The sequence below is a fragment of the Olea europaea genome, chromosome 1 (assembly GCF_002742605.1).
Source record: "Olea europaea var. sylvestris chromosome 1, O_europaea_v1, whole genome shotgun sequence".
Taxonomy (NCBI): domain Eukaryota; kingdom Viridiplantae; phylum Streptophyta; class Magnoliopsida; order Lamiales; family Oleaceae; genus Olea; species Olea europaea.
In genome coordinates, this window is record NC_036237.1 from 24621175 (window position 1) to 24693263 (window position 72089).

The 72089-nt window shown below is 33.8% G+C and overlaps 4 protein-coding genes across 7 annotated transcripts; 2 read left to right on the top strand and 2 right to left on the bottom strand.

Moving 5' to 3' along the window:
- Window positions 1–20013: 20013 nt before the first annotated feature.
- Window positions 20014–26847, top strand: LOC111398177 (probable low-specificity L-threonine aldolase 1). Of its 4 annotated transcripts, XM_023025120.1 has the most exons (11): window positions 20047–20238; window positions 20398–20500; window positions 20848–21296; window positions 22938–23049; window positions 24409–24459; window positions 24674–24745; window positions 24860–24992; window positions 25081–25139; window positions 25861–25961; window positions 26485–26551; window positions 26636–26847. In XM_023025120.1, exons 3-11 carry the CDS (start codon window positions 20854–20856, stop codon window positions 26675–26677), a joined length of 1080 nt encoding a protein of 359 aa, XP_022880888.1. In that variant the 5' UTR covers window positions 20047–20238; window positions 20398–20500; window positions 20848–20853; the 3' UTR covers window positions 26678–26847. The 4 variants fall into 4 exon arrangements, with proteins under 4 accessions (XP_022880882.1, XP_022880888.1, XP_022880885.1 ...); XM_023025114.1 differs by lacking the exon at window positions 20398–20500 and having other exon boundaries at window positions 20014–20238; XM_023025117.1 differs by lacking the exon at window positions 20047–20238 and having other exon boundaries at window positions 20254–20500.
- A 100-nt stretch (window positions 26848–26947) lies between these two features.
- On the bottom strand, window positions 26948–28012 carry LOC111398197. The gene is made up of 3 exons (XM_023025134.1): window positions 27999–28012; window positions 27425–27661; window positions 26948–27348 (listed from the first exon to the last, which is right to left on the bottom strand). Exons 2-3 carry the CDS (start codon window positions 27620–27622, stop codon window positions 27196–27198), a joined length of 351 nt encoding a protein of 116 aa, XP_022880902.1. The 5' UTR covers window positions 27623–27661; window positions 27999–28012; the 3' UTR covers window positions 26948–27195.
- A 34582-nt stretch (window positions 28013–62594) lies between these two features.
- On the top strand, window positions 62595–69781 carry LOC111406303. Its single transcript, XM_023035677.1, has 7 exons — window positions 62595–63566; window positions 63637–63894; window positions 65953–66018; window positions 67547–67723; window positions 68157–68208; window positions 68283–68567; window positions 69509–69781. Exons 1-7 carry the CDS (start codon window positions 62896–62898, stop codon window positions 69779–69781), a joined length of 1782 nt encoding a protein of 593 aa, XP_022891445.1. The 5' UTR covers window positions 62595–62895.
- A 308-nt stretch (window positions 69782–70089) lies between these two features.
- LOC111406305 lies at window positions 70090–71903 on the bottom strand. Its single transcript, XM_023035691.1, has 3 exons — window positions 71483–71903; window positions 70802–71225; window positions 70090–70684 (listed from the first exon to the last, which is right to left on the bottom strand). The coding sequence occupies exons 1-3, from the start codon at window positions 71901–71903 to the stop codon at window positions 70090–70092; spliced, it is 1440 nt and encodes a 479-aa protein (XP_022891459.1).
- Between the last annotated feature and the right edge of the window lie 186 nt (window positions 71904–72089).

The window sequence follows — 72089 nt, forward strand, 5'->3', positions numbered from 1 at the left end:
AATAATTCTTTTAAATTTATATAAAAAGTTCAAAACTTATAGATGCAATATTACTAGATTGTATATGTCTTCTTAATTGCAGAATTGTGAGCGTAACTTAGTTTAAAACTTACTTATAACTTTTTATCATAGAAAGATATTTATGAAGGAGAAAAGGTAGAAATTTCTTATACAATTATAGGGATGATATACACGAAGTATAAAGTTGATGAAATGGAATGAAAGCCTATTGTGGCGTTTGCAAAACCAATTGGAATATTTGAAGATTATTCTTAGAATTGAAGATCACCGTAATGATTCAATGATGAGAATTGAATACCCATGTAAGAAATTCACTAGTAAAAGTGATTGACTAGTGTAATGGTTTGATAGAAATACTCCAACTGTGTTTGGAAATCTATAAAACTTTAGATAAAGTTAGTGAGAAGCATGTAGCTTCATAAAATGATTTCTTGGTGGTGGCAAGTTGTATCTATCAAATGAATTGATCGTTGGCTAGCATATTTGATAAGATAATAAGTCACTTGTAATGGAAAGTCAAGACACATGAGTCTTAGACGTGACTTCATAAGAAAATTACACAATGAAGGAATAAATAATTTCCTAAGTCATGTGAAATGAATCAAGAATGTAAGGATGAATTCCACAGCCAACAAGTGCAAAATCGGGCTCAGTTTACCACAACATCGACACCAACACCTTGAGACAACTCCAACACCACCCTATGCTGCCACCGGTCCGGTTGCTATCAATTGGGAAGGAGAAGCCCAATAATATTCCCACAATAGGTTAACCACTAAGGTCACAGTGACAGGGAAAGGGAGAGGCCGAGAGAGAGAGACTCACAAAGAGGGGAAAATTTCACTCTAATGGAGGCCGAGAAAGTGAAGGGATTATATGCCAAGTATATTGTCCAAAATAGGTAAGTTACAATTAGGGTTAAGTGGTGGATCAACAAACAAGGCTCGACTCAAATAAGTGGGCTTCAACAATAATAATATAGCCTTCCAAGGAATGGTGCGGGAACCGTGAGCAACACTATAAAATAGGTTACTTCGAACGGTCCATAACAAAGTGGATTGTATTGTCTCGTTAATTGTGTCAATATATTAATCAATCATTAGGCCGAGGCCGATTGATAATAAACAACCGAGGTTACATCATCGCCCGGGGAGGTTGTTTGACAACAAAATTGCCTAACAACCTCCACCTTAGTGTCAAAGGACCTGCAAAGAAAATTGTCTCCCATTAGTGACACCTCTAATAGAAAAACAATAAAATTGGAAATCATTTACCTGTACCAATGTTTAGAAGTTCCTTACAACTCCTAAACTTTGTCAGTGGCAGTACCTTCGTCCCCATATCAGATGGGTTGTAGTGGGTATGGACTTTCTCAAGTCTTACCACCTCTTGAGATACTATATCTCTAATGAAGTGGAGTCTAACATCAATGTGTTTAGTGTGCTCGTGAAAAACATGATTTTTGCATAAATGTATGGATGACTGACTATCAGAATACACAACCACATAATCATTCAGGACACATAGTTCATGAAGTAGACCTCTAAGCCATAGAGCTTCTTTAATAGCTTCAGTGGTAGCAATATATTCCGATTCTGTAGTGGATAGTGCAACAATATGTTGTAACTGTGATTTCCAGCTTACACTTGAATTAGATAAGGTAAACACGTAAGATGAAGTAAATTTCCTACCATCCCTATCACCCGCATAGTCAGCATCTACAAAAACTTTTAACTTTATGCCTTCTTTATTAGCACTAAACTTTAAGCCTACGTTACTAGTACCCTTCAAGTACTTTAATAGCCACTTTAGTGCTTCCCAACGTTCAGGTCCCGGATTAGCCATATATCTATTGAGAGTACTAACAGCAAAACCTATATCAGGTCTAGTGCAAACCATCAAATACATTATGGAACCAATCACATTTGAGTAAGGTACTCTACTCATGTATTCAACTTTACGCTCATTGCAAGGAGATTGTTCCTTAGATAAAACAAAATGATTAGCAAGGGGCAACGTGACAGGTTTGCATTCACTCATATTGAACTTCTTCAATACTTTGGATATATATGGAGACTGATGCAAGAACAAAACAGAATTTGACCTATCTCTTTCGATTTCAATACCTAAGATTCTCTTAGCCTTACCTAGATCTTTCATGTCAAATTCACCACTTAGTTTTGTTTTTATGTTATTTATCCACTTACAGGATGATTCAATCAAAAGCATGTCGTCCACATAGAGCAACAAAAACAGATAATTATCATCAGTCTCATTGTGTTAAAAGTACAGGCAGTGATCAAATTTACTTCTTTGAAACCCTATAGTGAGTACAAAGGAATCAAACCTCTTGTACCACTGTCTAGGAGATTGTTTTAGCCCATACAAGGATCTTCTCAGAAAACACACATAATCAGGTTTTGACTTATCCTCAAAGCCTTTAGGTTGATTCATGAAAATTTGTTCATCAAGCTCACCATGTAAGAAATCAGTTTTTACGTCAAGTTGTTCAAGTTCCCAGTCAAATTGTGCAACTAATGCGAGCATGACCCTAATAGTGGTGAACTTAACAACTGGTGAGAAAATTTCATTATAATCAACGCCCTCCTTCTGTGTGTAGCCTTTAGCCACTAACCTAGCTTTAAACCTTAGGGGTTCCAAACTGCCAGTTCCTTCCTTAACCTTAAAAACCCATTTGCAATCAACAATTGATTTATTCTTAGGCCTAGGTGCTAGCTCCCAAGTATGATTCTTTTCCAAAGAACTCATCTCTTCTTTCATTGCCTTAAGCCATTCATTAGATTGATCACTGCCTATTGCTTCTTCAAAAGTCTTTGGCTCTTTATCAGCTAGTTCTTCATAACTAGCCTGGGCAAAAGCTAATTCAGATTCAAAACCAAACCTTCTAGGTTCCCTCGACTGTCTCCTCTCTCTATCTCTAACTAAGTTATAGTTAGCTAAGGGATTCTCTTCCTCATAGTGTTCTTCTGTCACTATTTCGTTACTATTTTCCACTTCGGGTTCCTGAGTTTGAGTCTCCACCTCATTTGAGACAGTAGGGACAGGTGGACTGAGTTTTCCTAACTCCACCTTAAATTGGTCTCTCTCTTCATCCGATTCTACTTCACTCTCAGGTTCAGTTTTCCCTTTAATACACGGCATTTCTTTTTTGTTAAACGTGACATTTCTAATTATGATGATTTTAACTCCGTTTTGGCTTCTATCCCATAATCTATAACCCTTAACACCTTCGGGGTATCCTAAGAAAACACACTTCCTAGCTATAGGTTCCAGCTTACCCTCACTTTGATGAGAAAAAGTTGTACAGCCAAAAGTTCTAAGTATCGAGTAATCACTCAGTTTACCCGACCATCTCTCATGTGGAGTATCACCATTCAATGCAGCAGAGGGTGTAAGATTAATCAAATAGCAAGCTGTCATAACAGCCTCACCCCAAAATGACTTGGGAACACCCAAACTGATCATCATGCAACGTACTTTATCAAGTATGGTTCTATTCATCCTTTCTGCTACCCCATTTTGCTGAGGGGTGTAGGGAACAGTCTTATGTCTAGTTATGCCGTTTTCTTTACACATACTATCAAATTCTTTATTGCAGAATTCTAGGCCATTATCTGTCCTTAAAAATTTGATTTTCTTGCCAGTCTGGTTCTCCACTTGTCTCTTCCAATTATTAAAACTATTGAAGGTCTCAGATTTATCCTTCAAAAGATAGACCCACACTTTCCTAGTGTAGTTATCAATAATAGACAGGAAATACCTATTACCACCCGATGTGGGGTTACTGGCAGGGCCCCAAAGATCAGAGTGTACATATTCGAGCATGCCTTTAGCTCTATTAACACTCGTGGAGAAAGAAGTTTTGTGATGCTTACCAAGCACACAATGATCACAAAATGGTAAATCTGACACACAGTCATTACCAAAAGCACCCTTTTCATTAAGTAGCTTAAGTCCCTTGACTCCTACGTGAGCAAGCCTATTGTGCCATGTGTGTGTGTGATCAATCTTGGCAGAGGAGATAGAGGAATTCATATCTCTAATCACTTCCCCAGTAGTAATGTATATATCATTTTTCTTAATTCCCTTAATGAAAACTAAAGCACCCTTGATCATTTTTAGCATACCATTTCCAATTTTACCAGTAAAGTCATCCTTCCCAAGTCTCCCTACTGAAATCAAATTCCTAGACAATTCAGGAATATATCTAACATCCTTTAACGTATACACAAAACCCGTGTCAAATTTTACGTTAAGTATCCACTCATGGATGCGAGAATTAGCAGTTAGATTTAATTCAGCAGTGTATGCAGCTGGACTTGTAATCATATAGACCTCACCACCATTTATATCAGAAGTAGATGCTAACACATTTACCTCATCTCTCTCCTTAGCTTTTAGCTTACCCTTCTCCTTATGACAATCTTTTATAAAATGCCCTGTGTTTTCACAACCATAGCATTTTCTCGCCTTAGTTCTACATTTTGATCTAGACCTACCTTTGCTCTTCTTTTTCCATCCATTACCACTTGACTCGCCACTAGTTTGATATCCCTCATGACTATTTTGTCTAAATTGAGTTCTACCCCGCATCATATGTACTTCACCATTCCTTTTATTATGTTTTTCAGCCTTAATTTCCATTTCTTTACTTCTAAGGGAATCTATGACAATTTCAGGTGTTAACGTGTCTCTACCATACTTAATGGCATTCTTAACTTCCTTATAGGAATCAGGGATTGCATTGAGCAAAATTATAGCCTTATAAGTTTCGGACACAGTCTCATCACAATTAACTATGTCTTGCACCAATTTGTTAAACACGTCTAGATTGTCATCAAGATCCTTTGAGGGATCCATTTTGAAACTGAAAAAACGTTCAAGCAGGTAAAGTTTATTAGGTGTAGATTTAAGCAAATACAAGTCTTCTAATTTCTTCCAAAGTTCTTTGGTGTTTTTTAATTTGCCCACCTTTCTTAAAACGGCGTCAGACAAGTGTAAGATAATTGAGGTATAAGCAAGCTCATCGACTTCTTCTCTTTGTTCTTGTGAAAAATCAGTTGAAAAATTGCCTTCAATGGCTTTTGAAACCTTTTGTTGGACTAAAATACCCTTAATTTTTTGTTGCCAAATAGCAAAGTCACCCTTTCCGTTAAAAATTCCCAAATCAAAACTGTGAGTTGTCATCTTCACACAATAGCCAAAAAATACACAAACCACAATCAAACCACACAAAGTAGTCCTAGGGGTCACAGACAATATACACCGTTCTAGATTCCCAGAGTTTCGTAAGACTTGCGGTCTTAGATCAAAGGAATGTTCGAAAGGGTAAAGTCACGGTATTTCTAACGGAATAAGTAAGCAGTGGAAATAACAGTGCAGCAAAAAATACGTCTAGCAGGTAACTAGTCCCACAGTAATTTTGATCACTAAGAATTACAAAACTGATTTTAAACCCAAAAAATAAATACTCAATCAAAAAGATCAATCAAGAGCACATAACCCTAATTCTAGCACAAGCAATGGTTGCCAAGTAATGACAACCCCCAACCTATTGTCACCCCCACACGGTGACGCGCTAATGCTGAAAAATTAACGGGTTAAGCCAATTTACCAGAGCGGACGTGTCTGAGTCCGTATAATCGAGAGAGATGCGAATCTACTGCTTTAGGACCGCAATCTTGGCCTAAAGTAATTCAGTAGATATATGCAGATTCAACCGTCGATCCACCGAGGGCAAAATTGTCCAACTTTTTCTGTATAACCTGAAACAGAAAATAAACAGTGTCAATGCGTTCAGGGGATTAAAATAAGCAAACTGCCCGAAGGAAGTTCGCCTAGAATCACCGCCACGCGTCGCCGCCAGAGCCCCACGCACTGCCGCCGCCGCCACGTGCCACCGTCGAGGGAGCGCCTCAGCCTGCTGATCCCAATTATGGGATCGGTTTCGCCGGAAAGTGGCTGGATTAGCCGAAAATAGAGGTTGCAGCCACGATTTTTCAAACCCAAATCGCGACTGCCGCCGATTTTTGTTGATTTTCAGGCCGGGAAAGCTGCTACTCGCTCTGATACCAGATGTAGGGATGAATTCCACAGCCAACAAGTGCAAAACCGGGCTCAGTTTACCACAACATCGACACCAACACCTTGAGACAACTCCAACACCACCCTATGCCGCCACTGGTCCGATTGCTATCAATTGGGAAGGAGAAGCCCAATAATATTCCCACAATAGGTTAACCACTAAGGTCACAGTGACAGGGAAAGGAAGAGGCCGAGAGAGAGAGAGACTCACAAAGAGGGGAAAATTTCACTCTAATGGAGGCCGAGAAAGTGAAGGGATTATATGCCAAGTATATTGTCCAAAATAGGTAAGTTACAATTAGGGTTAAGTGGTGGATCAACAAACAAGGCTCGACTCAAATAAGTGGGCTTCAACAATAATAATATAGCCTTCCAAGGAATGGTGCGGGAACCGTGAGCAACACTATAAAATAGGTTACTTCGAACGATCCATAACAAAGTGGATTGTGTTGTCTCGTTAATTGTGTCGATGTACTAATCAATCATTAGGCCGAGGTCAATTGATAATAAACAACCGAGGTTACATCATTGCCCGGGGAGGTCGTTTGACAACAAAATTACCTAACAAAGAATTTAACAGATCTTTTAACTAAATCACTAAATAGAGATTTAGTGGCGTCTACTTCGAGTATGATGGGTTGAAACTCCTAAACTAAAAGGTCCACCAATGATGGCAATCATGCTTGTCATTACTCAAAAAGGTAATCCATGAGTTCAAAGGGTAGTTACAAGTCATTCGATATGTGGATAGTTTCAACATTATATAAATTTGAGATAACTCTATCCTAATTAAATAATGCTAGTTGTTATTGAAGTGAGGGTTGAGTTTAAAGCTCTTAATGAAGTTCAGTACGGGGCATAAATATCTCTAAAAGTAACAAAGATACTGGAAAAACTTCATCTAAACGAAATTTGAGGTTGTACCGCCTCAATAGAGAGTTGAAGTTTCTCTCTTAAAAGTTTGTCGAAAAGTATAAGCGCGAGGCCATATAAGCGATAAGCTAGTTTAAGCAACTTGAGAACGCTTGACACTTATGTGTGTGTTCTTGCCGTTATTGTCATATGGAACAACTGGTTCAAATCTTTATGCTACCTTTAATTTCGACTTTACTTTGTTCGAATTGTACTATGTTTAGATTCAAATCAAAATATATCTAATCCTTATGCATAAGAATTGTATACTTTGAATATGAGGCTTTATTAAATTTTGAACAAGTGGGGGATTATTGAATATGTTGTTTAAAATCAATAAAGCTGCATGTGGAATGAAAATAGAATTGGAAGCCAAGATGTTGGCCAATGCGGTCGCATGGTCTAACGTAGGGCCTTTAGGCCTTGTTGGGAACTGATCTATGTGGTCTCATAGATTTGTTATATGCAATCTATGCGACCGCATAGATAAGAAAAACTAGCCGTTATGGCAATTTTTAGTTCGAGTTTTTGGTTGGTTTTGAAGAGTTTTTTGTAACTCTTCATCATGTTTTGGCACCAATTCGTGAGGATTGATTGAGACCTATAAATAGGTGATAAATGATCTGTACAAAATTTTTCTAAGAAGAAAAAAGACAAATGAAAAACATTATTCCATTCCACAAAGAAGGATAACTTCCTTCCCTCCACATTCAATCTCCCCCTTTGTGTTCTTAGTGTTTTGGAGAATCATACCGGTGCTTAAGTGTTAGATTCTCTACAAGGCTTGATTAATCCTTCAAAGCATTTGCCTAGCAACCCTTTAAGCACCATTGTTCATCCAAGAGGGAACAAATATCATTTGAAGACAACGATATCGTGTTTGTGTCTTCATATTCGTTTTCATCTTCTTGTCATTCTATTTCTTTGGTTTCTTCTCCAACCTCTGGTAGTGAAATGTTCCTAACAATTTATATAACAATAACCCATTGCTTGAATTGTTTCTGTAAAATTTTGAGAAAAATTAATTCTGATAAATTTTTGGGTAGAAAGAAAGAATTGACAAGTATTTTTTTTTTTTTTTTTTTTTTACTTAAGCTATATAGTCTTTGAAATTCAAAGATTTTAATTGTATTTAATGATATTCATGACAATGATATTGCTTAATAATATCATTTCTCTTGCATTTGTATCAATTTTAAATTTGAGATCTTCTCTGTCATAGATTCTAGTATATGTTAGTTTTTGGGTTGTGAGAATGTGTGGTATGGCAAATATCTTGTACTTCTGTATTATTTCCTCATCTCTTGTGGATGCCAAGAAAATATCTATATATATCATGCTTCCATAATTTATTATGTTGATGTCACGTATAATTAAATATAACTTTTGTAGAGTTATTAGCTGATAACTTTTGTCTTTATGGATTTCCTATTACATTATATGTTTATTGATTCCTATATCCTTTTGACTTTATGTTTAGTGCTTTGTGAAGTCATCAATTAAATAATGTAGCCAATCATAAGTACTTTGCGCAACATATGTGTAGGAATCTGTCACTTATCTAAATATAATAGTTGAGATTTCCTTTTAGAAATTGTGTTATATTACCCCACCTATCTTTACCCTTTGTTTCGCTTGGTTTTCTATGAATACACCCGCATTTTATGTCGTGAAAAGGGAAAAACTAAAAATAAATGAGGTCTCTGTAACCTTTTCATCATAGTACTTTGGAATATGTGCACTAACCAAGTGTTCCTTGCAACAAATAACCACTTAATTGTACTTTATCCATGTGTATAACTATACCAAGAGTGTCCATAAGTTAAGAGTTTGATTGTGAATGTGAAGGTTCAGTGATTAGGAATATGACACGATGTCTACTTTGTTCTTATTTTCAACATCATCTTAGATAATGCTTGATATATTCTTTTATTCCATGGTTTCTACAATTTCAAATTATAAAACATGAAGGCGGTGTTGAAAGTAGTGTAAACTTGACCATTGAATTCTAGAAATACGAAGAAGTTTAAAATCATCAAGAAGCTATGAAGATGAAGATATGACTTGGTCAAAATTCTACTTGATTAAGCAAAAATGTTTTATTAGATAGAAGAATATTACATGTTTAAGGAAAAGCTCGTGATTGGTCGATAGCTATTAAAGAGTTGCTTAATCATCTTAAACTCTTCTTTTCTAAAGAAAGTGGAAGTTACTTAATTTTCTAAAGGAGGTGGAAGTTACTTGAGCATCTTGGACTCTCCTTCTATCAAAGGATATGAGATAATGTTACTTGCATCAATTGACTTCTTCTACTAAAGGAGGTTAAGGAGTTACTTGATCATCTTGAACACTTCTTAGTTTTTTCCTATAAATAGCTGTATTGGCATGTAGTTTAATCTATCGGGTAGAAGAGAAATTGTAAGGTTTGTATAAGAGAGTTGTTGAGAGAAAATAACTCTATTGTATGAAATATATGTGAGATTTATGAAAGTTTATTTATTTGAGTGAAAAAGTGATATTCTATCACAACTTCCACCTATCGGTGGTATTAGAGCCAAGAAAGAATAAAAGAAAGTGATATAATCTTTGTTTCCAGTTCGATATGACCTCTTCATCTAGTTTTTTTTCAGCCACAGCTACCAAGGCTGACAAAGGAGGATTATGAAAATTGGAACATACAAATAAAGGTGCTCTTAGCATCCCAAGACCTATGGGAAATGGTGGAGAAAGGTTATACAGAACCTACGTCTAAAGCCGATGAAGACGTATTAAGTGCAGCTGAAAAGGCAGCACTCAAGGAAGCAAGGAAGAAAGATCAGAAGGCCTTGTATCTAATTTATCAGATAGTAGATGAAGGAAATTTTGAGAAGAATGCTTTTATTACAAACACAAGAGAAGCATGGGATGCACTTCGAAATTTACTTCGAGATATCGAGAAGACAATGAGAATTCGCCTACAAATGCTGAAAAGCGAATTTGAAACATTGGAGATTCTTGATATTCGAGTCCTCACTATAGTGAACAATATCAAGCGCAATAGAGAAAAGATCAAAGATTTGCAGGTAATAGAAAAAATTCTTCGTTCTCTAAATTCAAAGTTTGATAATGTAGTCATAGCAATTGAGGAATCCAAAGACCTCAGTAGTATGACTATTGATGAACTATTGGCTTCTCTAGAGATCTATGAACAACGGATCAATAAAAAAATTTCATCAAAATCTCTTGATTAAGCATTGCAATCAAAGCTTTCTCTTCAAGAAAATAAAAGACATGAAGGAAATTCACAACTAAGTTGAGGAAGGGGGTGATTTCAAAGAGGACGATGTTTTAATAATAGAGGAAGAGGAGGAGGATTTAACATCAATGATGGACATGAAATTCAACAATAATTTTATCAGAGAGGAAGATGACAATATAGAGGTCAAGGTAGAGGACAAGAAAGACGCAGAAATGGTTTTAATCATCAAATTTGTGACAAAAGGAACGTGTAGTGTTATAACTGTCATAAGTATGGACATTATAGCAACGAATGTCACGCAAAAATTGCTGAAGTTGAAGTTGGCGAAAATACCAACTTTGGTGATACAAGTGAGCCAAAATCATTGATATTGATGGCTTATCATACAACAACAGATAATGAAAATATATGATTTTTAGATACAGGAGCAAGCAACAATCATATGTGTAGGAAAAAGCATATGTTCATGGAGCTTGATGAAACTCCGCATGGCTATGTCTCTTTTGGCAATCTCTCCAAAGTTCCAGTGAAAGAAAGAGGTAACATCTTAATCAAGCTCAATAATGGTGGTCACAGTTATATTACTAATGTTTATTAGATGCTGGATATCAAGCATAATTTATTAAGTCTATGACAGCTTATAGAAAAGGGATATGACATTAGTTTAAAAGACTCCCGCCTGATAATCAAAGATGATCGTGGATATCCAATATCCTAAGTATGAATGTCTAAAAATAGAATGTTTGTTTTAAACATTCCTTATGACTCACCAAAATGTTTAAGTGTCATTATAAACGACAAGAATTGGTTGTGACACTTGAGATTTGGACATTTAAATTTTGAAGGATTAAGATTGTTGTCAAAGAAAAAGATGCTGAAGTGGTTGCCAAATATTGATCATTCGAATGAAGTTTGTGAAAGCTGTGTTTGTAGCAAGCACGCAAGAACAAATTTTGCAAGGGAGACAAGTTGGAGAGCAAAGAAGCCACTGGAGTTGGTCCATACAGATATATGTGGTCTGTTGAAGCCAATATCAAACGGACAAAATAGGTTCTTCCTTACGTTTATTGATGATTATTGTAGAAAGATATGGGTATACTTTCTCAAGAAAAAGTCAGAGGTGTTGAATGTATTTAAAGAATTCAAGGCTAGTGTTGAAAAACAAAGTGGCTATCACATAAAGATATTGCGATCAGATTAGGGGGGAGAATATACTTCTGATGCATTTAAAAGCTTTTGTAATTTGAATGGCATCAGACAATAGTTCACACCAACTTATACTCCCCAATTAAATGGTGCAGCTGAACGAAAAAATCGTAGAATCGTCGATATATCGAGAAGCATGTTAAAAATAAGAAATTACCTAATGGATTTTGGGCCCGAAGCAGTTTCAACTGCAGTATATTTATTGAATCAGTGTCCTACCAAGAATGTTCATGGAGTAACACTTGAAGAGGCTTAGAGCACATAAGCCTAGTGCAAATCACCTTCGAGTGTTTGGATGTATAGCTTATGTAAAGATCCCAGAAGCAAGAAGAACTAAACTTGATGACAAAGGGCAGAAATGTATCTTTATTGGCTATGGTGATAGGATAATGGGATACAAGTTATACAATCCCATTACAAAATATGTTATCATGAGTCGAGACGTAATCTTTGAAGAAGATAAAGCTTGGAATTGGGAGAACGCTAAAGACATTAAGCAAGTTCGTTTAATTCTTGAGCAAGAAGAATTTCAACCACCAAACAGTGGAGCAAGCGGCACACAAACAGTTGTATCTAGCTCACCCACAACATCAGAAGATTCATCATCTTCATCAGAATCATCCTTTGAAGAAGGGCCAAGAAAGATGAGAAGCTTGAGGGATATTTATGATGCTACTGAACAACAAGGTGAACAATATGAATTGCTTTGTTTATTAGCAGACTGTGAACCACTTTCTTTTGAAGAATCTTCAATAGATAAAAGATAGTAGAAAGCAATGGATGAAGAAATTAGTTCTATTAAGAAGAACAATACATGGAAGCTCACTGAGTTACCAGAAGGAGAAAAGGCCATTGGAGTAAAATGGGTGTACAAAATTAAAAAGAATATACAAGGAGAATTCAGAGGTATAAAGTAAGGTTGGTTGCACAAGGTTACTCTCAAAAAGCAAGAATTGACTATGGAGAAATATTTGCACTTGTTGCACGCATGGAGATAATTCGATTGTTGATTTCACTAGCTGCACAACACAGATGGAAAATTTATCAGCTTGATGTCAAGACAACATTTCTAAATGAATATCTTGAAGAAGACATATATGTCAAGCAACCACCTAGATACGTACGAGAGGGTCAACTGAATAAAGTTTATAAATTGAAAAAAGCTCTTTATGGACTCAAGCAAGCCCCCTGAGCATAAAATACCCGTATTGACAATTACTTTAAAAAGAATAGGTTTATGCAATGTCCGTATGAACATGCAGTATATATAAAACAAGAACAAGATGGAGGTATATTATTTATCTATTTATATGTGGATGATTTGATTTTTACAGACAACAATCCATCCATGTTTGAAGCCTTCAAAGAAAATATAGTGAAAGAATTTGAGATGATTGATATTGGATTGATGGCGCACTTTCTTGGGATCGAAGTTAAGCAACAAGAAGATAGAATTTTTATTTCTCAAAGTGCCTATGCAACAGATATTTTAAAGAAATTTGGAATGGAGAAGTGTAATATGTTACTATTCCGGTTGAAACTTGACTGGAACTCCGTAAAAATGAAGATGGTGATGTTGATCCTACATATTTCAAGAGCTTGGTTGGAAGCCTTAGATATCTAACATGCACTAGATCGGATATACTATATGGCGTAGGATTGATTAGCAGGTACATTGAGACACTAGATCAATCCCATCTTAATGCAGCAAAAAGGATACTCCGCTATCTTAAAGGTACAATAAATGAAGGCTTACTTTATACATCTACTAATGATTTTAAGCTGACTGGTTACTCAAATAGTGATTGGGAAAGAGATTTAGATGAAAGGAACAATACAACTAGATTCGTATTTTTTTATTGGAAAAACTGCATTCACATGGTCATCCAAAAAGCAACCAATTGTTACTTTATCTAGCTGTGAGGCTGAGTATGTTGCTACAAGTTCAGTTGTATGTCATGCTATCTGGTTGTGCAATATGTTGACATATTTGGGATTCCCTCAAGAAAATTCAACTGAGATTTATATTGATAACCGATCAGTAATTGCACTTGTAAAGAATCCAGTCCATCATGAAAAAAGCAAACATATAGACACGCGTTTTTTCATTTTATTTGGAAACACATAAAGATGAAAGAAATGGAGCTATTACCATGCAGAACAAATGATCAAGCAGCAGATATTTTTACTAAGCCACTTAAACATGATGTGTTTATTAGACAAAAATTTATGCTTTGAATGGTCAAGTTTAAGGGGGGATGTTGAAAGTAGTGTAAACTTGACCATTGCAATTTTAGAAATATGAAGAAGTTTAAAATCATCAGGAAGCTATGAAGATGAAGATATGACTTGGTTAAAATTATATTTGATTAAGCAAAAGTGTTTTATTTGATAGAAGAATATTACTTGGTTAAGGAAAAGCTCGTGATTAGTCGATAGCTATTAAAGAGTTGCTTAATCATCTTGAACTCTTCTTCTCTAAAGGAAGTGAAAGTTACTTAATCGTTTTGAATTCTTCTTCTAAAGGAGGTAGAAGTTACTTGAGCATCTTGGACTCTTCTTCTATCAAAGGATATGAGATAAGGTTACTTGCCTCAATTGACTTCTTCTACTAAAGGAGGTTATGGAGTTACTTGATCATCTTGAACACTTCTTAATTTTTTCCTATAAATAGGTGTATTGGCATGTAGTTTAATACATCGGGTAGAAGAGAAATTGTAAGGTTTGTATAAGAGAGTTGTTGAGAGAAAATAACTTTATTGTATGAATATATGTTGTGAGATTTATGAAAGTTTGTTTATTTGAGTGAAAAATGATATTTTATCACTACTTCTACCCATCAGGGGGAACCTCCAACTCCTATACAAAGAACGTCTTCTCTTCTTAGCGGAAAATATTCTTTAGTTCATGGACACTTGCATAAATTTATCAATTCTTGCTTTATTATATTTATCTCTTGAGACGACCTTTTATTATTTATTATTTCCTCCAAATTGCAACAAAATAAGTTCCAGATAGATTCTACTATGTTCAAATCGTCACTTTTACTGTTTAACTATTGATGATTCCTTATACATAAATTTGTCTTTGTTGAGAAGTCGGAGAGGAAAAATATGGATTTGCACGAGGGCGTGGTGGACGAGTCGTGGCTGTGGGTACAACAGAGACTCAGTCGACAATGGGAACCCATATGGAAATGTGGAAATTTCTTATGGTCAAGGGACAACTATTGAGGTCGATCCCAGGGACGCTTTTGAAAGGCCTGGTGAATATGGCATATCTCATTGTCCTTATGGTGGTGGTTTTTGAGGTTGTTCTAGCAGTGGAAGTGGGGAAAGGTGAACAGGAAAGTCCATGCCATGTTCTTGATCACCGTAGTGGCTCTTGGCACAAGTATACTTCAATGTTTTTGGCTAATATTTCTTTTGTTTTTGTATCTTTGTGATCCTTTAACATAAATATTCTATTGTGGACGTTGTTTTATGTGTTGAAATGAAGTGATACGTGAAGGAACTGGCTAAGTAACTGGGGAGCACACACTGATGAACTAGCTTGGTAGATTTCCTTTATGTCTTTTTGACAATAAGGCTTTAGTCAATACAATGGCATATTCTTTTTCTTATATGTCTCATTTTTTTCTACAATTACTGACAAAATTGTCAATCAAGGTGAGCAAAATATGAATGCTGAGAAGCCCTTAGGAGAGGAGGATGTAGCAGATAGAAATATGGAAATATCTGTAATTGAAATTGAAGAGAAAGAACCAGTCTTTGTATGAATTAATTTATGATTTCATTACTTTAATGGTGATTGTCTACCACTTCCATAGGCCAACGTTTGATTCTCTTCTTTTATGTTCGAGTTAATTGTTACAATGGTCACTGAATTTAGGTCCATATCTTTGATTGGTTACTGATGTTCAAAATGTCGAGTTTTGGCCATTGGACTTTGAAAAATGTCAAGTTTTGGTTACTAAACTTAGGTCCATATCTTCGATTGCTCACTAAAGTTTAAAATGTCAAGTTTTGGCTACTGAACTTTGAAAAATGTTGTATATTACTCACTGAATTTTGAAAAATATTGTACATTACTCACTGAACTTTGAAAAATACTATACATTACTCACTGTAAACTCGATATTTTTCAAAGTTCAATAATTATGTTAGTGAGTAACGTACGGCATATTCCAAAGTTCAGTAGTCAAAACTTGACATTTTAAACTTTAGTGAATAATCTAAAACATGGATCTAAGTTCAGTAAGCAATCGAAGACATTGACCTAAGTTCAGTGACCAAAATTCGACATTTTAAACTTTAGTGATCAATCAAAGATGTGGACCTAAGTTCAGTGACCAAAACTCGACATTTTAAAATTTAGTGACCAATCAAAAATATTGACCTAAGTTCAGTGACCATTGGAACAATTAACTCTTTATGTTGAAAGATTAAAGTTGTTGAATGAAAAAGACCCCCTTTCTTTTTCTCTTTAATGAGGGTGTTCTTGATTTTCAATAGGCCTTTGCTCTTAAATAATTAATCTCATAATTATTTATATGAACTTTTAACTTTTTATAGGGATATTGATGTAGTAAGTGGATTTAGATCGTACATGGTTTCTTCTTGTTTTTGATGTATGGAGCAAATTGTTCAGAATTTCATGATTTTTTTTTTTCAATATTCCTCTCTCAATCGTTCCATAAGTGCACAACAAATTGATGCACAATTGGGACGTTTACCTGTATACCTAATCTTTAAATCTTCAATTTATTCTTCTGTTGTATATTTTACTGCTGAATCTTAATTTTATTTTTTATTTTTGCAAGGTTTTAACAAATTGCTTCCAGAATACTGTAAAATCTTGAAAGAAATTGGAGTTTGGTGACCTCTAATATGTTCCTTTATATTTTTGTTGTGAATCTTTGAGTTGTTTCTTCTTTTCTTTTTTCTTTTTTTTTTTTTGGCAAGATTTTAACAAATTATTCAGAGATGGATGATTGAAAATCAAGTTGAGTAAACGTTGAATTGAATATGTAGTTCACAAAAATTCAGCACATTTAACACACTAATATTACCTTCAAAATAATCCAGCCCGTGCAAATGACTAGTATTATAGAAGTATGATCAACTAAGATGTTGTTTGACAAAGTTTGAATATATTTTGATAGAAGTTGATGAGATTTATAATTAAAATTGAAGTTTGACATGAAATGTATTGTTGAAAATAAATTTGAAGAATAATGAATTCTAAGAAATGAAATCTAAATAGGGGCTTAATGAACAAGCACTAAACATGATATTACTTGAAGTTTGTAAATTTTAGGCATATTTATAGAGGGGTGATGCTACACGTAATGGTGACTTGAGTTTACACCCCCTCACATGGAGGGGACCCGTGTGGCCGTGCACATTACAAATATCATTACCCTTTATAGAGTAATGTATTGAGTAGTGCTATTCACCTAGACTACTGATTGTTAGCAATTTAGGTGTAGAATAAATAGCTGAACATGTGATCCCTGTCCTTAATCACTGAATGTCAATTTATTGACACCTTGACTTCACACCCTTAACGATATACATAGATAGCATTACTTAATGATATTTATCACATTGATGATAATCACAAGTCTAACATTAAACCCTTGTTTGGTAGGGATTAAAATCGAGATTTTAATTTAAGTCATGTCGACGATTAATTTTAATTACATATTTTATGAGACATACAACCTTTTAACCATATATCTCATCAAATTTTTATCAAAATTTACTCAAAATCTTATTTTAATTCCCAACAAACACAGGTTAAATGATAAGTTAATTACATTCAACCCCCTGTTCATCCATTTTTTACAATTTTTTTCTATAATTCATTTCCAACTACACATTCACACAATAAAATATTTTGCATGTAAACTCAAAAAAATTTCTTACTTATTAACCACATATTCTTCAAAAAATCACTATTCCAAAATTAATTATTCTCAAAAAAACTCTTTTTATTAGTTTTCAAACAAGGGCTTAATTGAACACATCCTCTATGTTCATCTAGACTATTAATTGTAAACAACCTACAAATTTAAATATCTTAAGTAAAAGTCATATTCTTACATTTAAGAAGTTCAATCACTTAAAGCTATTTAATTGGCCGTTGATTATAAGCCAAATAACTTTCATTTTTATTTCTTCTTTTCTTTTCATTTTTGTTTTCCTCAATTCTTTTAATCTTTTCCTTTTATAATTTTTTCTCTTTGAATGAAGTATCAAATTAACTTCAAATACAAGGTTATGTGCAAGACATACAAGCATATAACAGAAGAAGTGAGTGCCTCTGTAGCGACCGGAAAAAAAAACGTGCTTTGTTCATTTCAAATAAAATTTTCTTATAGGACTCAAATATAATTTGGTTATATTATTATATCGCTACGACACTTCTTAATAGTCCAAATTAAATTTTGGTCACGAAAGTAAAATTTCGCGTACTTGATTTTCTTAAATTTTATAATGTGTTAAAATCTCTTTAGACGACAAATTTTATTTGTTACTTCGTTTTGACGACGCACATTTTATTGTATATCTATTAAATCTTAAAAGTTAGATTAGAAAAATCTATTGTATAGTGCATTAACCATCCCAACTTACCTTATTATTTGAACCCCATTTTGATTAGCCATTTAAAAAAAAAAAAATTGCCATTTGGTTATTGGGATGATAACTTACACGTCCTTATCCATTTTCATTTGGAAGTTAACATTTTAAAATTTCAACCACCCCATTTCCTCAAGTGTAACCTCTAATTTTAAATACAACTTCCACCACCTTTGCCTTTGAGAATTTGTATATTAGCACCACCACTTCACCTGGAATTTAAAATAAAATTTTCCCATTTTGATACCTTGCCAACCCTCACCTTCAATTAAAAAAAAAAAAACCTGCTGTCTTTATATTTGAAAAGTAACCTACACGTCCACCATTTTATACCCATAATTGATATTCCACAACCATTTGCCTTCACTTCCATTTTGGTTACTGCAATTTGCTATCATCCTCTTGCATTTGAAAATTCTTATAACTTCTAAAGCCAAGTTTCCTCTCCCAAACCGTATACCGGTACATAAAGTTATTTCGCCTTTTCGTTCATCAATATAAAGTTTCTTGAATCTGAAAATTTATTTGAAGAAGAGGCAAGAAGTATGCTACATTTTAGTTCTATATATTGAATCCGAAAAGGGTATTCAAACTCCAAACATTAAGGTAGGGGTGTTTTGGCACTTATGTAAGTGATGTAAGATTTATATATTTTCGTTTGCATTAAATGTGTTATTGTATTGCTCATGATGAAATCACCGTTTGGTGGTTTAAACAAGAGATGAAGAAATGACTATGACAAATGAAATGGGGTTATCAAAACCTAAGAGTAAGCGGACTGACTGATCACCAATTTGCTTGAAATTGACGGTGACACAATTGACCAAAGTTTACATTTCTAAAAATATATATTTTTACCGTTTACTTAAGTGTTTCCCACTAAGTATTATTTATAGTACTCATCCCCTACAAATAATTTTACACGTTAAGAACGAGGCATGGCAGTGGTTGGCATAGTGGCAAGTGTTCGGCGATCTCTAATACTTTCAATTTCTAGTAAATATTTCTATTTATGTAAACATTTTATGGTTACTTAGATGACACTTTTTAGAAATTTTTTAATGTTTATTTTGTCTAGTTTCATAGACGATGCATGTTAAGTAGAAATTTGAGGTGTTGGATGGAGTATGTATGAAGTTTAAATTTATGCTGGGTTAAATTTTCAGATTCTGTCCTCTTATTTGAAAATGGTATAACTTGGGCTACGATGCATGTTTTTAAGTGAAATTAGTGGGGTTTGAAAGGTCTATGAGTCTTTTAATAGTGACCTTTGGAATTTCTCGAAAATACTATCTAAAAATAAATTTATGCTCGTTTTAGTAAACTGCGTCGTGTCGAATTCGAGATTCCTGTCCAGCATATTCGAGTAATATTTTCGTGCTTCAAACGTATCGTCGAAACCCCAAATTTTTATATGTGGTACATATATGAATGATTTAGTCCCTGTAAAAAATTCATAAATTTTAATAGACATTTGCTAGGCCAAAGATATTTTTCTTCCGCTGTCGTTAAATCCGTAACTGTCGATTTGCCTTCAAATCTTTTACAAAATCAAATTTTGCTACATTTGCCTAAGTTATATAGATAACTACCTTCCATTATATTTTTATATATTTAAAAAAAATGAATTTATAAAATAATTTGGCTAGTGTCAAAGGGGTCGAATCAAAGAAAGAAACGAATATTATCTTAACACTTCGGTTTCCGAAAATTCGGGGCGTTACAGCCTCACATAGGGGGATAAATTTGCACTGAAAATGAAAGAATCATACTTCAAATGTAAAATATTTGATTCTAGGGACTGATGCGCTCTCTTTGTCAAACTTAAGAGACCTGGCTGCAAAGTTTCAAATAAAAATTTCTCCTCTATTAATATTTTTTGAAATTTTAAGAAGCAAAGCAAAATCCAATTGGACTTCTATAATTCAGTCGCAGCCATTGGTGTTAGGTACATTAAAATTTCTCTCTCCATCTTGGATGCTAGTCATCATGCAAACTAGAAAGTGCATTTCTAATATATACGCATATATGAATGGTGGCTTAAGGATTATCACAAAACCAAAAAACAAGAAAACAGTAAAGGATACGAACCAGACGCTTCCCCTGTGAAAGGTAAGAATGATTGGACTGAAGATTTTTTTCTGATTACTTGTCAAACGCTAGTTAAATTTACTTATGCTAGTGTACATATGTCATTTCTTGGCACCGAATGACATCATAAAGTGTTGAGTCCAAAACCAAAATTGGGTGGTAAAGATTTTCCGTTCTCAGCTGTGGTGGGGTAGGTTGCTAGGAAAAAAAATCGAAGATTCAGTTTGTGAAGAAAACATACCGCTATAGGTACTGGAGTTGCTGCACCTGATTTGACAGAGAGGTGGGTTTTGGGAATTTCAAGCTATTTCAAAGTTTTATCGATGCTTTTCTTTTGGAGGATTGCATGCTTCCCTATTGATTTCGTTTTCTTCAATGTAAAACGTCTCATTTTTTGTTAATTGATTGGGTTTCCACTGTTCTGAATTTATTTCCTTATTACAACCCATTGGTTTTTGTTTCTATATATCATCGCTACTTCCTAATTTGCAGTACAGAGTTTAGTTATAAAATATGCTGCGGTTGAGTACTTGCTTAGAGGATGAAGGAACAATAGAAAAAGAAAGAAGGAACAATAGAATTTTCTTTTTCTATTGTTCAAATTAATTTTTTTTTCTTTCGTTGATTCAGTTAAAAATGGTAATGAGAAGAGTGGATCTCCGGTCTGACACTGTCACTAAACCAACTGAAACCATGCGGGCAGCAATGGCTAGTGCTGAAGTTGATGATGATGTACTGGGTTACGACCCAACGGCCGCTCGCCTTGAAACGGAGATGGCAAGAATCATGGGCAAGGAAGCAGCACTATTTGTCCCTTCAGGCACAATGGCTAACCTGATTTGTGTGCTCACTCACTGTGCAATTCGGGGAAGTGAAGTCATTCTCGGGGACTATTCTCATATCCACATTTATGAAAATGGAGGCATTTCCACAATTGGAGGCGTTCATCCAAGGACAGTGAAAAATAATGAAGATGGGACAATGGATATTAATCAAATTGAAGCAGCTATAAGAGATCCTACATTTGAGATCTGTTATCCAACTACTAGGCTCATCTGCTTGGAGAATTCGCATGCACAGTAAGTCTAACCTTCCAGCAGAAGACTCTTTTTGAACATTTTATGGATTAAACCCTATTTCTAATCTCAAAAGCAAAAATAAACAGAACAAAAAGGAAATGCACTTGGAAAACACCAATATTTATAGCAGTTCGCTCTCAGTACTCAAGCAAAATGGATAAAGACCTTTTACACAGATTGCTCTGGCTAGTTTTTTGAGGCTTTGCATAGCATTTGGCAAGTTATTAGTTCATATACCCTATCAACATATGATCATGTCAAGCATTTGATATGTTTCCAGCAGTTTGTTGTGCTCCTATCATACTCGTTTGAATTATTTTCTTGATGGGGGTGGGAACAATTTGATAGCTCTTTGTATTTCATTGGAAGATGATGTTTTTTGGCAAAAAAAAGTATCAGAAGTTTCTTTATTAAAGCATGTTCCCAAAAACCAGAGATCTTATAAAATTTATTTGTGGCTAAGTATGAAAAGATATGGTAATTACGGGTTACTTAATCTTTTTCAGAATCAGAGCTGATGAAAGTTAGAAGAATAAAACTATGCCTGCAAAATTAAGTTAACAAATACAGTGGTTTTTTCCTGCTTTTTTCTTCTGTATGTGCATGATTTTGCTCACCGTCTAACAATTTTCACTATCACTTCCTGATAATGTCACAGTGAAGTACAGTAGAATGATAATGATTCCTACTATGGCAAGAAAGTAGGGAAAGAGAATAGGTACAGGTCGAAGGGTATCTGTTTTTTCCTCTTGTTATTCAATTCGTCAAAAGTCAGATAGATTGAAGGATTAAACTGAGAAGCACGAATGACTGGTTGAAACTTTTTACTCTCAATACACATCTAGTACAGGGTAAAAAACTGAAGCGTGAGAATAGTAAATTCCATCATTTCTCCCTCATACCATACTAGTATATTTTTTAGACCCTTAGTTATGTGTGAATGCATATTATATGGGAGACATTTTTCTTGTGCTAGTTTTACATCTAAGGATATTAATATATCTTTTAGACCTTTAGTCAGATGCGAAGGCATATTATATGAGAGACATTTTTCTTGTGCTACTTGAGGATAGTAGTATTTTGGTCCAGAATGTCTATGTTTCTGTAGTGTTTCACCAGAATTCGGGGTATTTCGTGTGTGCGTAGTTTTTGTCATACATTAGAAAGGAGCACCTTATGACAAGTTGATTTATTTTCATATTCTTGACTGTTGCCTATGCTTATTAAAAAATTTAGAGACCTCAAGGTAAGCTTAATTCACAGGGTATGTCTTTCCATTGAAGAAGTTCCCAAGCGACACTAGGGGGTTGGGTGTAGCTGACGGTGTGGGGGTGCAAACATTATCTCTTGCATGTAATTTGTGTCTTTTTCATGAAGATTGATTCAGAAATGTAGGTGTCTAAACTAAATACTGACAAAAATGCATTTTTATTATTTTGAACAAAAAACTATCTATTATTTCTCTTCCTTACTGGAGAGCCTGTTTGTGTCTCTCGGTAGTGCATAGATACGTTGTTTAAGAGCTAGCAAACATCATTTTTATTATTATTATTATTATTTTTTTGTAAATCCATATCCTTATATGGAAAATCAGACTGTTGATACTTCTTTTGCTGATAAGGGGAATTTTTATTTATGCAGCTCAGGTGGGAGATGTCTTACAGTAGAGTATACAGACAAAGTTGGTGAGCTAGCAAAGAAGCACGGTTTGAAGCTTCACATTGATGGGGCTCGTATCTTCAATGCATCAGTGGTGAGTCAATGTTTCTCTCTGTACACTCTACAGGTATATGCCTATGGAAAGATACATACATACATACACATCCCACTGCTTTGTGGAGAGATCTCTTCCCATTTTTCTGTATTTTTTTTAATTTTTTTTTTTAAACTCAGCTCCTCCCATTTTTATTTTGCGTAAAACGGCCCAATTTAAATCTTGAAATTAGAAGGCAAGGACAAATTAGGTCAATTCACAAAGTAGTCCTTATGTACCTCTCCTTCATCCTTTCCCTCCCTCTCTTAAACCCACTCTGAGATTCTTCACTAGCATGACTCAATCTTGGTCATCTAGAACGATTTCTGCCATCGACCACCTTACACCCCTCCTTTGATTAATCCCGGCACATTGCCACTGTTTTTTGCCTCCATTAGACCTTTAAGACCAAGTCTCTGTCCTCTTCACAATTCCCAACATTCAAGGACACAACTTCAACATATCCATCCATCTCTAATTCATCCTTACGTCTTTTCTGTATTATTTCTAATGCGAAATATAAAATGATTTTGCAAATGAAAAATTGATTTATGCAATTTGAAACGTTATGTTCTAATATGGAAGTAAAGTATGTTGATCCTTTTCCCTTTGTTTTTAATTTTTTTTACCATACTATCTATCTCTTAGTCTATAGAATGAATTTAGTGACTTAAATTTTATAGACCAATCAATTGTACTCTGTTCATATATTTTATATCATTTCCCTATTTCTATGATATTTCTTAGTTGTGTTGATTGTTTAGTTACACAAGAATTCGAAGAGCCAATCAATGTTTCTAGTCATCATAGCTGAAAACTCTATACATTGAGTTGTATAAGGCTCAAAATTTCTAAACTATTGAAATGGATAAGCAAATCATTAACTGAGTGTGTGCGTGCAAAAATTAGTTGGAAGGTATTACACATAATAGGACTTCTGCATGCCAAAATACTTCGTTCCAAGTCAAACCCATCTTATTAAAAAAACTTTAAACCGACTCCCAAACTTAGAAATGAGCATTTACAATTTTTACTTCTTAACAAGAGGAAGTAGTAGTACAGTCCCAAGCCTTCTTAGACATCTCACAATAGCAGTGACATTGTTGAGAGCAAACAACGAATAGTCTTGATTTTTTCCCATGTTCGAACACCATTTTTACTTGACTAGCTAGAATGTTACCTACTGGGCTGAACTTGTTTTGTGTCAGTTTGATCTGTGTCTAGCCACATTGTCAAACCCAGGAGAATGTGGACCTGTCATTAAGGGGAAAAAAATTCAGGGGCAGGCGTAGTGCTTCAAATTTAAGTTCTTTTATTCTGTTACTGGATACAATTAAATTGGATAAATCTTTATTCCAGGCACTTGGAGTTCCTGTTCACAGGCTTGTGCAAGCAGCTGATTCAGTAACGGTATGTCGATGGAAGCCAAACTGAAAAGTTTTTTTGTCCTTACTAGTTTCGGCATATGATTTTATTCATCTTTGAGAATGATTTCCTAAATATCTTAAAGCCAAACAGAAATGATAGTCATATAGCATTAACTCATCTCTGGTATCGACTAATGCATAGTGTTAGATTTAAGTGTCCTTACCTCAATCCCTCATCAAATGAATATATGATGTAGGCTTGTTTATCAAAAGGTCTTGGTGCTCCAGTTGGAACTGTGATTTCAGGCTCAAAAAGCTTCATTGCCAGGGTAAAGTGTTACATCTTTCTTTTTTTCTTTTTGTTTGCTGAGGCTTCGAGAAAAAATACAATTTTCTGTTCTAATTTAACAAACACTTCCTTTTCCTCTGGTTCTATATAAAAGGCAAAGATTCTCAGGAAGACTTTAGGTGGTGGAATGAGACAGGTAGGCGTCCTATGTGCCCCTGCTCTAGTTGCATTGGAAGAAAATATTAGTAAACTTGAAGGTGATCATCAAAAGGCTAAGATTTTGGCAGGTAACTTTCTCCTCCTATGTGTCATAAAAACTAAAACTTTGATCGCATAGCCGTATTTCCATATTACATATTTGTGGTTATTTTTCAGAGGGACTGAACAAAATCAAAGGATTAAAAGTCGATATGGCTTCCGTGGAGACCAACATTGTGAGTTGCATTATTGTTAAAGTCATAGATAAGTCGGCTTCTTTTTCCACCATATTGTCTCTTTGGGGGAACACTGGCTGGATTTTTTGATGATTCTGGAATTTAAAGCCTTTGAACTATTTTATAATATTCAGTCTCTGCATGGTGACAAAATTTGAGGCTGAAGTTCTAAATAGCTTAGGATTAAACCAGTTCATATGATAACGTAGTATTTTTTAGTTAATCTTTTGAGTGGAATAGATCGCAAAATTAAAGACTAAATTGAAGTTATCTTAAAATGTATTGGTTTAAACCTTGCAGTCCATGTCTTAGCAATGGAACTTGTATAAAACTAATTGAACATACTTTCATACATGCAAGACGTTCATCTCTAAAGCTTTCGAATGGAAATACTCCTCCTGCAGAACTGTGGTATTCGGATTTCATTGCTCATACTTAAGCTCTTAAAACAAAGCTGCACTTTGGTTTCGATTTTTCGAAACTTGATACGTCTTTATAAGAACCAATCCAGTTACTCCCTTGCAGAGACTAACTGCTTCCATCAAGATTCTGTTTAATTTAAAGTTTCAACAACTTTGCAATATTGAGCATGCATAGATGAAACTCACATGCCCATGATACGTGCCTTTTCTTTATTGTCTAACCATAATTTCATTGAAATTTCCATAGCTGTTTCCTATAAAGGAAGCTGGCATATTTATCTTTTCTTTTACGATATCAGGTGTATTTTGACATTCTTGAGGGTTCAAATATCACGGAAACTCACTTATGCAAGATTCTAGAAGCGCATGGTGTACTAACAATGCCAGAAGGGCCACTCAAGTGCGTCTTTTCCTTTGCATATTTTTCAAACTGTTTTACTGTATTCTTTTTATTGTGCATTCTTGGTTTCAGGTTTTGCTACTCTTATAGTCCTGTAGTTTATATGTCTACCACATTGAAGACTAAGCCCCTATTTGACTACCATTCTTTCAACACACTTTTTTTTCATACTCATTTTCAACCACACGTTTTCGCAATAAAATACTCTTCACGTAAACCCAAAACTTTTCCTTCTTAATTATACATTCTCCAAAAATTTACTTTATTTCCAAAAATGTTCTGTCAAACAGGGGCTCAATATAATTTCTGGAAAAACCCTTGAACCCTTGTATCATCACCTCTCGAGGTGTCATGTCATGTACTGCCAGAAGGGTTGTGGCCCCGGTTTTCATCACGTGTGGATTCCTGACTTGGCTACCATTTCTTATGTTACTGATTTGCATGCTAAATTTGTTCTTAGTCAGAATGTTTTAATTCGTTTGACATGTGCAAAGAAATTGATGCTAAAATCATTACTTTGCAGAATGCGGCTTGTCGTTCACCACCAAATCTCGGAAAGCGATGTGCAGTACACGTTGTCTTGCATTCAGGTAATATTTACAGAAACTTGTCTTGATGAATAATTTTGCTCTAAGTAGTTGAAGATTTATGTGTCATTTTAATTTCTATTGCAGAAAGCAGTAATTGGGTTCGTTGATGAAAATGGTGACAAGTGAAGTTCCCCATTTAGAAGATCATCGTTTGGGTTTAATTATGTTTGATGTTTATCAGAAATTTAAAACCTTAAAAGTAGAAAACTATATCTGGAACTGTAGCTCTAAAAACATTTGCATATCCACTATTGCCAAATTCTAGTTTTATTTTGTGGAGTCCATACTTTAAGGTTGCTTGTTTGTTTGGGAGGATAGGAAAAAAAAATTAAATTAAAATCTTGTTTACATCCCGCTAGAAGTACAGTGAATCGAGCTCAAAATCAACAGAGTTCAAAACAATAAAACCCAACTTTATTGGCTTGTATAAATATGTGAACATGTACAGCAAAGTGAATGGTTTCTTTTACAAACTGAGGGTAAGAATACAGAGGGACAAACCTTGTATAGTTGAGTTGAGATACTTCGCATGCTTATTAACAGGATAAGTTGAAGTAATAACAAGTTCCGGTGTGTGTATAGTATATATATATATATGGAAAAAGGAGCCAAAAGCTTTTATAACTAACTAGTGATTTGCTTAATTAGACATGACTGTCCGCTTCAGAAATGTCCACTCGAAGGGTCCCAAAGAAAGCTCTTTCCTGGGCATAATTTCTCCAGTAATCTCTTAGTTTCCCGTCTTCTGCTATATTTTGAAGCTCAACCCCAAAAGACACTGGCATTCGCTGAACCGCCTGAACGGATGATCAAAGTACAGGAAAAGAGTGAATAACTTGGTCATTAGGTGAAAAAAATAAAAAGTAAATCTACCTTTTCGAGCCAAATAATATAGGTAGCAGAATAGGTTGCTTGTGCTTGATAGTCCTCAAAGTCATTATCAGGGATAATTGTGCAAGCCTCGTAAAGTTTCAATTCATTATCCACAAACTTGCTATTGTCACAAATATCATTACTTTCGCAGCAAGAAGGGCCGGATATGTTTTGATCACATGTTGAAAAATATTTCATCCAGAGCACTGAGAGGAAGCGCCGATGAAGCCATAAAGCCTTGAGAAAAACAAATACCACAGAACAAGCATAAGTGAACTCATGCATATAGGACATACTTGATGCACTTTTTTACACAGAACTATAGTATAATGGACAATGTTTTTGCAGCTTCCTTTATAGCCAAACTCTGGATGCCCAAGTATGGACAAATGATAATAGCTAGATCACCAGGATTGGAGTTTCTTACTAATTGAAAAGTACAACTTCTGTCTCCAAATTTCAAAATTGTTAATAGATTCAACTTATGAAATCAAACACATGATGCAGATGAAAATAAATGTGCTAGGCAATTATTTCACATTTTAGATGAAACATAACAAATCTATGGTCAAACCTTTAACAATTGTTGAATTTTTGCGGAATGTTGATAATAATGTAGGGAAATCTGAATATGTTAATGAACTCCAAAGCACGAAATGAAATGTTATCTTTTAAGAGATGTTTCTCCCCTACTCAACAAAATCACAACGGGGTATAATAAAAAATCTCTCTCAGGATACAATGACGGCGTTTGATTCAAATTGTGACTATTTGATCAAATCAAGAAGACACTCGAATATAACTGATTGATGCCAAGAGAAAGAAGGAAAAATAAATAGTTTTTAATGTGTTTGCAAATGAGAATCCGCCCAAAATTTATAGACAATGAGGCAACTGTTTGAATAGGTGTATCCCTTGGAAGTGACTGTTAAAAATGAACAGATACATCTATTCAAAAAACTTTTGAAAATAAAATTCTCTTTCGGGGGCCCGCACGACCCCCGCGACCTGACCGGGCAAGTCGAACCCCGTTGCGCAGCGGCAAACACTAATCCGAGTGGCAAATCATTCGCAAAACAAAAAATTAAACACATGCAAAATGATGAAAAATATCTAACATATCCCCCCTATTTTTCAAAATTTTGATTTAGAAAAGATGAAGCGGCTGCATCACAAAATTGATTGCCTACGTACCCTTAACGGGATCAAGTCACCGTAGTTCATGCAAACACACACAAAAGGCATCATCGTAGGAAATCGTACATAAATGAAAGTAGCTTTTGACTTTGAACTTTCACTTAGTGTAAACAACTCAAAGTTTTGTCAAGGTGCTATGGTGAACGAATCTTGAACCAAGGACCCTATCATGACTAACCGGAGTCATTACACATACTATTCCGATAAAAAGGAGTGTATCTTTTATACCAACGCATTAATGGCCTTGCGTATATCCCGAATTTCATGAGTGCTTTAGGGACGATCTAAATCTCATAGAAAACAGCCTGACTTTCTCACTCACATAGGTAAGTTCTTTATAAAATAATTCTGCGAGTTACTTTCTCTCTCAATAGAACTTATTAAGGAATTAAATCCATCCTCAACCATGCAGAATACATACGCTAGAGATTTTATGAATGGGTTTGAACGAATACTCTAGTGTCTCGTCTAAGTTAGACTTTAACTTGTTTGTACCCTTTGAACTTTGTTTATATTTCAAAACATAAGTAGGGTTCCCATTAAAGCTAACTGAAGTTACGTAGACCTCAATCCCATTCCTTTCGATATTTTCGCAATCATCTCTCTAGCCAATCCTTTTGTCAAAGGATCTGCTAGGTTATTCTTCGACTCTACATATATTCAACGGTGATTACTCCTTGCTTAAGTAATCCTCGAAGAGACTGATGTCTAATACTGAGATGTCGTTGCTTACCATTGCAAGTCTTGTTTGCTATCGAATACAAAGTAGCTTTACTATCACAATAGATCATCACAGCTGGAGATGGTTTTTCCCACAATGGGATATCTATTAGCAAATTTCTTAGCCATTCAGCTTCTTTACTTGCATCAGCCAAAGCAATAAATTCTGCCAACATAGTCGAATCTGAGACGCATGTTTGTTTCTTAGAACACCAAGAAACAGTTGCACCTCCTAAAGTAAAAATCCAACCTGTTGTGGATTTAGAATTCGATTCTATGTTGTTCCAACTTGCATCGCTATATCCTTCAAGTACAGCGGGAAATCCACGATAATGTAATCCATAATCAATCGTTCCTTTCAAGTATCTTAGGATTCTTGAAACCACATTCCAATGTTCTTTTCCTGGATTGCTAGTGAACCGACACAATATGCCAACTGCATATGCAATATCTGGTCTTGTGCAGTGCATAGCATACATAAGACTTCCAATCACACTTGCATATTGTAGTTGGTCATAAGATCTACCAGTATTTTTCATTAACTTAATACTGGGATCTATTGGAGTTGATGCGGGTTTGTGATCCATATGACCATATCTTTTAAGGATATTTTCAATATAATGAGATTGATTCAGCAATATGCATCCATCTTTTCTTATTATTTTAATCCCTAAGATCACATTTGTTTCGCCTAAATCCTTCATGTCGAAGTTAGACTCTAGCAATTATTTGGTCTCCTTAACACTTTCTAAGTTAGGACCGAAAATAAGCATGTCATCTACATACAAGCAAATAAGAGTACATGTACCATTTCTACATGTAGAATAGATACATTTATCTGCTTCATTAACCTTGAAACCGTTAGACAACATTACTTTATTGAACTTTTCATGCCATTGCATAGGGGCTTGTTTTAAACCATAAAGAGACTTAACTAGTTTACAAACCTTCTTCTCTTGACCAGGTAAAACAAAACCCTCTGGTTGCTCCATTCTTCCTCCAAATCACCATTTAGGAAAGCCCTTTTTACATCCATTTGATGGACAAGTAAATTGTGAGTTGAAGCAAGAGATAGCAACACGTGGATGAAAGATATCCTTGCTACGGGAGCATAAGTATCAAAATAATCTATGCCATGACGTTGTTTAAAACCTTTAGCTACTAATCGAGCTTTATACTTATTTATAGAGCCATCTGCATTTAATTTCCTCTTGAAAATCCATTTACAACCTATTGGTTTAGAACCACGAGGTAAATCAACCAGTTTCCATGTTTGATTTGACATAATGGATCTCATTTCATCATTGATTGCCTCTTTCCAAAGTACAGCATCTCGAGAGGAAATAGCTTCTGAATATGTGACAGGATCACTATCATCATGGAGCATTAGCTTAGTCTGATGTGTAATATTATTTACATCACCTTCTAGCAAATAAGTCACAAATTCAAATTCGAAAGTTTTTTCTTTCCTTTGTCTCTTACTCCTTCTAGGTTCTATTTTCGATTGTCGTTCAACAGAAGTATCATCAAGAAATTCTTCATGAATTCTCTTAGAAGAACTAGAAGTAGTATTATTTTCAGTTTGTATAGTTGAAGACTTGTATATATTTTCAAAAAATTCAGCATCAATTGATTCGATAACATCATAGGATTCTAACTTCAGAAACCTATAAGCAGTACTGTTTTTTGCATAACTTATGAATACACATTTGTAAGTTTTACTTCCTAATTTAGTGATCTCTAGATTTGGTTTTCTCACATATGCGAGACATCCCCACACCTTGAGACGGCTAATATTAGGTTTCCGATTGAACCACAACTCATATGGAGTTTTGTTAATCTTCTTCATAGGAATCCTATTTAGAGTATAACTTAAGATTGTTTCACCCCACCATTGATCAGGTAAACCAGAACTAATAAGCATGCAATTCACCATTTCAACTAAAGTCGTGTTTTTCCTTTCTGCTACTCCATTTGATTCTGGCGAATACGGTGGAGTAAACTCGTGAACTATACCATTAGTTTCACAGAATTTTGCTAATTCTGCTACTTGGTATTCACCTCCTCTATCAGAACGTAGGACTTTAATTTTTCGGTTTAATTGATTTTCCACTACTGCTTTATAAATAAGAAATTTGCTTAAAACTTCATCTTTATTTTTTAGTAAGTATACATAAGCATATTTCGAAAAATCATCTATAAAGGTCACAAAGTACTTGTTCCCTTCACGTGAAACTTTACTATGCAGATCAGCCACATCGGAATGTATAAGACCAAGTAATTCAAATGTTCGCATAACAGATTTATGTGGTTTACACGTTATTTTACCTTGAACACATATTTCACATTTGTTAACATCATCAAACTTACATTTAGGAATAATTCCTAAATTATACATGTTCTTAATAGATTTATAATTTATGTGGCCTAATATAGCATGCCATAAAGGTAAAGAATCAACAGTATAAGCAAAGTTATCATTTTTTAGATTCATTTTGAACATACCATTACATGAGTAACCTTTTCCGACAAATACATTATTCTTAGATACTATAAGGCTATCAGACTCAATTACAAGCTTAAAACCTGCCTTGTTAAGGCGATCCCCAAAAATCAGGTTCTTAGTCATTTCAGGCACATGGAGAACTTCTGCCAAAGTCAGATTCTTTCCCGAAGTGAATTTCAGTTCAACTGATCCAATTCCAACAACTTTGGTACGAACATTGTTACCCATTTTCACTTCTCTTCCATCGGTGCATTCTTTGTAAGTCTTGAACTGAGATTTGTCATTACTTACATGAATTGTAGCTCCGGTATCCAGCCACCATCCTACTTCAAATCCAACTGAGTTGGCTTCTTTGACCACAGCAACAAAGTTTGGATCATGATTTTATCAGTCACATTTACTTGATCCTTCTTTGTTTTTTCGTTCTTTGCCTTCTCGTCTTTTATTCGATGTCGGCATTCACGAGCAATATGACCAGATTTCTTGCAGTAGAAACAATCCCCCTTGAATTTTTTCTTAGAGATTTCTGCATAATCTTCCTTAGAACTGGAGGTTTTACGCTTCTTGTTACCCTTATGATTTCCTTGAACCATGTTTGCCTTTTCTGCCGCTTGATCATTATTCTCTCGTTTACGAGAGTCTTCCTCAATACGCAAATGACGGATGAGGGCTTCCAGGGTATGCTTGGTTTCATCATGTTTGAGTTTCTTTTTATAGCCATTCCATGAACTTGGTAATTTTGCAATAATGGCTCCAACTTGAAATGCATCAGGCAAGACAATTTCAGCATTCTTAAGATTACTAACAATAAGTTGTAATTCATGTACTTGGGTAAGAACAGACTTACTGTCCGTCATCTTGAAATCAAAGTAATTACCGATCAAGAATTTCTGGTTGCTTGCTTCTTCAATACGATACTTGTTGTCCAATGCCAACCATAATTCTTTTGCTGTACCGATAGTCCTGTGTGCGCTGCAAACAGAATCTGATAGTGCATTTAGAATATGGCCTCTACACAGAAAATCATCATCCTTCCGTTTCTTCCGCTGTTCCTGTAATTCCTTCTTGCGTTCATCTGAATCATCTATTTTTTCTTCTGGAATAGGCACGAGATCATCACTCAAAATGTAGGACAGTTTGATTGCTGTCAAGAAGAATAAAATCTTCTCCTGCCAACGCGTGTAGTTATGTCCATCAAATCAATCAAGACGAATCAAATCTTGATTCATGACTTGAATTGAGGGTGTCACAGATTCATTTACTGTCAGATCTTGAAACAAAGACATCTCTTAAAACTGTTGATAATAATGTAGGGAAATCTGAATACGTTAATGAACTCCAAGGCACGAAATGAAACGTTATCTTTTAAGAGATGTTTCTCCCCTATTCAACAAAGTCACAACAGGGTATAATAGAAAATCTCTCTCAGGATACAATGGAGGCGTTTGATTCAAATTGTGACTATTTAATCAAACCAAGAAGACACTTGAATATAACTGATTGATGTCAAGAGAAAGAAGGAAAAATAAATTGTTTTTAATGTGTTTGCAAATGAGAATTCGCCCAAAATTTATAGACACTGAGGCAACTGTTTGAATAGGTGTATCCCTTGGAAGTGACTGTTAAAAATGAACAGATGTACCTATTCAAAAAACTTTTGAAAATAAAATTATCTTTCGGGGGGCGTTGCCCCCGAGCCCCCCGACCCCCGCGACCTGACCGGGCAGGTCGAACCCTGTTGCGCAACGGCAAACACTAATTCGGGCGGCAAATCATTCGCAAAACAAAAAATTAAACACATGCAAAATGATGAAAAATATCTAACACAGAAGATAAACTGTTTGGATCCTGACCATGCTGTAAATCCTCTACTATTCTGAGCAACAACCGCTGCCAATGAGAAAAGAGACCTTCATGGTAAGTTCTCTTCTATTCCTTTACATAGCTGTAAGCATATAAAAATTATAACTATCAAACGTGTGATTTTTTTCAATTAATAATACTCTTCTCCCCAGATGCAGAACATGATCAGGAGAGAAAAAAATTTATTTGAATTGAGCAGAAAAAGACGCCATATGGTTCTAAATATAAGAAGGCAAACTGTGAGGCACGCATACGGGCACAGGACAAACACGTAATGTTTTAAAAGTAGAACACAGGCACAGTAGTGACACGTTTACCAGAATGCTTTAAAGTTATGCATATTATATCATAAATTTTCTTCAATACTTCATTTTTCAATAAAAATCAATACTTTTTTTAGCTATGATTTGAATTTTGCAAGAGAAATCTTTTAACTTAAAAGAAGACTGGCTATTTATTGTATTAAGATAACTTCAGACTGCATTATCTATTACAAGTTCACTTAGGCCTCGCGCAAAAAACCGAAAAATCAACAAAACCAATGAAACGGAACCGACTCGGGTCAGCTCGCGTAAGTTTGACATAGGTAATTGGTTTGGTTTGGTTTTCTTTTAAAAAAAACCATGGCACATGACGGAGGGTTTCCTGAAAGTTTCCAAGTCTTGCGACTCTAATAGAAACAAATGGTAAGCTCTCTATGGGTCGGTTCAGTTATGGTTTCAAGTCTCAAATCATTGGTTAATCGAACCAACCCAACCCACTTACACATTTACCTTTTTTGAATTTAAGAGAAATAAAAATCGAAAGTTAAACCCTAATCTCATAAATATATCAGAGTTCCCTCCAATCTATGATTTTGTCGATAAGTAATAACACTGAGAATTTCTTTTCACGAGCTCATTATGTTATACTTTGCATTTTTCCCCTACTTAAGCTGTCAAACTACGTAATACATAAAAAAAAAATTTCTTAAATTTTGTGTTAATCCATCTTTATTAATCTGATTTTATTTGTTAGTCAATAATTCTTGTAATATAACATTATTTGGTTATTTAAGTTATTGTAATCTAAGTGACCCCAAAACTCGAACAATTTTTGTTTTAAAAGAAGTTCAATTTGGACTAAAAGTTCAAATCGATTAACCAAACCGAACCAACTAAGTGGGTTTGTTTGAGTAAAAATTCGCTTAAACCGACTAATTTGATTTTGGTTTCAGGTTGGAGTCAAAACCGATCCAAACCAAACTGCGCCCACGCCTAGTTCAATGAGTCACTAAAAATCCCATTAGCAACTCTTCATGAAATTCAGACCATTTGTTCGAAGTTCATCTTGGTGCTTTTGCATTTACCCTTGTAACTTCCCAAACACCACTCATATCTTGATAATTTTTCAGAAAGAGAACACTTCAAGGAAGCCTAAAATTATTAATGATGCAAGAAAATAATGTTAATGGATTTTACTGGTTAGACATCCATAATCCGGTAAGAGCCACAAACATTCACACACTTGTAGAACTGCATAATATTTGCCTCTTTTGATGATAGTTCATTTACAACTGTAAGTAATCAGGTATATCATAAATGTACTAAAAAGCATGAAACTTACAGCCCGGTAATGAAAACAAGAGTTATCAGCAACATGAAGCCCAGACCAATCTCGAGACTTCTGCAACTCGTGGAGCACCGGGTACAAGCACTAACATTCATTCAGAAAAACAAACACTACAGATGGACACATGGAACCTGTTCTTCAAGACGCACAACCACCACGTGGGGGAAGAGAAGGGGCAGAAGGAGCGAATTGAATTAAACTGGAGGTGACACAAAGAACTGGTTGAATGTGGCAAAGAGAATAAAACTGAGACATGAATATGGGAACTGGAATTGAAAACTGTTCTTGCTATATTGCAAAATATAACTTCTTTCACAGTTGCAATGCAATTAGATAGATGAAGCAAAACAACTTTGCTAATGCATCTTAATTTTCATCTGACCTGTGCTTCTGGCATATAGGAAACTAACCAACTGCAGTGATTCCAAGCACGATAATTCATTTTTGAGTTCTGCAAAAAAAGAACCATATTAGTACCCTTGTGAATCACTCAAGATATTCAGTTTCTCAGTATATTCCATTTATGCTCTTGAGACAGGCAATATATAAGATCTTCTATAAGAAAATGACATGTCCAAGTTATGTAATTCATCAAAGGTAGATGTTTTGGACTTTAAACAATTTAATTCTTCAAGTTTTGATCATCCATGCTAGCGCGGTCTTGTCCACATGAGTTTAATGAGTATTATGACAGTAGGACTAGAATTATTCAACTGTATAGCCAATAACGAATTTTAAAATATACTCTTTAAAAAAATAGAAAGTCTCTTGAAAATACTTTCAATCATCCTTGCACCTAGTTCCACGAGTTTATTGTTTGAATATTAACTGAACTTTTATCATTATCTCATTTTATTCACTGGACTTCAAATTACACCCTAATACTCACTAAACTTTCATAACTTGTACTCCATTCCTCACTCTTCCACTTACCCCTTCAGGAATAGCCTATGTGGTTAGATAACGTTCGACGTAGCTATTGACAGAGTTAAATGTGCACTTGTGGCCGCCAACTATGAAAAATACATGCTAAAAATTTGGCTCAATATAAAACGAGCCCTGCTATGTGTCCAAGGCCACATGGTTGTCCAAATAGGATTGTTGTTCATTGTGCACGGGTTGCATTCAAGTAATAAGTAAACTTATTAAGTCCAGATTGTCGATTTCTCTTGGAATATATACTTTCTCGATTACACAATTTATGTAATTTAATTTTAAAAATAAAAACAAACGCACGATAAAAATTGATTTTATAAAATAAAAATAATTAACTAAAAATCTACAAACTAAAAAAACACAAACACTTGGGAATTTCGAAGGAAAGCGTAATTGGTATTCATGGTTTCCCTTAACAATCACCTAATTAATTTCTCCACGAACCAATTAACGAATTACTCATTTACGATGTTAGACCCGATTTTCCAATTTTATTTAATCACCCTTTTCGAGTGAAATTAACCATAATTGATTGGTCTAACCTACTATATTTCTATGCCGATTAAAACCAAACAATTGAATTAAATCTTTCTGAAAATAACTCAATTGGTCACCTAGGATTATTTGTATATCTATATCTGCTACAAACCTAGGGTATTTACTATTTTGTTTAAAATCTACAATCTTCTATCGTGATGTACAAATCACTAAACTCAATCATTTAATGGTCAGATAAATGAAAGGCATTCAATACAATAATAAATGAATAATTCTTGGTGTACATTATGGACACCATAACGGTGTCCATAATGCACACATGGCGCCCCCTATTGGAGTGGGCACCTGGCCTGGGGGGCGCCATGTGTGCATTATGGACACCATAATGATGTCCATAATGTACCCATAGCACAACTCATAATAAATACACATGAAAATAAGCATTTGATAGCAAATATTAAAATTAATTAAAGTTAGGTTAAATTACTTCCATAAATCCCAACATAAGAAATTAGCTCTTATTTTATATTTGTAAATATATACAAAATGCGAATATTCATACCATTCATTACAAATTTGGAGAAAAAGTTGATTAAATACAAGAGAAGAGATAGAACCCCTTTGGTTGATTTATGAAGATGATAAAACCCTTGTTTTTCTATTTTCTCTAAAATATCTTGAACTCTTTGATTGAATCTCATTCGTTGTCATCTAATTTGTCGCAAAAAAAAAACGAAAAACAAAAAAAAAAATCAAAAGAAAGATGAAAGAAAGAAAAATAAAAGAGGAAGAAGAGTCCCCAGGTGACTAATTTTTTTCATTTTTAAAACCCTCAAAACCTTTCAAAAATTGTAGCCAGATTCCCCACGTTTTGAAAAATAATAATTAAAATGAACCTGGGCCGAAATACGAGTGTTGCAACGCCAATAAAAGGCACCTCAACACCCAAGATTTGTAAAGGGTCAACAAGTGAGCGACTAGGCGCTACCCCTTTTTCAGTAATTTGTCGCTCAAGGTCCTCTAATATTTGCACACTAGGTCCCTCAACTATTATTTTGTACAATTTGGTCCTCAATTTTTATGTTGTTTCAATTATGTCCCCAGAAATGGCAGCCTAAGGTCTTCAACTTTCTTCCATTGAGCAATTTGGTCCCTAAGTTCATGTTTTTATACGCTTTTGGTATCTTCTCACTCCCTTTTGTCTTGTTCTCTTTTCATTTGGTGTTTATGACCTACAAAAGTGACAATTACCCAATTGTAAGTTGATATCTGCCCTGTTCATCAAAATAATAAGCACATTTATATATTAAATAAGTATGCAAAAACACAGTTATCAATTGTGCTAATTGTAAGTTGATGTTGCTTTAAAAAAAATGTAATAGAAAAAAATTCACTCTATCAAAACACCCACTCACGTGCATTCTACTTTAATTACCCCGAAATAGAAGATCACGAAATAAATTTATGGTGTTTATCAATTAATTTATTATATTTTTATCTCAATTTTCAAAGGCATTATGGAATGTCGAATGAAGTTGAAATATTGTACTTTATATCATTTAAGTTCTCACGACCTAATTTTGCGTGTAATTAACGACACACGAAACAAACAATCGTAGCAAATATTACGACACATCAAAATAGCCTGTTTCAAATTACTATTTCAAAATTTTCAATAACGTACTAATTTTTAAAAGTCTTCGATGACCATACGCTAGCCGAACCCATAAATCACCTCGTCATCTTGAGAGTCATTTTCGAGATCTACATTATAAACTTATCAAATGGTTCAAACGAATATTGAAAATAGTTAAATACGCGTCAAGCGTACGTCTTCAAAAGAGGCATTCAATTCAAAAAAACAAAAAATTCATACACCGTACACAGTAATAAAAAATTTTCAAACATTTTTCCATTCGAAATTTTTGACTTCGTAGCCCTTGTAAAATTACCTAATAAAATGATGTAAATTATGTTGAGAATTTTATCATGCAAAAATAATAAATGTTCAAAAAATAATTGAAAAATTTTAAGTTTTAGTTTTACAAGTTAAACGTCATTTTTAAGACGTATTTTGACGTATGTTTAACTATTTTCAATATGCATTTAGACCATTCGATATGTTTATAATGTAGTTCTCAAAACTCGTTTCATGACATAGGCTATTTAGGGGTTCAACTAGAGTATGATCGTCCAATAATTTTTAAAATTAGCACGTTATCGAAATTCTCCAAGTACTGGTTTGAAATAGAATAATTTGACGTACTATAACATTTGCTATGATTAACCATTTCATGGGTTGTTAATGACGTGGAAAACAAGGCTATGAGCACTTCGAAATGGTATTAAGAATGTAATATTTTAACTTCATTTGATATCCCAAAAATTGAGACAAAGATATAAAAAATTTATTGGTGACCACCAATAAATTTATTTCGTGGTCTTTTATCCTAGGGAAATAAAGTGCATGTGCGTGGTTTGTTTTGATGCAGTGTATTTCTTTTTTTCTTTTTCTTTCCTTTTTAATTATTCTCATAGCGTTGGTTTTTTTTTTTTTTTTTTTTTTTTTTTTTTTGGCCACATCAACAAATTCAAAGTTCCATGTAAACTACCTAGCAAAAGGGGGCATGTACGTGTAGCTTTATTCTTCATTTAATTAGTTAAGCCATACCCTATACAGGCTCTCAGAAAGCAAGGCCTCCACATCTAGCGTGATTGCAGTGTAAAACACATTTTTTCAAAAATAATTCTCTCCTCCAGCTATAGATCATTTATATAAGAAAAGAAAAGTGAATATTCTAATCTCTTCCCCAATTTTTCCTCAAAATCTCCAACGACAAAGCCACCATCATCACTTGCCCCTCGCTCTTTAATAAATTATAGGTTAATTTGAGTCCCCATTTTTCATTTTGTTATTTGTTAGTTAATTAATCATTTTTTTTTTTTTCAAATTGAACATTTGTTGAAATAACTGCGGCCTCAGTTGCTCTATTCGGCCATATAGTAGCTGTTACGGAGACCATTTTTGGGTTTGGGAGTTGTGTTTCATTCTTTGTTTTTTTTTTTTTTTTATTTCAATGGAGATTTGGGTGGAAATGCTTTCAAGTTTAGAGTGGAAAATTTTCCAAAAAAAAATTGCATGTTGGGAGTTAGAGTTGTACTTTACACTTAAGATGTTTGTTGAAATAATTAGGGTCACAGTTGCTCAATTCAGCCATATAATAGTTGTTATAGCGATCATTTTTCTTCAAAATCTCCAAAAGGAAGAGATAAGAGAAAGTACGTTTCATATTGAACCAGATTTTTTGACACGCATTTTTCCATAGTTGCAGTCACATGTGCACGGTGAACTCCGTCAACAGCCACGTTGGACACTATCTTGCCACGTAAACTATTCCTAAAACAGTAAGCGGAAGAGTGAAGGAGGGAGGGCAAGTTATGAAAGTTCAGTGAGTATTTGGCTGCAATCTCAAGTCGAGTGAGTAAAACGTGACAATGATAAAAGTTTAGCTAGTATTTAAACAATTAAGCCCCTGTTTGATCTCTATTAAATTAAATTACATTACATTTCATTTTTCTCTCTCCTATTTTTAATCACACAATCTTCCATAAAATAATATTATACATAAATCGAAAACTTTTCATTCTTTATCAACCACTCATTTTTCTAAAAAATACTATTCCCCCTATTTTCATTTTTAGGTAATGGGGGTCAAACGGGGGCTAACTATAGTTCCAATAATATCCTTAAGAGCATGTTTGACTCTGTTTATTTTACTTATTTTGCATAATACTATCATCAAACTAAAGGTTTGTTTGTCTGCATCTAATTTACTTATTTTGACTGGATGAGTTTATCACGAAATTGAACTGTTTTTGTAATTTTTCCAATCAAATCATGAGTTGGAGTTGAATTTATTGGCATATGTTTGACTTGTGTTTATAGACAATTTGTATTTAAATTATTTTTAAATACTTTCTAAACATGTTCTAATAAGATTTGCTGCCATTTTTTAGTTAAATTTTACCATTTAAATGATCGGAATAGGTGGACCGGATCAAGGTCCAATCGGAGTCGTAGTTAACCCACGTTTGGTATAGATTTCGAATCATAGTTAACAATTAATTTTAATCATATATTTTATTGAACCCATGATTTTTAGCTGTATATTTCATCAATTTTTGTCATTTTTACTAAAAAATTGATTTTAATCTATACCAAACACCGGCTAAATGTAATAAAAAATTGCCATCACTACTGCCAAAATTATGAAATTGAATTGTAAAATGATTCGGAGTAGGAGTCGAATAATTTAAATCACAAAAGTATTTGAAAATTGACCTCTATAACATAGCAATAATTCAATTAACTTTTCGAAAATGAAGCGATGACTTTAAAGTGTACTTTTTACCGATCCAAATAATAAATTTGTTGGACATCAAAACCAGTTTCATATTGTGTAAATCGAAATCAACAATTTCTTGTAAAGTCCTACCAAATTGTACAACCTTCTTGCATAAAATGTTTTGAAAAACAATGAGTGCATTTGTCTATTTTCCATTCAAATCTATTTATCTTGATTATTTTTTTTCTAAAAAAGTACAAAAAACGAATATAGTTAGTTGAACGCTGAGATTTGTTCCTCCAATACCAAAAAAAAAAAAAAAATACAATTTATCAGCATCGAAGTGGTTTAATGAAAAATATTAAAGTAGCACTTGTTAGCCTTTTATCCGAACCCATATTTTTGTATGATATTATTGCATTTTACTTGTTCATATTACCTTTGTATTCACCCCAAGCTAGGGCAAATGTGGTGTGGTTATCGTATGATAGAATCATTAGTTTCAAATAGATCCAATTTGATTTGTTCGTTATCAAAACTTCCAAATTATTGATACAAGTTACATTACAAATTTTGTTAGTTTTAATTTGCTCGAGCGATGGTGTTTTTTGATAAACTTTAGTTTGCGATTTTTAAGAGTTCTATTTATCATATACTGTCCTAATATTTATAAACAAGTTATACTTAGTGAAATATGTGGTTGATCATTATATTCTACTGGCATAACATCATTTGGAGACCAAACAATGATTCTATATCTTGAGATCAATCAACCACTAGTAGGAAAAAATATCAAAATCATATAATCTAAAAATCTCACTTCCTAAATAAAATCAGGAATATACTTCCTCAATAACTATCAGATGTTGCTGAAGATTGAGTGAGGTTAGACCAAAAGCACAGGGTAAGTACAAGAACGAGGTGTTCTTGGTGATCCACTGAAGAGAGACAATTCTAGAAGATCTGGAGCAGGTGTTAATGAAACACGTTCTAGCGGGTCTTAGAGATTGTAAGAATTAGATCAACATGTCTAGTAAATTTTCTAGACTAGATCATATATAAGTTCTTATTGTCTATAGTGGAAGTCACTGGTTTGGTCTCATTTTTAATTATGTGAAAGATTTTCTCCGTCAATAAATATTGTGTTATTTATTATTGTGGCAATTCAACATAAGATAAAATTGCATTGATTGACTAAATATCTAGAACAATTAAAATATAAATTGTTGCTTTTAAATTGACAATTTTAATTCTGCATTATTTACCTATTCATAACTTCCAAGTGATTTTAAGGTTGAACTATTAATTTCTACTGGTATCAAAGCTCAAATTCAATTCGTGGCCCTAGTTTTCTAGATAGGTAATTCATTGTCTATCCCATCAAATTTTGATGATAGTAACTACGCTTATTGGAAAGTTAGAATAAGAGGCATCCTAAAATTGATGGATAACCGTATTTGGTTGAGCATAGTGAATATTTGTACTACCCTTTCTAGGATGGTTGATGGTGTTATCACCCTCACTCTTATAGCTAATTGGTCAAAGACTAATATAGATTAATGTAATTGGAATAATAAGACTTTAAATGCTTTATATATGGCCCTGTCACCGGAAGAATTTAGGTGTGCGTCTATGTGTGAGGTTGGTAAAGAGATTTGGGATATTTTACAAACCACATACAATGGAACTTAGCCTGTTAGGAACTCTGAGTTACAGATGTTAACCACTAAGTTCGAAGAGATTAGGATGAAGTATGAGGAGACTTTTGATGACTTCTATACGAGCTTGAATGATATTGTTAATTCTAGCCTCAAACTAGGTGAGAGATTTCTTGAGCCTAAGATTGTCAGAAAAATCCTTACCTGAGAGATTTAGGAATAAAATTACGGCTGTTAGCATATGGTCGACTTAATCCTCAATGTTTTGATCGTAACAAACAATATTATTTTTATTTCTAACAAATTTTTTTTAGTGATGATAGTTCAATATTCAAATCAATCATGTATTATCGGACTTTAAATGAAGATCAAAGTAGAAGCTATGTAATCAAGTCAAATTATTCGAGACAAAAAGCTTAAGAGATAAATGCTAAGAAAGATCAAGATTAAGAGCGTGAAAGATGACATCAATGAAAGATCAAGACGAGGCAAACTTAGGAGCAAAGACTTGATTTCTTAGGCAAAATGTAAAGGTACTAATGCTTTGATATTTGGTAAAGAATAGTTAAGCTCAAAATCTTACTATACATTAAAAACAATTTTTGTGCACTAAAATAATTCGAATGCAACCTTTTTTATCAAACTTGAAAATGACTTTTAAAAATGATATATAGACTTTAAAGACATTTTTATTATGAAATTTTAGTTAAAAATATTCTCCAAAAGTCCATACACTTCAAAACTTTCAAATCGGAACAAACGAGGCCAAAACGTGAAAAGACCGTACTGTTGGGGCGGTCAACTGCCCAGATAGGCGGTCGATCGGACCGGTCGGCTGGACTCCCTCCAACGGTCCTGAATTTAACCGTTTTGACTTCTGATTTTTATTGTACAAATGGCTATATTGGTCTTCCGGACAAGAGGCGGTCGACCAGACGAGTCATCCGCAAATTCAAATTTTTTAACGTTTTGGACTCTATAAATACCCCAACCTCTTGTATTCATTATTATCACTTCCAAGAGCATTAAATTGAGATATATTCAAGCTTTAACTATCTACTTTTTATTTATCTCTATCAATTCATTCACTTTTGAAAATTTTTTGATTGAGTTTACTTTTGAAAATCATTTCATTTATCAAAATTTTCTTCAAACCTAACACTTGAGCTTCACTTATTGCCATTCATTAAAGTGTTAGCCTACTTCTTTCCATTGTACTCAACTTTGAATATATCTTTATTGTGAAAGAAGATTCATTTCTTGTAAAGTTTACTTTTGATTGAATTGTGGGTCGTATTAAGGTCCCGGAAAGCTCAACGTTATAAAAGGTAAGTCACCGAAAACTTTATAGAGGTTGGATTGCTAGTGAAAAGGGCATTGTTCGTGATAGAGAGCTTGGTAACGGGGGACGTAGATCGTGATTGGATCGAATCTCCATAACACATCGTTTGCATTCTCTATCCCTTTCTCTTGTTATCTTTCAGAGTTATCTTGCTTACTCTTTATTTTATTTGCAAATTATTTTTATTAGCACTTATTAGTGAAACATATTTAAATAACCAATTCACCCCCCTCTTGGTTAGTCATTTTTAGGCTTTCAACGGCTACTAAAGATAGCGAGAATTTATATACGATTAAGATTGAAGAATTAATTGGATCTTTCCAAATTTATGAATTCACCATATCTCAATTTTAGAAGAAAAAGTATATAGCCTTGAACAATGTTAGGAAAGAAAAGATCATTAATGATGATATATAGATCATTAATGATGAGGAAATAACTTAATTTTAATCTACTAATATAGAGATCATTAATGATGAGAGGATAACTTATTTTCCTAAGAAATTTCAAAAAATGTTTAGAAATAAGAAGAAGCCTCAAGAGAGACATATAGGTATTCCCAGTGAATCTAGAAAGAGATCCTAGTTCGTAAGATGTCATAAGTGTCAAGATCTTGGCCATCATAGGATTGAGTGCACAAACATTAAGAGAAATTAGGGTAAAGCTATGATGCAATTCTTACTGATGACGAGTCCAACTCGGATAATCAAAGTGAGAGATCCACTTATGATGAGAGTGGAAAGTTTATGGCCTTCGTTGCTAGGATTAGGAGTGAATTTCATAAGGACATTGAGAAAGTTGAGGAAGTAAATAGTGGTTTGTACTCTGAGGAAGATTCTGAAAATGGGAAAGAGATTCGTGAGGCTTATCATCAATTATATGAGAAGAATCTTAAAATTAAGAAGGTGAACAAAGTCGTGTTTTGGAAAGTTAATGCATTTTAGCTGGAAAGAGAGGCTTATATATGACTTTAGAAAACAACCAAAAGACTGTAAGTTAAGGTTAGTCAAGGAGAACTTAGTGACTAAGGTAAAAACCCTGATAAACGACCTTGAGAAATCCAATACTTAACCCTATTCCTTCTTGAGTGGATCTAAAAACTGGACAATCTTTTAGGATTGAACAAGTTTGTTGGGAACATGAGACATCTAGAATATAAGGAGAATGATCATAATAGAGTTGCTACTTCCAAAACCATTTTTGACCCCACCATCAATCGGCCTAAGCATGCTACCAATCTAGAAATAGATATAAGCAACCAACTAACTTTGGATCTAAGTTTATCCCTAGTTATTTCAATTGTGGTAAGTTAGGACATATAAGGTCTAAGTGTCATAACTTTTTGAATGGCAATAGAAATTAGGATTTTGATAACTGGATTGACTATTTTACTAATCAACCGAAACAATTAACCAAGTTAATGACACGGTTGACTTGGAATAAGTCTTTCACTAGCAAGCTTTTGGTTAAAAAGAGTGATCTATATGATCAAAAAAGATGTTTTGACTGATGATACTTTTTGTGTTGCTCTTCAAAGGGAGAGTAGCTTTATGCCTTAGTGAGTTGGTATTTTTGATGCATGTTCGTACTTATTCATGATAGCATGCATTTCGATTGTTTTGCATTGATACATGCAAATTTCTTTTTGTTTTGTGTAATATATTTTTTATTTTTATTTTGTGTTTGGTGCATTCATATTTTATTAATTGAAGAATAAAAAAAGAGGAAATTTTTGACACTACAACATGATATACGAGTCATTTGAACACGTAAGTTGTGACCAAGTATGGGTTTAATTGATGTATTGCAGCATATATTCCATTACTTGTTTAGATATTTATTAAGTACTTAGCCCTTTGATAAGTGTGTTTTTTGCACATTCGTATAATGCCTAAATAAGTTTAAATAATGATTAAATGAGCGAATTTCTATTCACAATTATGTAATTATTGCTTTTGTAAGTAAAAATACCCAAGGTAAAATAACAAGGCAAATGTGAGTGAAAATGAACCAACAACGTACAAAATTATGAAGTGGGGAATAAAGTGCACAAGTGCCAAAAGTTGGGGACAATGTGATGCAATTTTTGGAGGCATAATTGAAAAAAATTAAAATTCGAGGACCAAATTATACAAAATCAAAGTTGAGGGACCTAGCATGCAATAATATCAGGGACTTAACTGCAAAAATGACAAAAATCCTTCTTTGAGCATTGAAAACAGAAACTGGGAACCTAGGCACTGTTTTTTTATTTTAAACATGGCCTGGGGACCATTTTGTCACTTTCCAAAACTCAGGGGGCTTGAGCTGCAATTTCTTAATAGGGTTTTAAATTGAAAATGGGCTTTCTGCTGCGACATCATTTTGCCTCTTGGTGGCTGTTTTCTTCTCTTTTCTTCTTCTTTTTTTCTTTTCTACATTTTTCCTTTTATTTCTTTTTTATTTTTCTTAACATTTTGGAAGTGAAATCAAGAGCGCAAGGAGAATACATCTAGGGATTTGGATAATATTTGGGAAACTCATAGTTAAGCTTCAAAAAGGGTTGTATCTATACCTTATATTTTCTAAAGTATTTTGTCATATTTGTAATGGATTGTATAAAATATTCTCATTTTTATTCATTTATATAACATGGGCTAAATACTTGTGTTAGGATTTAGGGTAATGACTTAACCTAGCTTTTAATTGATTTTAATATTTGCTCTTTAATATTAAGTTATTTATTTTTCATGTGTTTTTACTGTTGTTAGTATTGCATTTTCATTTATGTGACCATTGAATAATTGTGTTTAGTGATTTGTATATCGTTCGAAAGAAAATTGTGCATTTTAGACCAAATAGTAGAAATTCTAGGTTTGTGTAGGTGATAGAGATACATCCTTAACCTTAGGTTATCCTTTGAGTCATTTTCACAAATATTTGATGTGATTGTTTGATTTTAATTGACATAGAGATATAATAGATTAAACAAATCGGTTGTGGTTAATTTCGATCGATAGAGGTAATTAACTAAAATTGAAAAATCGAGTCTAACATTGTAAATGAGTAATTGGCCTAAGGAAAAATTAATTAGACAACGGTTAGGTGAAACCATGAATTTCAATCACGTTTCCCCCAAAATTTTCATCTGTTTATGTTTTCTTGTTTTTTAAATTTTTAGTTAATTTCATTATTTCAAATTTTTTTTTTTAATTGTGTGTGTCTCTTTTTATTGTTAGAATTAACTTAATTAGAATTGTGTAATCGAGAGTAAACGTTCATTGAGGGATCGACAATTCGGACTCAAAATGTCCAATTTATTATTTAAACGCGACTCGTGCACTTGTGGTGTGTAATTTTAGCGAACACCCTTGTGTGGTGAAAAATTAAAATTAAAATTTTAATATAAGTCAAAATTAATAATTAATTTTAACCACATTTCTTGGAACCCCCACATTTTCAACCACACATTTTATCAACTTTTATCAAGTTTTACTACAAATCTCATTTTAATCCCCACCAAAAGGGGCCTGATGTAGGTTTATTCATATATCAGCTGCACTACACACATTATGATATTGTGAGCATGACTTGACTTCGTGTATGAAATTTGGGATGACGGTCATATGTTAATAATATTATTTTGAACAAAAATTGACCTCATTCTAGTTAACATAAACTCAAGTATATTACCTTAAATGAAAAGTTCAATATCTTATACTCTTTTTTGTAACCCGTTTGACTCGAGCAATTAAATCTGAGAGGTTTCACATAACCTTTTGCCAATAGTCTCTCAACTTGGATTAATCGGTTTAAAGCTCATTACAATGATCATTTTAGCTGTTTAACGGAAAAGATATTGCACACAAGGTTAAAAAAAAATTAATTAATTAGCTTCAAAACTAGAAAAGAAAAGGTATTTATATACTCAAATTCAAGGGGATATAAGAACAATATGCATAAAAATGAGCTTCCTTTGTAGGTTCTAGTACACTATTATTGGTTTGACTTTCATAAGCAGACAAATAAACTTATTGACAGTGAAGAGACCTGCTTACAAAGGATTAGTGGTACTTTACACACATGAGTCACTTGTACAATTTACTCCATTTTGACTTGAAACTGAGTATTTGAGCAAGTTTACTGATCATTGATTATGCTTTTGCATGTTATCAACTGTATCCTTGAGTTACTATATATTGTTGTTGGTTTTTGATAATGATATTTGAATTAAAAGACGAGGAGAAAGGAAAGATAAGTGGATTTGATATAGTTCCCTATTCATTTGTGATAAAAAAAAAATGGAGAGAGATGAGATGGCATTTAAGGGAAAGTTTGCAATACGAGGGAGATAATAATGTTTCATGGCATTTTAGGGAGAGTTCAGTAAGAGGACGATGATGATATTTCATGGCATTCCATATCATTTTGAATACTTAGCTTTTTTGAGTTTTGATGTTTTGCGATATTGATGTTTTAGTTGGTATTCTGATTAACATTAGTGTTACTTTTCAATTTAGCTAGCACATTTATGATAGTATTTTTTATTGTTATACTTCCTGTTTTATGTGTTTTTACACTTGTTATTTGAGTTGTTTATTTCAGGAAATAGGCTTAACAATGAATGCTAGAGATAGACATTCGATTTGAGTTTGAGTAGATTAATTTTATTTTTATTTCCTTGATTTTTGTATTGTATAATTTTGTCATAAAATGTCAAATGAGAAGTTTGTTAGGTTTTAATTTGTATTGGCTATTATTTAGCCAAAATGATTTTTATAAAAGAGTTGTAAAATTCAATGAATATTTTAGGATGCGGTATAGATGAACTAGGAGTTTTTGGGTTCGAGTATGAAATATGGAGAAAGAGTCACAGGAATTATGCTAGCCTGTCGTTAAACTGATACTTGAGCGTCCAAAACAGAATCATTGTTGTCTGCAAGTGGCACTTGTTGTCAATTTTGTATCGACGAGTGTACAAATCGTATTACGTAATAAAGTGGACCTATGAGTTCGGAATGTCATTCCTACGAGGACTACACTTTAGCACTTATTCCAATTTTTTTAAATACTATTCGATGAAAGCAATTGAAATTTTGTATGTTGTGATTTTTAATCAAAATATGTGGAAACAAACTGACGCACACAAGATTAATTTAGAGATAAAAGAATGAACAAATATTAGGGCATAATAGTTTAACCTATTGATCACCCTTACATCTTAAATCAAGATTCATATCTAATGTAGTGTTCAGTCGAATTCGCTTTTTTTATTCAATTTACTCTTCTCGAGTTCTCATTGAGCCTATTTAACTAATTCAACTCTATATCTCTTTGCGGATCAATTTTAGATAAATGAGTTATTTGTTCTAAGAATTCAATTATGACTGCAATAATTAGTATATGTATCTTTACTCATTAAGCCAATTTACCGAATTTTACTATATGGTCTAAATCCTAAACTCACCTCTCGATTCGTAAAGGATTCACAAAATCATTAAATTAATGATCAAATAATTTAATGCATTAAACTCATAGTAAGATCAATAAATGAGAAAATAAAGAACAAGAATCCAATTAAGACATAAAGGATCCCAAGTGAATTACATTATTCGCCCTAATAAGATATTTAGCTAATCATAACGAAAAAGGAAAAACAATAAATAACAAAAGTGGAGTCCATGATCGAGATTTGAATGTAGATGGAGAGGAGTCAACAAATTTTGAATCAAGTTCTTCTTCTGGTTCCATATCTTGATTTCAAACCCTTCGATTGTTGTTTTTCTCCTCTTAAATTTGCTCTCTTTAATTTCAAAGTGTGTTTTTTGCTTCTCAAAGTGTGGAATCTCCTTTCTTGAAATCCTCCCCTCTAATATTTATACTTGTCCTCACGTCTTTTTCCAATTTAGGGTTCTTTGGGCTTTTCACGGGTCAAAACGGTATAACCTTAGATTTGGCTAGGCGCTGCGATGATAACCAGGGTAGCGCCTGGGCGCTATGAGTGCGGCACTTAGGTGCTACATTGCTATCCAAAAACTGCCATTTTTCATGAATTGTAGCCCCTGGGCACTGATTTGCTACTCGAAATTCGTAGATTTTGATTTCTTTGTCCACTCTAGAACTCATTTTTACGCCGTTTCTCCTAATTTTCAAAACAACACTAACAAAAACATAAAAAACGTTCTATTCTCATAAGATCTGGAAAATAATCAAGTTAAAATTGTGTCAAACTCGTGAGTAAAACACACTCGTCAGCACTCGAGCAACAATGTTCTCTGAGAAACCTTAGCTCGCAATTTTCAAAACTTTTATCTATCCTATACTACCCCAATACATCTCTACTATAAATTTACAAATCCCACTTCATTAAATGTGTGGTTGGTCATGATATTCTACTTTCATAACATCATTTGGAGATCAAACAACAATTCTGCACAAGGACGAATTAAGGGCCTAGTGCTACCAAAGCCTTTGTTCAATAAATGGCCCCATAAAATGTTGAAATGTTTTAATTTTAGTCCAGTAGCCCACTAATCATTAACCATTCCACCCCAAATTTTAAATTCAATTTCTTATTTTAATACATGGCCTAAAAATTTGTTTTAATACCCAACAGCCTACTAACCAATTATACAACAAAATATCTCCTTCATTCTACAATTGCTGTCAAACTCGGTTGAAAATTCTGAAAGACAAAAATTCTCAAATCTTTGAATAATCCTGATCCCCAATCTTTTTATTATTTTCCCTAACTACCATCTCACCAAAGAGCCGTCGACTGCCGACACCTACGACCTACCGTCGATCACAAACAAGGGAGAAGAACATATGAAGTTTGAAGAGTTTCAACCAACAACTCCTTTGATTCGAACCCCATTTTCAGCCAACAACTCGTTTCTCTTGATTATTGGTTAGTAATTGTGGCCTTTTCTAATTACATAATATGTCAAGATTCAAAATAACTTTTATTATTATTTTTTATTTTTTCATTCATCGTGTTATGTTCTATTTTTTTTTTTTTGGCTATGTGTAATGTGTTTGATGATTTTTTTATCTATGTTATATCTATGGTTATATTATTATATTTGCTATGAAACTGAAGAAAAGAGAAGAAAACAGAGAGAAGTCAATAGACTTGTGTGTGTTTTATTAAGAACCAAAGCCTTGTATTTATAGAGTAGAATTAGAGATACAACAGTAATAATTTCTAAAGTTGCAGGAGTGTAATTGTCCTTCACCTCTAAACCCTAATATAATTTTTCTTTTACAACACTTTCCCTTAAATGACATTTTACAAAATATTTGTCTCGTTAAAACCTTGTTTGATAAGAATTCAATAGGAAAAAAATCAAACAAAGAAAAAAGAGTACAGTTATTTTGGAGTACTAAAAATGAATGTTGCCTCGTTAAAATCTTGCTAGGAAAATCCAGTGGGACAAAACCTAAGTTAAGAAAGAAGAGTACAGCTACTCCCCCTGATATTGATTCCTAAAAATCTTTGAGTTGACGCATTCCAATCTCATGAACTAATTTTTTGAATGTAGATGTTGTCAGTACTTTTGTGAATAAATCGGCCACATTGCTACTTGAGCAAATTTGTTGGATATCGATGTCGCCATTCTTTTGAAACTCATGCGTATGAAAGAATTTTGGAGAAATATGATTTGCCCTATCACCTCTGATATAACCTCCTCTGAGTCGTACAATACAAGCTGCATTGTTTTCATACAAAATTATTGGACTATCCCTTGTTGAAATTAATTCGCATGATGCTTAGATATGATGGGTCATGTTTCTCACCCATATACATTCTCGGCCTATTTCATGAATTGCAATAATTTCAAAATGATTTGAAGATGTAGCTGTTAAGGATTGTTTCACATATCTCCATGATATAGTCGTTCCTCTATGTGTAAACACATAACCTGTTTATGATTTAGCTTTATGTGGGCTAGATAGATAACCTGCATCTGTAGATCCCACTAAAGTAGATCCCGACTTTTGAGAATAAAATAATCTGAAATCAATAGTACCTTTTAGGTAACGAAAATTATGTTTAACACCATTCCAATGTCTTTGAGCTGGTGTAGAGTTATATCTTGCAAGAAAATTTACTGAAAAAGTTATGTCGGGTCGAGTGCAATTTGCAAGATAAGTTAGTGTTCCAATTGCACTAAGATATGGTATTTCAGGACCAAGAACTTTTTCTCCATCTTCAAGTAGACGAAATTGATCTTTTTTCACATCAAGTGATTGAACAACCATATGTGATGCCAGTGGATGTGTATTATCCATGTAAAAATATTTTAAAACTTTTTCTGTATACGTAGATTGGTGAACAAATAATCTATCTATGAAATGTTCAATCTGTAATCCAAGAGAAAATTTGATTTTTTCCAAATCCTTCATCTCAAATTCATTTTTCAAATAATCACCAGTTTTGTTGAGCTCTTCAGGAGTTCAATTAAATTTAAATTATCAACATAAATTACCACAATTGCAAATCCATTATTTGTTTTCTTTATGAAAACACACAGGTAGATATCGTCATTTTTATAACCATCATTCAACAAATATTTGCTAAGATGATTTTACCACATGCGCCCGAGTTGTTTTAATACATATAATGATCTTTGCAATTTAATTGAAAAAATAGTTCTCGGGCATGTATCATTTGTTCCTGGTACCTTAAGTCCTTCAGGGACTTTTATATATATGTCACTATCAAGTGAACCATACAAATATGCAATTACTACATCCATAAGGCGCTATCAAGTTTTTGTGATACAGTCAAACTAATTAAGAATTTAAAAATGATGGTGTCCATTACGGGAGTATGTTTCCTCATAATTAATTTCTGATCTTTGTGAGAAATCTTGAGCTACTAGTCGAGCTTTGTACCTTGTGATTTCATTATTTTTATTTCTTTTTCGTACAAAAACCCATTTGTATCTAACAGGGATTACATTTTCAGGTGTTCGAACTACAAGTCCAAACACTTTTCGTTTCTCCAAAGAATTCAATTCCGCCAGTATGACTTCTTTCCATTTTGACCAATCATTTCTATTTTGATAGTCTTTAACTGACTGCGGTTCAAGATTCTCATTTTGTATAATATCAAGAGTCATATTTAAGGAGAAAATATTGTCTAAATCAACATTATTTCGTTCCCATAATTTACGAGATAACATATAATTTATTGAAATCTCATTATTTTCGGACACTTGTGATTTTTCAGGAACCGTATTTTCAATATCTGATTGATCAATATTTTCTAATGTGACTTCTTCCGAAATTTTTAGTTGGTTTTTCTCATGTACTTTTTTTTCGAGGTACAGAGTCTTTTGAACCACCTGGTTGACCATGCTTCTGACATATTTGATATTCATTTACTACAGCAGATTGTCCTACAAGGACATCAATTTTTGCTGAAATATTTTTTGTTGGAATATATGATTTTGTCACTTTTCTCGTGTCAACAAATATTTTAGGTAATTGATTTACAACTCTTTGCAAATGAAAGACTTTTTCAACATCTTGCTCACATTGATTACTGCAGGGATCAAAATGAGATAGAGTTATTTCATTCCAAGAAATTTTACTCTATTTATCAGGATGTAGTTTTTCCCTTCCCAAAATTGGGAAATTCATTTAATCAAAATGACAATCTGTAAAATGTGTAGTAAATAAATCACCCGTTAAAGGTTCAAGATACATAATAATTGATGGTGAATCAAAATCCATATAAATCACAAGTTTTCGTTGGGGACCCATTTTAGTACGTTGTGGGGGCGAAATGGGGACTGCGCAATCAAAAACCCGTAGGTGAGACATATTAGGTTCGTGACCAAATGCCAGTTGCAAAGGTGAATATTAATAATAAGCAGTTGGTCTAATACGAACCAATGATTTAGTATGTAATATGGCATGACCCCAAACAGAAGTTGGATGTTTTGTTTTCATAAGTAATAGTCTAACAATAAGTTGTAGACGTTTAATAAACGATTCTGTCCAACTATTTTGTGTATGGATATGTGCAACTGAATGTTCAATTACAATCCCGATTGATATACAATAATCATCGAATGCTTGTGATCTAAATTCACCAGCATTGTCAAGGCGAATAGTTTTAATTGAATAATCGAAAAATTGTATTCGTAATTTTATAATTTGAGCAAGTAGTCTAGAAAATACTACATTCCTAGTGGAAAGTAGGCAAACGTGACCTAGTAGAAGAATCAATTAATACCATAAAATAGCGAAATGGTCCATATGGTAGATGTTTTGGCCCACATATATCTCTATGAATTCTTTTCAAAAAAGTTGAAAATTCAATATTGACCTTTGTAATTGAAAGTCTAATGACTAATTTGTCTTGCGAACAAGCTACACATGGATAATCATTAGATAAAAGAATCTTCTGATTCTTTAAAAAATGTCCTTGTGAATTGTTTATTATTCGACGCATCATTATAGCTCCTGGATGTCCGAATCAATCATCCCAAAGTATAAAACTTTTTGGGTCAACGAACTTTTGGTTCGTGACATTATTCGATTCAACCATTTTTATAAATGTATAATACATGCCAGATGGGAGTGAATAAAATTTTTCTTTTATATGCTTCTGACCAGATATAAAAGAAGTTATGCAAAAATATTCGACACTATTTTCTTGCATCGTCTCAATATGATATCTGCTGATATCTTTAAAATTAAGCAAATTTCTTTTGAATTTGTTAGAGTAAAGTGTATCGTCAAAATAATTTTGTATTATATAGCAAAATAATACAAGCTCTTCTGGAACCTTCAACAATATTCGATGCACCTAATATTGTATTGACATTAATGTTAAGTTCAAAAAATATTTTTTGTCTTGAAAAATAGTATGTGTTGTTGCACTATCAATCAAGTAGGTGTTTTGATAATCCATCATGAATCTATCAATATAACAAAACAGATATATTTAAAAAAACTTGAATTTAAATTTAAAGTGATAATATAATGAATACTGTGAAATTAACGTTACATAATAAAATTCAAAATTTTTGCGAAAAATAAAAAACATATTTCAAACTAAATTTCTAAAATAAAGGGAAATACTAGAAACATAAAAAAAAAAAAAAAAAAAAAAAAAAAAAAAAAAAAAAAAAAAAAAACTAATCAATATCTTCTATCACACCACCCCTAATCAAATGATCAATATTCTCATTTGGATCAACAAAGAAATCGACGACATCCAAATGAGTCACATCAATTGAACCATCATAGTTAGCAAAATTAATCTCCACTTTTTCCTTAATTGATTTTTGATAGAGATCTACAAGGTGTTTTACCATCCTACAGGTACGTGCCCAATAACATTTCATTCCACATCTAAAACAACTTTCTTCATGTACATTTTAGGTTTGCTACTTTCATTAACTTTGTGCCTTTTGAAATTGTTGATAACTTTGTTGATTTTTTCGTCCATAGTTTACTCCGCGTGCACGTCCGTGCCCACGTCCATGTCTTGATATTACATTTGCTTCAGGCAATGCAGTACCATTTGCTTTAGGCAATGGTACAGAACCAGTTGGACGTAACCCATGATTTTTCATCAGCAGTTCATTATTCTGTTCAGCAACAAGCAGACAAGATATAAGTTTTGAGTACTTTTTGAAACCACGCTCGCAATATTGTTGCTACAGGAACATATTCGAGGCGTGAAAGGTGGAAAAATTTTTCTCCAACATATCTTTATCGATGATTTTTTCTCCACATAATGTTAATTTTGAACATATTCTGAACAATTCAGAATTGTATTCACTAACAGTTTTGAAGTCTTGCAAATGAAGGTGCATCCACTCATAACAAGTTTTGGGAAAGACTATAGTCCTTTGATGATCAAATCTTTCAGTTAGTTTTTTCCAAATAACATGTGGATTTTTCTCAGTGAGATATTCAATTTTTAATCTATCGTGAAGATGATGGCGAAGGAATATAAGCGCTTTTGCACGATCCTACAGGGATTCTTTATTTCATTCTTTTATTGTCTCTCTCAAACCTTTTGAGACAAGATAAATATCAGTATCGAGTACCCATGATAAATAATTTTTGCCAAAGATGTCAAGTGCAGCAAACTTAAGTTTTATAATATTTGCCATTTGATTAACTACACAATAAAGCAAGAGAAAATATAATTAGTTTCGAAAAATATGATTAAATATCATATAATAATCAATTAAGTAGTCAACATAAGTTACGTGTTTTCCTTCAGGGATAAACACTAAAATAATATGTTCTTCAAAACATATACTACTTCAGGAGCACATATTTTATTATTATTTCTTCAAGATCAATACATCAATATTCTTCTAGAATATTGAAAAATATAATTTATACTCTTCAGGAGCAAATAATATTTTTCAAGAATATTAATTATAATATTGTGCTATTTCTGGAGCATCAATATTTTATAATAGACATATTATAAATTCTCATCCTTTTCTTTTTGTTTTTGAGATAATTAATCAAACGATGAGTAAAAGAAAAAAATTTAATTAACTCTTAACGTGCATGACGACAACCTCATTCTTCAGTATTTAATCACAATTAGGAAGAATAAAATCAAGATCATATTTTTGCTCAATTATGGAAACTAGTACACACAATTATGAATGACCAAATCAAGTTACACATATTTCGAGAATTGGAGTTCAGAAACAGAATTTGGTTTACGATGGATGTTGTATGTGTGATCATGCATTATAAATATATATATATGCTAAGTTAATTGCAGAAAAATTGATTCCTGACACTAAAATTTATGGCGGCAAACATGAAATCATGCACACAAATTGATCGTGGAAGACAAGAATTACACATACAAAAGCACAGGCAAGAATTGATACACGCATAGCGAACTCGTAAACGCAAATTGATTTAGGTTATAATGCATATGTATATAAAAGAATTCACATGTCACCAAATTAATTTTGGTACATGTGATAGATAATTATGCCTAAAAAAATTATTATCTTCACTAAATTTTGAAAAATTAAGCTTTTCGTGCTGATAACATGTTATATAAGTGAAGAAAACAGAGATAAGTTAATAGACTTGTGCGTGTTTATTAAGAACCAAAGCTCTGTATTTATAGGGCAGAATCAAGGATACGACAGTAATAATTTCTAGGGCTACAAGGGTGTAATTGTCATTTACCTCTAACCCTAATAAACTTTCCTTTTACAACAATATTACAATTTTAATTTTTATAACATATTCTCATGATTTTTGCTATGTTATGTTTATGGTTATAATTTTTTTTTCATAGGCATTTAATTGATTTTTTTTAAACATCAAAACAAGCTTAACAATTAATCTAATTGTCCCGTTCACTACGTCGACAACGAACTATGCAAGCATTAAGTAGATATTTCGCTTGACCTTCATCACCTTAAATTATATTTTACGCTGGAGTATGAGTTTTATTAGGATTCTTGGACTTGGTGTCAAATTTGTTGGCCTTGATCACCTTGAATTATGTGAATTTCATTCGTAACATTAATTCCTGGCTCCGTCCCTGATTCTACACTTGAGATCAATCAACCATGAGTTGAGAAAAACATCAAAATCATATAATCCAAAACACCTACTTCCTAAATATAATCAGGAGGTACTTTCTCAATAACTTTCAGATGTTGCTGAAGATTGGAGGAGATTGAACTAGAGGCAAAAAAAGAGTATAAGAACATGTGTTCTTGGGATTCACAGGAGGAGAGAGATAATTCAAGAAGATCGAAAGCAGGTGTGAATTAAGCACATTCCAACGGGTATTAGAGATTGTAGGAATTATATTGGCGAGTCTAGTGAATTTTCTAGGTTGGATCATATTATAAGTTCTTATTATCTATAATGAAAGTCACTGGTTTGGTCCTGAAATTTTTAATCGTATCAATGATTTTTCTGTTAATAAATTTTGTATTATTTACTGCTTTATTTACTATTGTGGCATTTCAACATAGTATAAAAATGGTTTGATTGACTAAATATCTGGAACAACTAAAATGTGAATTGCTTATTTTAAATTGGTAATTTTAATTTCGTATTATTCACCTATTTACCACCTCAAAGTGATTTTTAGGGTCAAACTAGTAATTTTGAAATTTCTATCCCCATAATCAAAAAAATTAAAAGTAAAAAAAAAAAAAAACAATTAGGATAGAATCATTTTCTGATTTGTGGTTCTATGTATTAGCCTCCACTTGGTTCTAATTTTTCACCCCAAAAAAAAATCAGTTTTTTGATTGTTACTTTCCTAAATCAGTCGTTATTTTTTATTTCTTCACTCACAGATGAGATCACGATCAAAGAATTGATTCTCAAAATCACTAGTGAACAAACCCTTAATATCAAAATCGACCATTCAATTTATTATTGGAAAATGTTACGCGCACATAATACACACAACATTATGCCCCATCGGGAGTCAACGTACAATAAAATATTCGTGACCCATCCTTCGTTATTTTGCCTATGGGAAAATTTCATAAGTGAGAGATTAATATGGTAGATTTCAAAATTAAGAAAATAAGTTTCAAAATTCAAAAATTAGATTTTTATTAAAATTTATTTATGATTTAATTATTTAATTAATTTAATATATTTAGGTTACAGTTTTTGGTCACTATTATCTAATTAATTAGTCACATTTTATCAAATTATTGGTCGTAACTTATTTCTAGGTCACAGAATATTTTTTGATCACGAATGCAAAAAATTTACAAGTCACAGATTATTCATCGGTCACATATCAGATTAATTTTTAGTCACGGCTTATTAAATTATTGGTCATAACTTATTTCTCGGTCACAGATCGAAAATTTTATAGGTTACGAAATATTCATTGGTCACGAATCTAAAAATTTTATAGGTTACAAATTATTCATCGATCACATATTCAAAACTTTTATTGATCACAATTCATTTACTCATTTCCACAACCACCACAATCGAGTCAAGCAATTTATTGGTCATAGACACCATTGATCCACTTGACCGACGCCGACGTTGTCGCCACAAACACCATGCCGCTATCACCTGCACCGCATCCAACAACCAAGAAAAAAATCAACACCACGATCTACACCGCTATAGCCACGATCTACGCCATCACCGCCACAATCTGCCCCGTCAACCACACAATTTGCAACTGCGACATTGCGATCTGCAAGCCTCCGACGATGCTCACACACCACTACAGCCACCTTGATCGCCATATTAGACACCATTGCAACACCTCAAACAACCCACCGCAACACTTCAAACAAACCACGACCATCTCTTCGAATCACCACGCCAACCATTGCCGCACCACCACCACACAACTCACAGTGGATCTGTAGTAGAAATAGGAGAGAAGAGGAAAGGGAGAGTCGTCGGCATCATTGGAGTGGTGAGGGCAACATTGCTTCAATTGGCTTCACTCCGACACCGACGATTGACTTTTTATTTCTCCCTATTGATAGTCGACGGTTGAGAGGTGAGCTGAGAGAGAAATGTAGAGAGAGAGACGAGAGAGAAAGGAGAGAGAGAATTTTGAAAATTAATTAGGGTTTGTGTGTAATGGAGTGTGTATATATATAGTAAAAATATTTATTTTAAAAAATATTAATTAAAATAAAATCTCTGATTTTTTAAAGATTAGACTACTCTTCTTATTTTAGAACCGTAAATTTTTAAAGTACAAAATTGTGTAATTACCTGGCCCTTTCAATTAGATCTGCAGATTACTTTCGCACTTTGCCAGCTACTACAACGTTCCCATACCGGAATTACACAGAAAATTAAGAATTTCAACAGCTCTTTCTCTATCTTTCACACACATACACACAGTGCTTTCTGATTTATACTCTCGTGAACCTAGGTTTTGAATCCACAATCTCAAATTCATTTGCATATAATTTTTTCCTTACAGTTACAGTTTTGTACATGTGTGTTCACTACTAAATTCACGGCGATGCATTGATATCATATACACACACATATATTGATGCATGATATCGTTGAATTATAGTCCATCCAGAAGCCAGGCGAGCTCGAGAATGCCGTTGGTCGGAGGCAGTGTATCGAGGCTGAGATCCTTGTGTATAAGGAAGCCCCCAGAGCCGCTGCGCAGAGCAGTTGCCGATTGTTTGTCGGCTGCCGCTTCGGCCCAACAGGCCACGCTGTCCACTGAAGCTTCCAGGATTTTACGGGTTTGAATTCTTGCCATTCTTTTACTCAGTTCTGCGCTTTTATTCAGATCTTTTGCCTCTTTTGCAGTATTAGAATCTAGGGTTTCGTTTAACTGTTCTTGTATACATTTGATAAGAACAATGCTTTGTAGCCCAAAATGACAAGTTCAAATTAAATGTGGTGACCATGACCACATTAATTAAATTTACCATTTAGTGCCACGTAGACTGCTGTTAAAATCACCAGTTGGGCTAAGACATCGGTGGCGTTTGCAATTCGGGAATGTATATTGCTGAGTGATCGTGATTTTTCTGCTAAAGTATGCTCGTTTTGATACAAAAAGCCTGTTTTTAACGGATGGAATGAGTGGGAATTAAAATTTTATTATTTTATTTTCTTGATGGGTATTCTGTAATTGGGGAGTTCAAGTGAATCAAAATATCATATTGAATCTCAAATTTGGTCAGCACTTATTACATTGGCTTTTGTTTCTTACACTTGATGCCATTTATCGTGGGACTGAGGATTCTATTCATACTTGGGCGACACCCATCTCCCGCAAAAAAGGAGAACCGAGATAATGGGATGGTTTTTTTGAGTTTGAAACTATAGTAAATTGGCGTGCTATGCTATATCTACAACAGGACTATGCCCCAATGATTTTAGAGATGGACGTGTTTACTCGAAGTAATTATGCGAGACCAATTTGGTGCTTATCAACTTGCCACGAGTTCCCCCCCCCCCCCCCCCCCCTCTCCCCCCCCAACCCCCCCCCCCTTTTTTTTTTTTTTTTTTTTTTTTTTTTTTAAAAAAAAAAAAAAAAAAAAAAAAAAAAAAAAAAAAAAAAAAAAAAAAAAAAAAAAAAAAAAAAAATTTTTTTTTTTTTTTTTTTTTCTAATTTTAGTTTTCTTTAACTGTGCAAGTTCTACTACTCTGTTTTCCCTCTATGTTCAACACCCATAGCTTTTATGGTATCTCATAAATACCCTACAGCGCTCCAAAAGGATTGGGTAGTTCCTTGTACCAGGTCCAACACCAATGCCCTCATCCTTTTTTTTTTTTTTTGGTAACCTTTGGGCATGTCAAACCATGTCTGAACACCCCATCGCCTGTGATCAATGCTGTGTCAACATGAAAGACGTGTTGGGTATTGTACATGCTCATTTTCAAGAATTTCGTTGCTTTAGATAAAAAAACAACTAAGCATGGCCAACTCTATGCACATGCTTAATTTTTTAGAATTAATTTTAAAATGTTTTATATTTTCTTATATGGGAAGTGATCATTATTAAATAATAATTTAAATCACATTGCATTGCTACTCAATAAAGAAACATTAATTAGATTTTCTAATTAAATGAACTGTTGCGTGATTTTATCGCAAGTGTACGATTTCGATTAACAAGTGATAAAGTGAACTTAATAGTTTGAATTATCATTTTCACGAGGACTATCTATCTAAATATTGATTAAACTGTTTCTAAAAGCTTCGTCATTGGTCCTCGAAACCTCCATAATCACCCAAAATTGGTTCTTCTCCAGTTTTGTGCAAACTAAATCACAAACTTTCCATTAACTTATGACTTTCCTTCGATTGTTCTCTTAATACTTTGTATCAATCCCGTATAATCTTGTTAGCCTTCAATATCAACTCCAATGTAGCTCAAAAATCTTCTTTTTTGCTCCAAATACTTCCAAGTCCGGGTTTTACCTACAATAACAATATTTAGATGTATAAATCCACTCAAATTTACAAATATTATTCATGTTTTTAAGCACAAATGGGTGTGTAAAACAATCATATAATGAACTTTTTCTTTTAGGTTAAAACAGTTCTATTGCGGGTTTTTGAGTCTATTAAAAAAGTCTAATTAGATAAAAGGTGATAGCCCATCTCATGGGAAGGGGGGGAGAGAGAATAGCGAGGGATAAGGTAGAAGTTGAGAAAATCTGGTTGTGAAGAAAGTGGAAACCACAACATATATGCCTATTAAAACTTGCCATAACAAACATTCTGAAGAAATAAAATCACTTGCTTGAAGTTCTTTGCCCACTGTATATATTAATTGAAATTCTGATGCAAACAAACAAGCGTTAAGGCGACCTACAGTAAGAAAGATGATGATGTTATAGAGTTGCACATCTTGACCATTCAACTTCTGAATCTGATGTTGCCCGGGGATCTTGGTTCCATAAACTGGACATTGCAGTGCCAAGTGATTGAAAACTGGGTTGAAGCAAAGATTTGCAGTAATCTTCTATCATATGAGCTTGAAACATAGTTTTATGGTGATGTTCTGTTGGGATGGGCTTGCTTTGTCATATGCAGGACAAAGTTGTAGCGCTCTCTCTCTTTTTTTTATAACTATATTGGATTGCAATCTATCAAGTTTTGAGAAATAGTAAAGCCATTCCAGTCACTCTTTACTGAGTCATAATAACTTCAATTTCTTTCTGAAAAAAAGATTCTTTTTATGAAAAAAGCTGCTGCATACTAATCTTCTTATCAACAGAATAAAGGATAAGATGAGCCAATTGGAAGGAGAAATTTTCCATAGCTAGATCAATATTAAAGGGAGTGTTCTAAAAAGTCTCATGTAATGCTTTGGGCTCTAGAAAATTGTTCAATCTTAGGCAGGGAAATGTCTCAAGAAGAGTTGCACTTCTTATGGACTCCAAAAAAGTTCAAATTTTACACTCTTGAAGTTAGTTTGTTTAATGATCTCATCTCCGAGTCCTTTTATATTTGCAGATATAAACCCAGTGAGGAGACGTTGCTACAGATTGATCGATTTTGTGTAAGTATAATTGCTGAGTGTGGTGTGAGCATTAACCGTAAATTGGCTCCATGGTCGCGTTCTTTGAGTCAACAATCTGGGATGCCAACACCCTCTAAAAATATCTCTCTTTTACCCGTGTCAAGTTCTGCATCTGGGGAACTTGTAAAATCCTTAAATTATGTTCGTTCTCTAGTGGCTCAGTATATGCCAAAGCGGTTGTTTCAATCAGCAGTTTTTGCTGGAGCCCCTCCTGCATCAAGGCAATCACTTCCAGCATTGTCATCTATATTAAGCAGATCGTTCAATTCACAATTCAGCCCTGCAAATAGTAAGGATGCTATAGACAACAAAGAGACATCTATTACATCTGTTTCAGACTCCCCAGTTGCTGAAGAAGTTGATGAAATGGAAGATCAAGAGTTCATAGCTCTTGATCTTTTCAGATGGCGCTGGTTTGGTGACCAGCAATTGTCAGATCTCTTGCCCAAAAGGTATTATTTCATCTGTTAGAAAACTTCTGTAATTAGCATTTCTATACATTCTAAAATTGCCCACTTACAGCGAGCACATTCCGAATCCCCAAGATGGACGAACTCATAATTTCCTAGAAGTAGGTGCAGCAGCTCTTCTTGTAGGGGATATGGACCCCAAAATGAAGGTTGAAGCTTGGAAATTTTTTGGGAGAGCAGATATGCCTTATCTCGATCAGCTGTTGCAGCCATCATTGCTCACGACCGTTACCAACTCTGCCTCTGCTCGGGCCCATTTAAGAGCAATAACAGCACTGAAACGGTCTAAAACAGGGCCCAATCAAATTTGGTACGTTCTTCTTAATTATTTTAAAACAAGTTTGTGGTTTGCCTCTCTTTGTTAGTGCTTGGACATCTTATAGCTATGACTATTTTCTCTTCTGGTGCCAGTGAACTACATGGCATTTGTTTCCCTTTATGATTTGTTTTTGTGAAATGTCGTTCTAACTTGTAAACAAGTCGTGTGAATATTTTTGTCAGAAAATCAAAATATGAACAACAACAACTTACTCATGCAAAGGAAGTACGACTTCTACTTTTTGGATGTATCTCATGCTTAATAGGTTTGAACCCGTATAACCTCATGTCAGTCGATCAGTTCTGATGTGCAATAGATTTAGAAGCTGTAACTATGTGACCTAAAAAACTGTTTTTTAGTTGGATGAAGATATTAAAAGGTCTCCGTGCATGTTAATGGGAATCTGTCGTTTTTGTATATGTTTGTGTGGGAAAAAATTGGAATCAAGTGTGATATATTGCTGTAAATGGAATGGAATACTATTTAATGTAAACTATGAAATTGTTGTACTGAATGGAAGCAGTTACAGGAAAATGGCCAGCTTTCAAGAAGCTGCCTCTTTCCCCGAATCGCACCCTAATTTCTACTAAATGAAAATAGAACTTCATCCCGTTATTTAGAACGAGTTGGTGCGATTATTTTGCAGTCTACTCTAAAACCCTAATCCCTTAACGACCTAACAATTAAACTATGACAACAACTTGAAGTATGCCTAACACATGTTTGGTATGCTGTGCTAGACAGACCTGCACACTACAATGAACAAAAATTTAGTTTCTTTTTGTTCCTTAATATTTTGCCATCCAGTGTAATCCACCTTCGCAAAACAGGCCATCAGTGTTCAATTCTTATTATGTCTTGGTTCAAGTACTGAATCTAACAGAGGTTTGGTGGAAAATCCAAACGCTGCTGTAACCTCATTTGATTTTATTTCTTAGAGTATAATTTAAGTTTTGGAAATTTTAGTCTGAGATTTACCTAGGTTGCGGATAGAAAATGTGATTGGGATGCTAATGATGTTCAAAATTTAAGAATCATTTGAGATTTTCCTGGACTGAAATCAATTTATTGCTTTTGGCATTATATTCAAGGTCATGTGGTTGATTGATTATATATTACTCTTGGAAGTTTTGATAAACTCATAAATGTCATACATGTACCTGCAAGCAAAGTTGTACAACTCCACATAAATGGAAGTCGACGTCTTATACACCGTTGAATGTATGTTTCCCAACTTAAGAATTTGAATTATATTACTGTGTGTTTTTTAATTGCTGGAGTCACTATTATGAGTTTGGTAGGCCTTCCTTAAGGGATAAATGAAGAGTGAAAAATTACATAATTTATAGATTTCTCGCTCCATTTGACATTCAAGTACTTTTTATTTTCCATTCCACTCTTCCTTTTTAAGTTTTTTCTTCTTTGGGTGTTTGGCAGAGGTTTATATGATTTAACTTGATCTGTTAGCAAAAAATGTTGCGTGCAGTTTTTTTTAGTTCCCTTCATCTTTTCTCCCCCACTATACACCTGGTAAAAGGTAACTAGATCAGAAGGTGTAAGAAGTAGTTTAAAAATAGAATATTCTGAAGGACTGCCAGAATCTAGTGTAATGATATACCAGATACTTACTTTATGTTGCCTTAAAGGTATGTGTTAAAGTGAAACTTCTAGTTGTTGATGAAGGGTGTAGGCATGCAAACATAGATTTCTATGTATTCAAATTATGACCTGCTGATTTGGTTTTGGTGATCTAATCAACATCCAGTACTTTCTGACTTTGCATTAACAAATGGAGAGAACAATTAAAAATTTTGGTGCTTTATTTCATATTGCAGGTGTCTGTTTAGTTAATTTTTCATTTTATGTTCTATTATCAACAACATGACCATCTTCTCAATGCTGCGACTGCATATTTATCTATCACATGGTACTAAAGTTGAATAGTGGAAGGTCTTGTTCAACTGTGTCATAGTTGCGCAACATAGTATGAGACTTGAATTTTGTCAGACTTTGATATTGATCCGAGGATCATCCTTTCTTATTTCACAGGGAAGATTCTCCTTTGAGCAACTTTCGTCCTCGCGTGAAACCACTGTTCCAATATCGTCATTACAGGTAAAGAATAGGTCTTTTCAGGCGTGATTGACCATCTTGACAATAAGAGCTTGCTGTTATCAACGGTTTGTGAATGACTCTTCACACTTCTCTGTGTGTGCTTTGTGTGCAAACTTGCATTTACTCGAAGCAGAGTCATGATTAAGTTGACTGGTTCTCTTTTATTTATTCTTTCCTAAAAAAGGGTTAGTAATATTTGTCTGTGTTAATTTTACTGGAGTTTTGGCATTATTACGTTCTGCATGTCGTATATTTTTGTCTTCCACAATGCAACCGCAATAACAATGAGAAGCTCAGGTTTTCCCAATACTTGGGATCTGCTTCATGAATCTTTTGTTGTTCCATTTGATCCACTGTTAACTTTTGAGATACGTCCAATGAAATGAAATCTTTTGTAACCGTCTCAAGCCGTGACAAGTTTAGTCTCTCTGACTCATTCTAGCAGGATTGTATTGTTATTGAGAATGAATTATTTTGTTGTCTATGCTAGGTATGCCACATTTATCTAAATTATTCCTTAATTTATCCTCAATTGGTGTTACCTCCACTCGTTGGTTCATATTGCCATTTCTTTTATGCATTCTAGTGTCACAGAACATCCTTCTTAAGGTTATCACTTTTGCAACATTCACTTTTGAAAATTTGGTAGCCCAACACTTAATACAAAAGAAGATAGTTAGCCTAATAGCTGTAAAACCTGGAGTTTATAACTTCTGTTCTCATCCTTTTTCATTTTCTTGAAATTTTAATCTCATGCATTTCACTCTTCAAATCTTCATTCTTTATTTATAATCGAGCATAAGTATCTAAAACAATTGTCTTATGTGACACCACGATCCTTTATTAAAGTTTCTCCCTTCATCCTTCTTAATATAATACTGTAACAAAAAGGACAATTCATGTATTCCATCATATTTCTGCATAACCCAAAACCCACCATGGTTCCTTCAATATAATTTGTTGACAAATAACAGTGATGGTTATGGTATTGACATTACTTTTAGTGGTAACTATATTTCATCTGTAGATTTCATGTGTATGGACATTTAACAATTTTGCATTCATCCAGATACTGTTACATATATTATGGGGGTGTTTGAGCCACATTATTTTGGTAATAATGCATTCTTAAATAGTGTATTGATGGGAAATGTGTGGTTAAAAAATAAGGAAAAGTTTTTGATCTGCGTGTAATATTATTTTATTGAAGAATATGTGGTTGAAATGATGTCAAATCACTGTTTAAGAATGTATTTTTTTGGAATAATGTGGCTCAAACAGGCCCTATGATTTATAACACATGCACAACTGTTTTCTTTTTCTAATCGGCAATTGGAATTTATATGACCTAAAGTATGAAAAAACATATCTGTAGAACACATTGGCAACTATTTTTCTTAAGAAGATGCTTATATCTGTTAATGTTCTGCATGCATTTGGTTATTCATGCACTCTCTGGACATTGTATATATCTGTGGATGTGTTGTTTTGAATTTGTCTCTCTCACTTAATGTTTTATATACATCAGTGAGCAACAACCCTTGCGATTGAATCCTGTGGAGGTATGTGAGGTTATCGCTGCGGTGTGTGCAGAAACTCCTTCCACAAATTCTAATCTCATGACAATCTCATCTAAGCTAAGCAACAACGGAAGGCCATCCCTCGATGTGGCTGTGAGCGTTCTTGTCAAACTTATAATTGACATGTATGTTCTGATGCATTTTCTTTATAATACAGGACTCTTCATTAAACTTTTCTTTCTCTTTTTATCAACGAGTAATGACTGCACATGGTATAGTATTTATAAAAAGGACACATCATCATTATCCAATACATAGTAACAGGCATTGAGATGCTTTCAGGACCCTTTCGGGTGTCTGGTTCAAATTGCATCCAATGTTTTTGTCATAAGGACAGAACTAGCCTTTGAATAACTTTCGTGGTTTAAAGTCTCTAGTTGTTCAAGGCCACGAATACTCTCCGTGCTCCGGTATAATAAGCCAAAGTTTGACTTTTGCGAAGTAAAGGAAAGCAAACTTTTGCTCTTCATCTATTACACACTTTCTTGACTGCAGTCAATGCTAACACCCACCCGTACCATGTTTTCTCAGCTGATAATTTCTAATTCCATTTTGTAGGTATGTTTTGGATTCTGAGACTGCTGCTCCTCTCACTTTATCGATACTCGAGGTGCTGCATACTTTGCACTTGTTTTCATGCAACATGTAGTTAAAGCTACTTATTATACACATAACTTATTGTAGGATATGCTAAATTCTCCAAAAGTGATGTCAAAGGCTCAAGCTTTTGATTTAATTTTGAACCTTGGGGTTCATGCACATTTATTGGAGCCTCCAGCACCTGATGACACCTCTGCAGTTGAAGAAGAGTATTTGCATGAAGAATATTTTGAAAATGAAACTCTACTTTCTTCTCAAGGAAAGAGAAAATCTGATAATTTTAAGAAAATAGGGAATTCGTTAGCTATTGATAAGTTTGAGAACTGGATTTTGGGCATTCTCTATGAGGTTCTTCTTCATCTTGTTCAGGTATATATGATATATGGCATTGCGATAACTAGGGATATCCGGTAATTTTCAGTTTTTGCATTTTTTTTTTTTTTAAATCAAGCATGAAAGGCTGCATTCATACAAACTTAATGCTTATTGTTGTGCTTCGGCTGACAGAGAAATTTTTTCGTGGGGGCTATTATGAAGTTTAAACTTGTACACAGAAAATAATACTCAATTTTCCCCAACTAAATCAATATTTTTCTCTGAACTTTCCCTGGTTTTATGTTAGCCTCAAGTCTGTAAAATAACAAACATGTATCTAATGGAATTAAACTAATTGGTAAAAAGACGCATATACTTAGATATAATTTCATGGTGAGAGTTTGAATGAAGGAACTATCTAGGTGCTGATTTTGTTAACTGCACAAGAGAACCGAGGAAGAAGAGAAGACACAAGATGCTTCAGGTTTTTATCAAAACAAAAGATATATATTTAGATTTAGGCTCCTTTGATTATGAATATTTAATGTAAGACTGATTGAATTTGAGTAGTGAATGACAAATATGACACCATCACATTTCTTTTTTATTGCTTTTTTACTTATGCTTATGCTTCCAAGAATGGATTAAACAAGTCAACGTTCATTTTTTTTATAGAGTCAATATTTCTCGTAAATCCTTCATTTCTCTTACAATTAAGCCCTTGTATCTACTACATATATATTCCAAGTCCATGCTTCAAGCATCCCAATTGCTTCAGATTTTGTGCTTTCTCTGTATGTTTGATATGGTGGTACACATGTTAAAATGGATGTCTTGATAATATCACATAGCTGCTAAATTCCCTGCTTACAGAGAGTCCATTTAAATCTATACTTTTATCTGATTGACCTTCTCTCTCTCTCTCTCTCTCTTTTTTTTTTTTGCTGCCGCACCTTTCATGTATCATCATTATCTAATACATGCTTATTTCTCAGATAGGAGAGAAAGAAGAATCTGTCTGGGCTTCTGGCCTAAGTTGTTTACTCTATTTTGTTTGCGATAGAGGGAAAATTCGAAGAAGCAGATTACAAGGTCTTGATATTAAAGTGAGTATTTCTACACCTTGTTTTGTTATTATCTGTGAGCAAATAAGCTTTTATATTCGATACAATTTTCAAATTAATGTACTGACCGGGGTTTTAAAATGCCTTTGGCTGGGCAAGACAACAATGTCCAGCCTCAAGCCTTATGACTCTAGGCTTGCTTAGGCAAAGCATGGGCGTAATAAGGATTTCGTTATTTTTAGTCTAAGAAGCACCGACACGGACACGAGTGTCCGACACGATACGTGTCGCACACGCCGACACGTGATTTTTTAAAAAAGTTTTGACACGACACATCGCCGACACGTTGATTAAAAAAAAAAAATTTTATTTTAATTTTATAGTCTAAAGTATTAATTTTTTGTACTTATTTAATCGTATATATAATGATAAATAGAAATCAAACTTGACATTAAATTCATCAATGTTTCTTAATGACATAAGTTCAAAAAGTAAAAATGAAATTAATTACATCATTCATCTTGAATCTCTTCAACATCTTCATCTCCATCAGCAAATACCATCGCCTCCAATTCCGGTTCGTCTAGAGATAAATTAGCGACTTCAAGCACACCAATATCTTCAAATGTATCAAATGCATCTCCACTGATATCCCACATTTTAGTCTCTCCTTGTGAGTATTGCGTACTTCTCCTTGACAAGAGACAAAGATTGCTATGGACGAAAATCAAATCTTCCGCACGTTTTGGAGTTAGCTTATTTCGTTTAAGAGAGTACAAAAAGGAATAAGTACTCCAATTTCGCTCACAACACGATGAAGAAGATGGTTGCCCCAATAATTTCAAAGCATAACTTTGAAGCATAGGTGTGCAAGCACCATAAATAACCCGCCAAGTCTTTGGGTCCAAGCGGTAACGATCATGGATGGATTCAAAATCACCAAAGTCATCTTCCATAGTTGAGAATTTGGCATACTCCTTATTCACCATAATACGCTCTTCATCTGACAAGTACCTCTTAAAACATTTTATTCTTTTTGAAATCTCTACATCTCTATGTGGAGCAAGTCGAGTGGGATCCTCATTAAGCCATTCCTTGCTATAGTACCTAAACAAGAGGAAAAAAAATAAAAAAATGACAATTCATTCAATAACTAACTAAACATATTAAATATTATGATAATGTAAATAAATATTAAATGTATGAATTAAATTTAAAAATTACCTTGGATTTAGGGAATGAGACAAGCAATGAAGTGGAGTGTTATTTTTGTTCCAACGATCTACAAGTATTCGATGAACAACATTGTAGAATGATGATTCCTTTTCTTGAACTTTTTTCTCATTCCTATAAATTATTCCTCTCACTTTCTCAATCATTGTATCCCACATGTCGTAAACCAAGTGAAGGCAAGGTTTATCCGTATCACAAAATTTAAGCATGTCGTAAATGGGAGAAGTGAAAGAAAGAGCATAACTTATAGAGTCCCACCAAAGATCATCAAACACTTTCAATTTTACAAAACTTGCCTTCGTCATGTCATCTTTTCGATAAAGTGACCATTTTTCACTAATATCCAAAGCTTGAAGACCACGTCGAATAAGCTTAAATCTTTTTAACATGACAATAATAGAAGCAAATCGTGTCTCTGCTACGGAAAGCAACTTCAAAGGCACAAATTCATTAAACATTGCTAGTCTCATGGAATGTGGTTCATGATAAAAAATTTTATAATCATTACATCATCATGAAGATTAGTAATCCAATTGCATTCCTCATATGTAATCAAATTATTTTCAACATTCTTTGCGGCACAAATGTTCTTCAAAGCAAGATTTAGTGTGTGTACAACACATGGTGTCCAAAAAATATGAGGATACTCCAATTCAATTATTTGTCCGGCACCTTTGCAATTTGGAGCATTATCGGTTATTACTTGAACCACCTTTTGATGACCAATTTTATTTATAACCTCCTTCATCAAGTTAGCAATAAAATGTTTATCTTTTGTTTCATCGGAACAATCAACCGCTTTTAAAAACATTGGTCCACTCTCGGTCACCGCCATAAAATTAATTAGTGGCCTTCTTTGTGGATTACTCCTTCCATCACTCACAATGGTAACTCCTTTTTCCGCCCATGTGCCTTTAATTGGATTTAATAATCTTTCCACATTTTTTTTCTCTTTTTGAAGAAGAGTAGTTCTCAACTTGTTGTAACTGGGAGGCAAATATCCTGAAATTCGACTATTGGAAGCAAGAGTATAAGAACTAATGTAATAAGGATTTCTTGCAAGAGTAAAAGGCAAACCACTTGAATAAAACATTCTAGCAATTTCGGAATTCAATTGGTCATGTGTTGTCACATTAAAAGCATTTTCTATTGCACTATTCTTTCTTTTCCTTTCCTCCAAAACATAACAATCCTTAGACCCATATTATTCGATGGCAATGACACTCTTTTCCCCGCCTTAGTTTGCATTCTCAACTTGGCTTCATCTTCCATTTTCTGC

Bases quoted from the DNA above. Each gene is read 5' to 3' on its own strand.
- LOC111406305 (XM_023035691.1), bottom strand. From the start codon at position 71,903: ATGTTTTATTCAAGTGGTTTGCCTTTTACTCTTGCAAGAAATCCTTAT. The intron at 71,226-71,482 runs GTGCCGGACAAA...TTTCCGTAGCAG, and splicing joins TAATGCTCCAAATTGCAAAG to AGACACGATTTGCTTCTATT. The intron at 70,685-70,801 runs GTAATTTTTAAA...CCTCTTGTTTAG, and splicing joins TCTCATTCCCTAAATCCAAG to GTACTATAGCAAGGAATGGC.
- LOC111398177 (XM_023025114.1), top strand. From the start codon at position 20,854: ATGGTAATGAGAAGAGTGGATCTCCGGTCTGACACTGTCACTAAACCA. The intron at 21,297-22,937 runs GTAAGTCTAACC...TTATTTATGCAG, and splicing joins TTGGAGAATTCGCATGCACA to CTCAGGTGGGAGATGTCTTA. The intron at 24,460-24,673 runs GTATGTCGATGG...TATATGATGTAG, and splicing joins AAGCAGCTGATTCAGTAACG to GCTTGTTTATCAAAAGGTCT.
- LOC111406303 (XM_023035677.1), top strand. From the start codon at position 62,896: ATGCTTTGGGCTCTAGAAAATTGTTCAATCTTAGGCAGGGAAATGTCT. The intron at 63,567-63,636 runs GTATTATTTCAT...GCCCACTTACAG, and splicing joins TCAGATCTCTTGCCCAAAAG to CGAGCACATTCCGAATCCCC. The intron at 68,209-68,282 runs GTGCTGCATACT...AACTTATTGTAG, and splicing joins TCACTTTATCGATACTCGAG to GATATGCTAAATTCTCCAAA.
- LOC111398197 (XM_023025134.1), bottom strand. From the start codon at position 27,622: ATGAAATATTTTTCAACATGTGATCAAAACATATCCGGCCCTTCTTGC. The intron at 27,349-27,424 runs GTAGATTTACTT...TCATCCGTTCAG, and splicing joins ATATTATTTGGCTCGAAAAG to GCGGTTCAGCGAATGCCAGT.